A 72,089-nucleotide genomic window follows, 5' to 3' on the forward strand; every position below is an offset into this window, starting at 1 on the left:
ATCTTAAACGTGACACAAACCAAGACTATTTTAAGACGCCAAAAATTCCGAGAGCAGATTTTGAAAATTTGGTTTTCGAATTTGTTGTGAAAATTAATTTTTAGACGATTTTACGACTTTCTAACCGCAATATTTTTGAGTAAGATGTTTTTAAATTGAATTTAAAATTATTATCTGACAATTTTAAGACTTTTTTAAGACGTTCCGTTTTAATGTTCCGGGGCTCTGTCGCTGTTAGCCCATCTTAAAATAGTCTAAATTTTTTTTTAAGATTTTTTTAAGACTAATTTAAGATAATTTTAAGACAATTTAAAGACGTTCCATAATAATTTTCTGGAGCTGTCACTGTGATATCATCTTAAAATAGCCTAAAAATTTTTTAATAATTTTTTTAAGACTATTTTAAGATTTTTTCAAGACGATTTTAAGACTATTTTAAGATTTAAGTCTTAAAATAATTTTTAAATTAGTCTTAAAAAAATCTTAAAAAAAGATTTAGAGACTATTTTGAAATGAGCAAACAGCGACAGAGCCCTGGAACATTAAAACAGAACGTCTTAAAAAAGTCTTAAAATTGTCAGATAATAATTTTTAACAATTTTAAATTCAATTTAAAAACATCTTACTCAAAAATATTGCGGTTAGAAAGTGGTAAAATCATCTAAAAATTAATTTTCACAAAAAATTCGAAAAGCAAATTTTCAAAAATCTGCTCTCGGATTTTTTTTTTTTTTGGCGTCTTAAAAGAGTCTTAAAACAGTCTTGGTTTGTGTCACGTTTAAGGACAAAATAAACAGCATCACTACAGAAAGTATTTATTGTAGAAGTTTTAGTACTGAAATTTTATTTCTAAGATATTTCATCAAGATACACAAATTTTGAAAATACGGCATTAATACAAAATGTGCATGAAGTAACCAAATAGGTATAATACTATTATAAAAAAATTAGGAAAACGGTTGACCCTGAAGGCCATCCCTGCAACTTCCCGCTAATTCCATACCTGGGCGCGTAAAATTGCATTTACGACGTTTTTGAGCTCTTCGAGCTCAAAAAGATAACTTTTCTATGCTTTTGAGCTTTTCAAGCTCAAAAGTTTGATAGAAGGTTGATAAAACACAATTTTTTGAGTTTTCAAACCGCAATAACTTTTGAATGAATGAACCGATTTTCACGCGGTTGGCGGCATTCGACGTAGTTTTTTGAGTCTTATGAAAAATTTTTAAGTTTAAATTGATCAAACTAGAAATTTCGGAGTAATTCCGAAAAAACACTTTTTTGGGTTTTCTTTCTTGCACGATATATCTCGAACGAATTAACCGATTTTGATCGGATTAGCGGCGATCAACGTGGTTTTTCAAGGTTAAAAACTGATCAGTTTTTAGAGTTGATCTATAAAGCCGTTCGAAAGTTATTCCAAAAAAACCACTTTTGAAAAAATTTTTTTTTTCAGTTATTTTTAGATTTTTCGAAATCTATCGGTCCGAATCGATCCAAATTGTATCTAAAATCTAAGTTTGGACAAGCCCTTTCGAATGGTACCAACCGCGATCGAATCGGTGGAGCCATTCAATAGTTATGAGAGGTTTACATATATATACACACACACACATATACATACATCCACAGATTCGGTAGAATCTGGCACCAAGTTCCGTTCAAATCTGCTGTAAACGGAGCGCCAGACTACCGACTGTGTTTACTGTAACCAGAACGGTATTTTGAGGTTGCAAAATTTTATTTAATTCTACGGTACTTTTTTTTCCTAAATTGTATATTATAACAGTAATTCATACTTTATTTGACTGTTATAAATTAATTATATTCACTTATAACAATTAATCTACTTGAAATTATTAAATTTAATCAGCACAAACTATAGCAACGCAAAAATTTCGATCCTGACTTTTTTTCGATGGGCATAGTGATCTGCCACAGACTAAATAATTCGAGAATGCATAGTAATCCTTCATTAGATGGGAAACTACAGTTAAAAATAGATATTTCACAGCTTGCATCTACACCCGCCAGGGTGCGCTGGAATTATTTTTACATAAACTGTAGTTTCAAGGGGATAGTTTGCTATAAAAAATGCAACCAACGCGAGATTTAATTAAGTTGGTACCAATTGTTAATTTTATTATAATTACAAAAATACTAAAATCCCAACAAAAACAGTTCAACTGTAAAAACATCGCGCCAAGTCCACGTTCATAAGACTATTAAGAAAAAATTTGTTTTTCTTTACAAAATATATAAAATAAAAAATTAAAAATCCAAGTAACCGATATGATTGTTTATGATTTTCGGAAATTAAAAAATTTTGTTATAAATTTGAAAATTAAGAAAAAATTTTGGAACGTACTTGGTGTGCGTCATCGTGTATTTCAATTTTTTTTAATTTTGCAACCGCGCACACTAAATACGTTCCAAACTTTTTTTCTAATTTTTAAATTTGTAACAAAATTTTTTTTAATTTCCGAAAATCATAAACAATCATATCGGTTACTTGGATTTTTTAATTTTTTTATTTTATATATTTTTGTAAAGAAAAAAACAAATTTTTTTTTCTTAATAGTCTTATGAACGTGGACTTGGCGCGATTTTTTTACAGTGAAACTGTTTTTGTTCGGATAAATACATACAGACATAGTGACACCCTCACGGGGATAGCCAGGGAAGCTTCCTATGACCCTCAAACGTCGAGATCTGATGAAAACTCGATTTTTGTAAAACGGGGTTAAACCAATAACTTCCCGATTTTTGAAAATCTGAGATTTTCTTAGCGGGAAGTTAAAAATATAAGATTATAAAGAGCACCGAAGAAAGTATATTTAATGTCTCCTCTAAAATTTAAGATTACTCTTATCTCATTCATAAATTATATTGATCAGTAGGAGTTCTTCAATTTTAAAGAACAACATGATGAATTTTCCTGTGCAGCAGTTAATGAAGCAAGTCATAAAACAAATTATCAGGGATCTTTAAATAACAGGTAAAAATTTTTTTGTAAAAATAATTATCCAATGTTACGGATACTTTTTTACCATGTAGACATCAAAATGAGATTTGCGATCAAAAAACTTAATTCGTTGAAAACAAAATAATTCTCGTCAGATGTATTTGTAGAGATACAATGCTACGGTAAAAAAATTATATAGCTCTAAACGAAAATGAAAAAAGAAAGGTAGGGTTTAATTATTATTAGTAAACAAGTTTTTCGTTCTTAAATTTAAGTAGATTCGTAATTTGCTCATTTTAATTTACGTAAGACTTAAATAGTAAATTTGTTATATTTCTAAGAAGTAAGCTGCATATTATTCAAAATTAAATATCAAAATTTTCATGAGTATTTTTGAATTTGAAAGGTACTTAATAACTTGATCAGCCGCTCTGCACACGAAAAATTCGAACTACTTTTCACCACCTAACAGTAGTCGTTGGAACTACTATTTTAAAATTTCCCAAAATATTGAAGAAAAGCGTATTAAATTTTTATTTTCGTTTAAAGGTGAATTTTTTCACTAAAAAATTATGTATACTGGAAATTTATCTTAAGATTTATTCTGGATGTTTGAAGTTGCCCAAAAATATATAGGAAATGAAAGCATTGTATATAGTCAATAAAATTTAAAATATGTAAAACATTATCGTCATTTGATTGGGAATATAAGACATCAAAAATTACTTCGAATTCAGGTACAAATTTTATGTTCATGAAATTACTCTAAAATATCTTGATAAGTGTATATGTCTAAGTACATATTTTTAGAAAAATGTGACTTCATTTTATGATATTTAACTTAAATTCTACGTATTGAACTATTTATCAATTATTCCAAATATTCATTCGAATAAATGTCGATCGATTATCAAAAAAAAAGTAATATAATTTTAAGATTGTTGAGTAGGCAAATTTTCCGAAACCGATGCGTAAGAAAAGAATATCTTGAAGGTTTGTCGTGATAAATAAAATTGCTAATGCTTCAAACTTCAGGTTTTACTACACGGACGATACAAAAGCTTGATCTTAAAAAAAAATTACAAAAGTAGTTTTTTTTTCCCTTCTAGATTTTCCCGAAAACAGTAAGTCGATTTTTATATTTTAGAAATTTTTTTTTTTAATAGTTTGTAAAGTTACATTTATTAAATTTATCAAAGACAATTGTTTCATGACAAATTGTGGTTGTAACCATTTTAAAATGCTTAAATAACATAGTGATTAGAAAAATTATTGGTAGTGCCAAAACAAATAAAAAGCTACATACATGGAAATATAAATTTTTGCCAATCAATTTTATTTCTTCCTTCGGAACAAGTTTTGATAAAAAAAATTTGTGATAAAAATTAACAATTTGAAAATTATATTGAACCATAAAAATTTTTTTTTATAGAATTAGTTCTGCAAGAATATTTGTTATTGACTTAAATAAAATTTTCTATGTCAATCATACATTTTTACGTGATATTGTGTGTAACATGAAAAAAGGGCAATTAACAATCATCAAGGACGACAATGTTTTCTCCTCAAGTGAACATACCAAAATGAATAATTTCTTAAATATTGAATATCATCTTTAAAAAACCGGAAAAATTTTGGAACTCTTAATTTTCATAATTGATAAAATAATAAATTATTAATAATTTCGTAATTTATTCTGTAAGTAATATTTGATAAAGAAATGTAAGATGCTTAATATTTATCGAATTTATCTTTTTCCACAATATTAACAGGTACTTAAATACTTGATTTACTGCTCTGCTCGCGGAAATTTAAAACTACCTTTCGCCATCAAGCTAAATCCAAAATCAGTAATCGTAAAAGTTTTTAAGAGATTTACGATTAATATTTCGCCTCTTTAGAAATTGAGTCTAAAAATGAATTGAATCATATCTAAAAAAACTTGCACTAATATTTGAAAAAACTTATTAATTTATGATTCTAAGTTTAGTGTTTGGCACAGATTCCCCTGGAAAACAGAATTGTAAATTGGATAACGACAGATACATTAAAATGTGGTTGGAATTAAAGAAAACTTCTTCTAATGTCTTATGCATCAAAAAAATGGATGTCTTGGAATTTTTATTATCGTCCTAATAAACTTTTATTACTTAAGTTATTTTACTTCTTTAGAAAATATAAAATATGAAAGCTTATAAAGGCTTAACATTTCAGAATATATCTACAATGAAAACAATTAGATACACGAGCTTAATTATTTTATTCGCCAATCTGCAAACGAGAAATTAAAGCTATCATTCGCCACCAAGCGGCAGTCACAATAATTATTAACTAAAAATTGCTATAAGATTTCTACATCAAATTTCTTTTTTTCTTTGTTATTATTCGATAAATATTTTGCTATTAAAATTTCTACAAATTTTTCTATTCAAATTTAAATTATTTTCTAATTAATCATTTTTTATCTTTTTTTGTAAATTGATCGGATCACTTTGATAAATATAATTGTTTTTTAATAGATCAAACTTTTTCTAGCTTAAAGTTACTTTTAGAAATTTAGATGCCACTCGCCACAAATTACCTGAGGTGTCCTCTAACTTACCTCTAACTTACAAGACTCAGAGGTGAGAGCTGTAAATCACCAAGCAAAGCTTTCTGGTCCTTAGCCACGTGAATTAGTGTCTTGCACCCAGTAAATAACTGTCCACCCAAATTTTCGAAATGATTTTTCTAATACTTCACTTTTTGCACTTTTTTTTTTAAATATCAAATAATTTCATTAATTAAAATATTCTAGAGTGAATCAAAGAATTTTTTTTCTCTTTAAATAATTTATTAATGCATTAAAGATACCAACAATTTCAATTCATTTATTTTAAATAAAATAAGTAAATAATTCAAGTAATTTAATTATTAATAGTTAAAAATCTAATAATTCAAAACATTAACAAAAATTGTCAAAAAATATTTTTTCAAAATTAGTAACTCAATTTTTTCAAAGTTCAAAATTCGAATTAGTTCAAATGAATTAATTTTAATATTTATTAATATTACAAAAATTTATATTCTAAACTCAGATCATTTATTTTTTGAAAATTTAACATTAAAGTCATTCAGATTGTCGTTTCTGATTTTTTTAGAATACACATAATTTAAATCAACATAATTGATTAATTTATGTAATATAAGTTCCATAAAATCAATATTTTTGTGAAAATTGAATGATAAAAAAATAAACCCTCACTTTTCTAAACTCTCGGAAATTTTAAATAAATAGTTCCACGATTGCCGCTAGGTGGCGAATGATGTTCTTAATTGTCCGCTTGCAGAATAATAGAATAAATAAATAAGTACCGACAAGAACTATCTATCAATGTGTCTTTTTCTGAAACTTTTAGACAATATTATTTATATAGTAGTAAAATTTGATTATTAAAATTAATTAAAATTACTTAAAAAATAATATTTTAAGTTTACTTTTAATTATTTCTAATTTCTTACTTCGTCAAAATTTCATAAGAAATTTTTTCTTTTAACTCTTTTTGATTATTTGATTTAATTTAAACTAAAATTACAATGGTCAGATATGTTCAACATCGAATTTTAACTTTAGCATCTTTAGTCAAGAAAATAAATTTTTTTTTAACTGTATTTATTTTATTTGTCATAAAATCTTTGTCGTTACATTATTTTCATTATTGGCAATAAAATTATGCCTTGTTGATATTTTTGAACAATATTTAGAAAATTTACCTTTAGATGATCTCAAAATTTCCAAATTATTTCCCAAGTTTCTTTTGGTATTAATGATTGACTTTTGTAGATACTCTTTTCACTAACTCTCTTGATACTCTTTTCTCTAAGGTGACATTAGACAAGATTACTTGCATTTGCCAAGAGCAAATAGTAATATGTATGAACAATCTTTTATAATCAATGGTATACGTATCTGGAACTCGTTGCCACCTGGGCTGACAACTGTAGATAATCTTCCTGAATTTGAAAATGCATCTTTTTCATTTTTTCTGGCTAATGACAATTAAAATCATTATTATATTTGTTTAATTAATTATAATTTCTGTTTCAAGGTGTCTCAAAGTGTTTATAAATTTACTAACTAACTACTGTAAATTTATTAAGTAACTTTATTGTATTTAGGTAACTTTAAAACCTTGCTGTTGTTATATTATCAAACTTACAGTACTATTGTAATTGTATTTTTATACTGTATACTTATATATATATATATATATATATATATATATACTAGCTGTTACCCGCCCGCTTCGCTGGGCGCTTTATAGAATTGCATTTTTAGATCTAGACTTGAAATTTAATTAGAGTATTGTTTTGACTTGCACCGATTCCAAATGAGTATTGAAAGTTTTAGTTAATGTCATTGCAAGTCTCATAAGTAAAGTTGAAGTCTGTCTAGCTTCAAGTGCGAAGAATTTTTTGTCATTTAAAATTTTCTCAGCGACATCAATTTTTCATAGAAAATAAACTTAACATGTTTTTACATACCCAGTGTTTGGAAAATGCATTCATTTTAATCAGTAACATTCCCTCGATCCCGTAATAAGAACAATTTATAAGTTATGTAATCAAAGCAAAATAACATGTATGTAAAATTCTAAGTTCGTTGACCGAATTACTACATATAATGTTAAGTTTTAGAAACCTTACAATGACTTTTTCCCGCTGGTAAAGAGACGTTTGTTGCAAGGAAATTTTTAGCAAATGTTATTGAAACTCAATAGACAGGGTCTAAATTTTATGTTTCAAAAGTCCTAGTTGATAAACAACAACATTTTCAGTAGATTTCATAGATATCTAACTATTTTAATTTTTGAATCCAATTTTACCATAACCAAACATACGATCAGCATATAAATATAAATTTTCAACACTTAGTTCACCAGACATAATTAGCTTCTTTCTTTAACTTTTTAAATGACGTGAAATCAATCAAATATTAAGGTTATGTAATAAAAACAAAAGAAAATCGTATTAAAAACAAATGAATGAAAAATGAGTCTTTTGTTTTTATCAGCGGGAAAAAATGTATATAAAAATTAATCGTAAAAAAAATGAGAAAGGGTTGATAAAATCCAAAAATATGTAGCCTATAACCATATATGAAAAATTCTGCGTCGAAAGGTAGCAGTCCCATCCCGATAGCTTCAGTAGTTTTGACGTCAACTTTTATCAAAGGAACCCTATTTCGTTATATATGTATATTTTCCACCCACGCATTCGCCCACGCGTAGGTATATATGGAACTAAATTCTCAAAAAAGTAACGTAATAAAAATTATTTCCTTTTATGCCGATAAAAAAAAACAAATAAATTGAAGAAAAATGCTCGTCTTTTGTTTTTATGGGCGGGAAAAATGTTTATCTAAGTTAAATAGAAATAAAATGGTGAAGGATTGATGGAATTCGAAAAATAAGTAGCCTATAACCATCTACAATTCATTCCGCGTCGAATGGTCCTAGTCCCATGTCAATATGTTCAGTAGTTTTTGCGTGATTGACGGTCTACGAAACCCACTTTCCCTATATATATATATATATAAAATGTATTGCTTATTGATGGCCTTGAGGGAGCTTCGGCTCTAAGGACAAATAAATATATATCTATCTATCTATGTAACTCGAAGTAAGAATTTTTTAGATTTTACAGATATTTGATAACAAATTATTTTGTTAAGAAGTGTCCGGTAATTAATTAAGGTATTTCTACTCGCCTTAATAAAAGAATAAAATAGATTTGATTGAATGATAGATTTGATTAGTCTAAATAGATTTGATTAATCTAACAGAAAAAAAATTGCTTAGAATAGTCTCAATAATTTCAAAAATTTTTCGTTACAAACCAATAAATTATTCACTATTATATTTAATTATTTCTTTTACAGAAAACCTAACAGAACTAAGTCAATTATAAGGTTACAATAAGTTTTAATTTGTAAATTTTAATTGTACATCTTGCTAATGATTTTTAATAACAGTATCATAATATTATTAAAATCTATGAAACATTATATGATAGTACTAAATCATACAGTTATAATAAATAATAATGTGATGTTATAGAACAAAACATTTTAAGCAACTTTGAATTTTTAATTTAAAAAAAAATTTAATTCTATACTTAACAACATAAAAATATTTATTTCCTTTAATTTTAAATGAAAGAAAAAAAATTCCATCAATTTCTTTATTTTTGCTGACTTTTGGAAAATAGTTCCGGATTCGCCGCTAGATGGCTAGTCGTAGTCTAAACTTTCCACTTGCAGAACTATGGATCAAGCGATTAAGTTCTTTTCAAAGTCTATTTTTTCCGTTAAAAATTTTTAATAATATAATTGAAACAGTCAAAAATTTAACTCTTTGAAATAATGAAACTTTAATTGAAAATTTCATATAAAAAATATCGTACAATTCAATAATTTATTTCTATCTCGATCCTATTGAATTTTAAACTAAAAAAATTTGTAAAGAATGATGCTGCTACATCAAATATTAATTATTAAATTTATTGTGTATTGATTTAGTTACATGGTTCATTACTTAAATCATGCACTTTTTGGTTAGAAAAAAAAATTTTTTTTATTTTTCTAAAATTATTCTACAATTGAAAAGTTTGAGACTGAATTTTCCTGTAATCCAATTTTAATTAATTTCATATGAATTGATATAATTACTCACGCATTATATACGCGTGAAGATATTGGAAAGATTATAGAATAATTACCCAAAATATTCTCAAACAAGTTAATGAAATCAGTGATTCATTTATAGAATCACTTTATAAAATCAGTGATTAATTCATACTTTGTGTTTATAATCTTTCGAATAATTACTTTTCTATTAAATGGAAGTATTATTATTTCGATAGGAGATCTGTAATTTTACTAAAATTCGTAAGTCCCTGAAAATAGAAAAAAAATGATTGGTTAAAATTGAAATTAAATAAACTCAATTTAAAATTGAGGTTTTGGTATTTCATTGAACTGACTAAAATTGTCAAGAAAGAAATATTATAAAATTTATATATTTATTTTAAATACTTAAGAAATTAGACGAAAAATTATCAATTTCCTCCAAAAAAATAAGACGTAAAGATCTTAAAAAAACTTAGTTCCGCTTCAACCGCTCGGTGGCAAGAAGTAGTCTTAAGTTTTCACTTGCTAATAGGTAAATAAAGTAATTAAGTACCTTCTAAAATTAAACCTTTCAATTTATCTTTTTGCATTTTAAAATATTATATTATTAAGATTCTTGTTAGGCTTTAAATGTTTGATTTTCAGACATTTTAAGATATTAGCTAAACAGCAAAAAAATTTTAATATTTTTTAATAAAAAAATTATATTAACCTCGATAGAAAATTTCATTTTAAGTTGTCATGCGGTATTAACGGTTTCGATAAATACGCATGTATTGCTCTTAATTTTTTTTTCAAATAAAAATTTGAAAAATCGAGCACTCTTCATAAAAATATTGATAATAAATCTCGAATATTTTTATTTAATAAATGCTTCGAATTAATTAGATCCAGCTTTTTTGATTATTGTTTCCAAAATTTTGTTCTTTGTTATCTGTTTCAGTGAGATAAGTCAATATTTTAAAATACTAATTATTATGGTGAAAATTAGTAGTGTCTCAAATTGAGATTGAAATTGAGGTCCAAAGAATTCATTTTCATGATTAATATAGGAGTTTTAAAAGTAAATATTACAAAATTTGCTTCTTCCAGATAAAAAATTCTGTACTTGGAATCGTAAGTTTTAAATCACTTTATAAAAATTCCAATAATGCAGAAGAAAAATACAATTTTTATATTAAGTCAAATTTCAGCTTTTTTATGTGTTCTGGATTTTTAGCTTACAAAATTCTAATTCCCGCCATGCATCTCCAAAATTTGATAAGTTATTGACCTCAAATTTTTTGAGATGAGTTGATTTGCAAGGATTGTATCGATTGTAGTGAGAAATAGTGTCCCAAATAAATTAAGAAATTTTGATGATTAATATTGAAGTTTTCTGAATAAATATTACAAAATTTTTTTTTGAAAGTCTAGTAAGAGTTCGGTAGATTCCATTCAATTAAGTATCTCCTTGAAATGATTTTAAGAAAATTCTATTAAAATAAAAAATTTATAAGATGATTTGATTTGGCCTTATTAATTATTTATCATATCTATACAATGTGAAAAAATTTTGGGGAAGAATTCTGTCTGCCGCATTTGTCGACTTGAAAGATTGTCGGCATCAATCTTCTAAATTCACCAAATGTTTTATTATGTGAAACAAATAATGTTTTTCAGTGAAATTTAAGTAAAAATGATTTTGAATTGATATTTATTGAAAAGAAATTTCATCCAAAATTTAGTTCTGTTGCGGTATTTATTTTGTGAAATTATAAAATTTCATTATATTCTTATTTATTTGACGACTATTTTTAAAATATCAGAAAAGAAAAAATTTTATATTCCGCATCATGATTGTCGAATCACTTTATAAAAATTTCAATAAACCAGAAGAAAAGTAAAGTCTAGATTAAATCGAATTTATCGAAAAATTAATGTTATTAATTTTGAATTTATAAAAATAAAGAAATTCTATTTATGAATTAAAAAAAAATTCTTTACCACTTGAAAGATTTATTCAGTATTAAAAAAAAAAAATCATGATCGGAATTTGATAGATAAGTAAGAATATTTTTTGAACTGCAATTTTTAAAAATTAGTAGTTCTAGAATGACCGATAGGTGGCGAGAGGTGATTTATAATTCTCGCTTGCAAAGTAGTGAATTAAGTAATTAAGTTGCTATACCGAATTTAATTTTTCGGTTTATTTTTTCAGATTAGCAAGCTAAATATTCTAAATCAATCTAAGCTATCAAAATCGTATCGATTTATTATTTGGCACTTGAATGACTACAACATGCAATTTATGAAGTGTACGTTCACATCTTGATTGATTTTAATATCAGTCATTTGCTGACGAGTTTATTGTCATTCGTTTTTATTTCTTTGACAATCAATTTGATAATCGTGGCTAGACTTTGATCTTCATTTATTTGTTTTTGAAAATGGTTTCAACACTATTTTGATTGTGAATACCTTGATTGATCTATTATTGGTTCTCTATGACAATGTTTCTATTTATGAAAAACGATTAATTACAATAGATTTTCTCAAAGTGTAAAAATTTTAAGAAATGTCGTCATTTGATGTCTAATTTTTTAATTTTCATCTTAATAATTTACCAGAGGTAAATTTTCTTCATTTAATTAAAAGAGATTCTTTAACTTTTCACCAGAATTTTTTGCCGCACAAAAAAAAAATTTTGCATTATTCTATACCCAAATAATTATAATTAAATTCGTCAATTACGAGGTTCCCATAATTTCTTAAGCATAATTTATTAATTTTGAAAAATAATTATTAATGTTTCAAGATCTTACGATAAAATTATTAATAGAATTTTTATTATAATTTCGGAAAAACAAGTAAAAAAAAAATTTCTATTTTATTGGTTCCTTTCTTCAGTAAATTTCAATAAATTCAATGTTAAAAAAAATAATGACAAAATATTGGTGATTTGTGGCCGACTGTCTTAACGAATGAATATAATAAGATGATCATAACCGAGTTGATGCAACACATTAAGATAACTTAAAAGGCATGAGCTTCAAGTCTGTGTATCGAATAAAATTTTTATGCTGATTCTGTTCAAGAAAACAATCATTTTTCGATTCCATGATTCAAATATGAAGGCTTTGCTTGACAATTTTGCATTAAAACCTTTTTAATTCTTCTTCAATTTCTATCTCGAAATTTTAATTAACTTTCAAGTTTTAGGTTTATTGATTACTTGCACTTTGACAAGATTTTTACGAATAATTATAGCAGTTTTTTTTTCAAGGATTTGACTTTTTGGACCGCGAAACTTCCTTGAGAGAATACTAGTAAGCTAAATTGATATTTATTTTACTGTATTTTAAAAAAGAATTATTTAGTTGATGCCCTCATGGTTTCGGAAATGCCGCAAAGATTCGGTATTTATACGATATAAATGCTGTATTTTATCCGTAATACTTCAGTAATTTTAGCCAGTTTTTTTACCAAATTATTACGAAAAAATTACGAAATAAATTCAGAATATTTACGGCAATACAATAGAAAAATTACGGTATATTAACATCATTTAAACCGTAAATGTACCGCATATTTACTGTATATCTGCGGCACTATTTCAGCAAAGAACCGGAAAAAAAGATCCCTACTTTCTATTACCGGTAAAATACCAAAAATATGCTGCATTACTAATATTTTTCAATAACTTAAAATTTTTATTTATATTATAAATTATCGTGAATAATTTTTAAGAGGTTAATAAATTAATTTCCCTATTATTATAATTATTATATTTTTTTTTAGTCCAGACCGGGATTCGAACCCGGATCATTTAGTTACGCGCCAAAGGCTCTTCCAGTTTAGCTATCAGAGATACTATCCGAAGCTATTTACTCAGTCACCTAATAAGACCCACCGAGTAATAAACACCACCGTCCATCTTACGGTAGAAAGCATTATATCTTTAATTATATCAGTATAAATGCGGCGAAATTGCAGTATATCTTTGGTATTTTTACCGTAGAAATACAATTTTATTATTGTAAAATTATAGTAATATTATAGTTAATACATAGATTTTTACGGTAAAAGTTCTAGAGTTTTACGGTAATTTTATCGTATTATTTCTGAACTTTGCAGCAAAAGTACGGTAAAAATGCTGTATAACTAGAGTAAAAAAACTGGCCAAAATAACCACAGAAATACCGTATTTGGTAATGGGTAAATACCGCATTGGGTAAAAATTAAGTTGGATTGTTTCGATAATTTTTTTCGCACTGTGGACATTTCACATGTTGTTAGAATTTTAAATAATCTCACTTTTTTATTGTAATAAAAATTTCATTTCTACTTACGATAATCCTAATTTGACTGGTTGCAATTCTAATCTAATAAATTAAAGTCAATGATCAAGAGTATCAAATAGATTCAAACATCCTTAATAAAAAATAAGTCATTTTTTCAATCTTAAAATTTTTAATATGAATTATTGAAAAGTAATATTAGTTTAATAGTATATTACAACCCAAGGCCAGAAAGTATTATTTTTCTTGCTCTCCAGCCGAAAGTACGCAACCCCGTGGAAGGGGTTTTGCAGAACCGAGGCGAAGCCGAGGTTTTGCCGGGCGCGAGGAGGGCGCCGCCCGACTTTTGCAAAGCCGAGGCTTTGCTGGACGTGGCGGGTATAAAAAAAAAAATAAAAGTTAATAAATTGAAAAAAAATGTTATTTTAAACTTTACTAACAAATGCTCTGATTAAGAGTGATATCATGCACAGAATTTGTCACAAATATTTAAACTCATTCTAATTACAGAATTTATTTTTTTAAGTTGATTAAAAATTAGTTTTTAATTAGAATTCGACGGCTAAGAAAGATTGAAATTAAATTATTACAAGTTTGTAGAGTACATGGATCGTTTTATAAACATTGCTTTACTAACTATCAAAATATAAAAAAAAGCAAATAAAATTCACAAAACTATTATGTTTTATCTTTTCAACTTTTTATATAAATTATTTGGGCAGTATTATTATTAAATAGTTCATTAACAATGATCTAGTTAAAAATTATTTTTATTTTTTTGACATTTTTTGGTTAGTTTATGCGCTGACATGTTACATAGACGATGTTGTGACTGTTATATATACAGTTGAAACTCGCTGTATAGGCCGGTCACGCCACGAAAATGCGAAAGAAAGCGAAATTCTGTGCTGCCGAGCCAGAAAATATGCGTAGCGCGCATGCGTTAGAGCAGGCCATAAAAGTTGCTCTTCCTGGAGTAAATTGCTGCCAGGAAGAGCGTACTTTCGGCTAGGAGAGCAAGAAAAATTAATTTTCTGCCCTCTAGCCGGAAAGTGGAAACTTTCTGGCCGCTGCGCTAAACAAAGTTGCCACATTCCGGCTACGTCGAGCAGAAAAATAGTATACACACCTTGGCCAGTAAATAAGAAAGCCTCAGATCACATGTTTGTCAACCTCGGCTTCGCCTCGGCCAACAATTACATGTGATCTGAAACTTTTCTTATTTTACTGGCCTAGGTATGTAATATACTATTTTTTTTAAATACAGAATCTTTTAAGTCAGAAAGTCAATATTGTATTTTTGTTTATACAATTATAAATTTTTTTCAAAAAAAAATTTCCAGATATTTTTTGACTATTCAGTTGCGGTATGTCCGATAGATGGCGAGATGTAGTTCCAAATTCTCATTAGTAGAGAAGCAGTTTGAGTCATTAAGTACCATTAAAAATTTGAATCTTAAATACATTTTTTCTTAATAGTATTAACTACAAAATGATTTTTAATTTGAGTTGGTTGATTAGATGCTTTCTAATTTTTCTATACAAGATGAATTATTACGATGTTGATCTGCCTATTTTTGCTTTTATCTTAATTTTTTGATTAAAAATAAAAATATTCTTTTTAGGATTATAAAAATACATAAATGATTTATTTATTTTAACTTCGAAAGTTGGAATGTTCCAAATTAAAAATTATGTTTTAATTTAATTCACTGAGATTCAGTTTTCTTTATTAGAGCTTCTGTTCTTCTCTTTTCTTCTTTATTCATTTGTAATTGAGTGTCATTTTTTGTGGATATTTTCATAACTTTTGTAACCTTACATTTCTGCTTATAAATTTCGACATATATTCTAATAAGAATGAAACTTTAAAGCATAAGGCGTCGATAGCTTGAAATTTTGAATTGAGGAGTGTCGGATGTTCGCATAATAATCATAATTTATTAGTGCAAAAATACAAATTATACCCTCGGCCAAAATCTTTAATGATTTAGGAGCACAGTATTCAATATAAAGCGTCAGATGAACTTTTTGTTAACGAATCAGGTTTTGGTTATGTGTTAAGTTTTTGGTCTTAATTTTATGCATTATTAAAGTTTATGTATTTCGCGTTTCATTGCTCGTTTCTTGACGATAGGCACATGAATTATTGTCTTGCACCCAGAAAATAATTTTCCAACTAAATTTTCGAGGTGATATTTCCAATACTTCGATTTTTGAACTTTTTTTTTTAAATATCAAATAATTTTACCAATTGCAAAATTTTAGACTGAATCATAGAATTTTTTTTTTTTTTTCTTAGATAATTTATTAATGTACCTAAGATGTAAACAATTTTAATTCATTTTTTTTAAATAAGTAAATAATTCACTTAATTCAATTATTAATAGGTGAAAATCTAATAATTCAAAACAATAACAAAAATTTTCAAAAAAAATTTTTTTTTAAATTAGTAACTCAATTTTCTTGAAGTTCAAAATTCAAATGAGTGTAAATAAATTAATTTTACCATTTTTTAATGGTACAAAAATTTGTATTCTAAATTTAGATCGTATATTATCTGAAAATTTATCATTAAAATCATTCAGATTCTCGCTCCTGATTTTTTGAGCAAATATAATTTAAATGGACATAGTTGATTAATTTATGTAATTTAAGTTTCATAAAAATCAATATTTTTGTGAATATAGAATAATAAAAAAAAAGAACCTCACTTCTCTTAAAACTCGAAAATTTTAAATAAATAGTTCCACGATTGCCGCTAGGTGGCAAAAGGTGTTCTGAATTGTCCGCTTGCAGAATAATAAATTAAATAATTAAGTACCATCAAGAACCATCTATCGATGTGTCTTTTTTTGAAATCTTCAGACAATATTATTTAGATAGCAATAAAATTTGAATATTAAAATTAATTATTATTACTTAAAAAATAATATTTTAAGTTTATTTTTAAATTAATTGTTTCTAATTTCATTCTTCATCAAAATTTAATAAGAAATTTTTTCATTTAACTCTTTCAGATTATCTTATTTATCGAGCAGTAATTATTTCTGCTATTCAAGTTGAATAATACTTATCATTCAATAAATTTAAAAAATAACGTTGTGTAAACTAATACTAAAATTACATTCGTAGGAGGTGTCCACAGTAAAATTTTAACTTTAGCATCTTCAATTAAGAAATAAATTTTTTTTAATTGATTTTATTCTTTGACATAAAATCCTTATTTCTTCATTGTTTTAAATGATTTCAATAAAATTATTCATTCCGCACAGTAATATGTTCGATCAATATTTTGAATTTTCACTTTATGTGGTTCCAAAATTTCAAGAGTTATTGCCAATGATTGTTTTAGTCTTAATTTTTAAATCAACAGATGGTGTCTCTTCACTAATTCGAAGTAAGAATTTGATAAATTATGCAGATACTTAAAAACAAACTATTTAATTATAAAGTTTTCGGTAATTGATTGAGGTATTCATACTTTTTTCAATAGAAGAAAAAATTAGATTGGATTAAAAGTTTCAATAAATACTAAGTCTAGTTCATTTAGCTATAAAATTAATCAATTACTTCTAAACTAGCGAAAAAAAAATTGCTAAAAACAGAATAAGTGACTTCAATAATTTTTTTAATTTCATCGATGACCTACTTACTATTATATTTGCTTCTATCATTAGATTTATTTCTTCAGATTTATTTCTTTCATTGGAAACCTATCAGAACTAAGTAAATTGCAAGGTTACAATAAGTTACAACTTGTAAGTTAAAATTGCAAATGTTACTAATGATTAGAAATAACAGTATCATAATGCTATTAAAATCTGTGAAACATTTTATTATAGTATTAAATCACATAGTTATAATACATGAAAATGGAACGCTATAGAACATAACATTTTAAGAAGTTTTGAATTTATAACTTTAAAAAAAATTTAATTTTAAACTTAATAACATAAAAATATATATTTCCTTCAATTCTGAATGAAAGAAAAAAAATTTCGTTACTTTTTCTTAATCTTGTAGACTTTTGGCAGATAGTTCCAGATTCACCGCCAGATGGCGAGTCGAAGTCTAAACTTTCCACTTACAGAACTATGAATCAAGTGATTAAGTCCCTTTCAAAGTCTATTTTTTTTGTTAAAAATTTTTTGACAATTTTATATAATTTAAATAAAACAGCCAAAAATTTTAATCTTTGAAATAACAAACTTTAATTAAAATTTCGTAGAAAGAATATTATACAGTTGAATAATTTAATATCATATCGATCTAGTTGAATTGTGAAAGAAAAAAACTTGCATAGAATTATATGGCTGCATCAAATAGTAATGATTGATTAGGTAAATTGGCCATGGAGCTAGTTACATGATTCATTATTGAAATCATTCACTTATTAGTCAGACAATGAATTTTTTATTATTATTCTAAATTCTAAAATTATTCTACAATTCAAAAGTTTTGGACTGAATTTTTCTGTCATCTGGATTTAAATTATTCCATATGTATTGATATAATTACTCACGCATTATATACTCGTGAAGATATTGGAAAAAATATACAATAAACACCCAAAAAATCTTCGGACAAGTTTGTGTAATCAGTGTAATCATTAATTTATCTTTTGTTTGGAATTTTTCGAATGATTCTTTTCGTATCAAATGGAAGTATTATCATTTTGATTAGATTCGCTAATTTGGTAAAATGTGTGATTTCTTTAAAATAGGAAAAAAAGATTCATTAAAATTGCAATTAAATAAACTTAGTTCAAAATTGAGTTTCTGGTTTTGTATTGGACTGATTAAAAGTATCAAGAAAGAAATTTATAGAATTTATATATTTTTGTTGAGTACTAAAGAAATTAAAGACGAAAAATTATCAATTTTCTCCAAAAAAGTAAGACAAAGATCTTAAAAAAATAGACTAAAAATAATTTGTTCCGCTTCAACCGCTAGGTGGCGAGAAGTAGTTTTAAGTTTCCACTTGCTCATCGGTAAATAAAGTAATTACCTTCTAAAATCAATCTCTTCGATTTATCTTTTTGCATTTTAAAATATTATATTCTTAAGATTCTTGTTAGGCTTTTAAATGTTTGATCTTAAGACATTTTAAGATATTAGCTAAACAGTAAAAAAATTTGAATAACTTTTTCAAATAAGAAAATTATATCATGCTTGATAAAAAATTTCATTTTTGTTGTTTCGAAATTTTGTAAATTGTTCTGAAATCAGATGATATATGTCAATATTTTGAAATGACACTAATTATAGCAGGAATTAATGTCTCAAAAAATTCAGATAAATTGAATAAATTTTGATGATTATTATAGAAGTTTTAAAGTAAATATTACAAAATTGGTTCCTTCAAGATAAAAAATCCAGTCATTTTACATGTTCGCTCATTTGAGGTGCCCTGGATTTTTACTATTCCAAGTTCCTGCTTCATTCTATACATCTCCAAAATTTGATAAGTCAATCTCATATTGGTTGAGATGAGTTAGTTAGCCTCGATTGCATCGATTGTAGTAAGAAATAGTGTCTCAAATAAATTGAGAAATTGAATAAATTTTTACGATTAATATTGAAGTTTTCAAAGTAAATATTATAAATTTTTTTCTGAGTCTTGTAATAGTTCGATAGATTCCATTCAATTAAGTATCTCCTTGGAATGATTTTTTTCAATTGCCGAATTATTTGCCGAAACATTATTCTATATCAATGAATGTTAAAACTATCTACTCCCGTGTAAAAAAAAATCGTCTTAAAATTGTCTTAAAATTGTCGTTCGTTTAAGATCTTAAACGTGACACAAACCAAGACTATTTTAAGACGCCAAAAAAAAAAAATCCGAGAGCAGATTTTTGAAAATTTGGTTTTCGAATTTGTTGTGAAAATTAATTTTTAGACGATTTTACGACTTTCTAACCGCAATATTTTTGAGTAAGATGTTTTAAAATTGTTAAAAAATTATTATCTGACCATTTTAAGACTTTTTTAAGACGTTCCGTTTTAATGTTCCGGGGCTCTGTCGCTGTTAGCCCATCTTAAAATAGTCTAAATTTTTTTTTAAGATTTTTTTAAGACTAATTTAAGATAATTTTAAGACAATTTAAAGACGTTCCATAATAATTTTCTGGAGCTGTCACTGTGATATCATCTTAAAATAGCCTAAAAATTTTTTAATAATTTTTTTAAGACTATTTTAAGATTTTTTCAAGACGATTTTAAGACTATTTTAAGATTTAAGTCTTAAAATAATTTTTAAATTAGTCTTAAAAAAATCTTAAAAAAAGATTTAGAGACTATTTTGAAATGAGCAAACAGCGACAGAGCCCTGGAACATTAAAACAGAACGTATTAAAAAAGTCTTAAAATTGTCAGATAATAATTTTTTAACAATTTTAAATTCAATTTAAAAACATCTTACTCAAAAATATTGCGGATAGAAAGTCGTAAAATCGTCTAAAAATTAATTTTCACAAAAAATTCGAAAAGCAAATTTTCAAAAATCTGCTCTCGGATTTTTTTTTTTTGGCGTCTTAAAAGAGTCTTAAAATAGTCTTGGTTTGTGTCACGTTTAAGATCTTAAACGAACGACAATTTTAAGACGAATTTTTTTTACACGGGCTGTTAGTTGATGTTTTTTGTTTAATTGATTTAGGAAGAAAATTCTATTAAAATGAAAAATTTGTTGCTTTGGATTGACCTTATCAACTATTTATTGTCTATTTTGTTGAAAAATTTTTTCTGCCAAATTTGTCGGCTTAAAAGATTGTCAGTATCAATCATCTAAATTCACCAAATGTTTTATTATGTTAAACAAAGAATATTTTTCAGCGAAATTTAAGAAAAGATGATTTTAAAGAGAGCATATTTATTGGAAGGGCAAATGGATCTTCCTTTAAAATATAGTTCTGTTGCGGTATTTATTCTGTGAAAATATAAAATTTCGTTCTATTCTTATTTAATTGACAATAATTTTTTAAATATCAGTTTTCGAGAGAAAAAAATTTTAGATTCCAAATTGTGATTTTTAAATCAATTTATAAAAATTCCAATAAACCAGAAGAAAAAAAGTGTCTAGATTAAATCAAACTTTACTTATAGAAAAAATAATATTAATTTTAAATTTATAAAAATAAAAATTTGATAAATAAGTAATAATATCTTAAAAATCCAATTTTTTTTTATTTAGTAGTTCTAAAATAACCGATAGGTGGCGAGAGGTTATTTATAATTCTCGATTGCAAAGCAGCAAATTAAGTAATTAATTACCTTTACCGAATTTAATTTTTCAGTTTATTTTTTTCAGATCAGCAAGCTAAATATATTAAATCAATCTAAGCTAGCAGAAGCTTATCGACTTGTTATTTGAGACTTGTTGTAATGAACGATTACAGTATGGAATTTATAAAGTATACTTTCACATTTTGATTGATCAGTAATTTACTGATGTGTGTATTGTAGTTGGGTTTTTTTTTTATACAATCAATTTCGTTATGGTGACTCAACTTGAATCTTCATTTATTTCATTTAAAAAATAGTGTAAACACTATTTTGAATATGAATTATTTTAGCGATTTATTATCGCTTCAATGTACGTTTTCAATATGTGAAAAACGAACATTTGGATGTTGGTTGTTGTAAATCTCTTTTCGTTTAATTTAATAAAGATTCTTTAATTTTTTCGCTATAATCATTTTTTTGCATAAAAAAATATTTCACATCAGCTTATAAATAAATAATTTTATTTTAATTTCTTAATAAGCAAAGAAATTTTCATCTTATAAAAGAAGTTTTCTATTTTAAATAATGATTAATATTATCTCAAGATTTTTTTTTTTCAAACGATTGATAAAATATTTATCATAATTTCCTAAAAATCAGTGATCTATTTTTCAAAAAGAGAAAATTTATAATAATTTCACTAATTCATGTAATTTCCTAGATTTCTTCAATTAAATTCTAACACCGCCAATAGATGGCGCAACGTAGTTCAAAGTTTCCACTTGCAGAACAGTGAAAAAATTTTTTAATTACTCTGTTAAAATTATATTCTTCAATTTTTCTTATTTCTCAATTCAATTTTTTCTACAAATTAATTCGAAATATTAAATACTGAAAGATTTCAAATTTTGTAAGATTATTAAGAACAACAAAATAATGATCAAATAAACTAAACACTTGGAGAAATTTCATAATACTCATGAGAACTAAATGGTTGATTAGGTAAATCATGAATAACTATCGCTCAAATTTTGAAATCGTATTATTATTATTTGACACTTGTTGTAAACGATAACAGCTTGTGACTTATGAAGTATACGTTTACAATTTTCGTTAATGTGAATATCAGCCGTTTGCTGACATGTATATTTCAATTCGTTTGTATTTCTTTAAAAATCAATTTACTAACCGTGACTTGACTTTAATTTTCATTTCTTTGATTTTAAAAATGTTTTCGACACTATTTTGATCGTGAGTAACTTAAATGATTTATTATTAATTTGCTATGGAAATTTTGCTATTTATAAAAAACGATTATTAATACGTTATATTATAATATTTACTAATGCCTGATTAACCTTAAATTCGAATTTTTACTAACGCTAGCAGATAAAGTAGTTTCAACCTAAGAATCCATGTTTAGAACAAATCCTATTAAACTAATGAAAAAATAGCTAAAAGCAAGGTATTTTTACAGAATACTTACGATCTTAAGTATTGTAATACAATTTAGGAGCTTTCTTCACGGTCCGCGCTTTTTCGAGTGCCTAATTTTGGCTATTTCTGCAGGTACTTTTTCCAATAAGATTTTAGGGAATATTTTTACTTGATGCCCAATTTTTTAATTCTCATTAATATAATTTACCAGAAGTAAATTTTATCTGTTTAATTTAAAGAAATTCTTTAATTTTTTTCTATAATTTTGTTTTTTTTGCTCAAAAAAAAAAATATTTTTCATTGTTCCATAGTGAAGAAATTTTTATAATATTGTAAGAAAAAGGTATCTACTTTAAATAACAATAAATACTGTTTCAAGATCTTAGGATAAAATTATTGATAAAATTTTTATCATAATTTCCAAAAAATAAATTATCTATTTCTTAAAAAACAGTAAACTTCTAATAATTTTATTAATTCACTTAAACTCCCAGATTTTTAAAATCAAATTTTGGTACTGCCAATAGGTGGCGTAAGGTAGTTAAAAGTTTCCACTCGTAGAACCGTCAGACAATTTTTTAAGTACCCTGTAAAAGTTTTATTCTTTAATTTTTTTTTTATTTGTCAATTTAATTTTTCCTGTGAATTAATCTAGAATATTAAATTCCGAAAAATTCAAAGTTTTTTAAGATTTCTAAGTAGAACAAAAAAGTTTGGAAAATCTAAAAGTGCACGCCTCATAACGCTCGTTCATTTTTTAAGAAAACAATTGATTGTGTAATTGATTTAAAAAAAAAAAAAATTATAATTAAGTAATTTCTTACAGAGTATTTTTTATCTTTTTTTTAAATATCGGCGCCCTTTTTTCTTGTCATATGCGCACGCAGTCTAAAAAAATCTAGTTTGATCAAGTGGCGCCATAGTTTTCACGTGACAAATAAGAAAAGTTCGTTTGGCTTTGTACGGTTGTATCGTAGTGAATTTTAATAAAAATTCAGTTAAAAAAAAAAAAAATACGTCAACGAGGCCACTGATATGAAATACGGACCCAGTTCATCGAATTTTTAAACTAATAAAAAAGGTCCGGTCTTGAAATATCAATTTGTTCGGGAGTAATCGTTGGTACATCCAAAATCCGAACAAAAACAGTTTCACTGTAAGAAAATCGCGCCAAGTCCACGTTCATAAGACTATTAGGAAAAAAAAAATTTTTTTTTCTTTACAAAAAGATACAAAATAAAAAAATAAAAAATTCCAAGTAACCGATATGATTGTTTATGATTTTTGGAAATTAAAAAAAATCTTATTGTAAATTTAAAAATTAAAAAAAAAATTTTAGAACGTATTTAGTGTGCGTGGTTGCAAAATATTTTACTTTTAATGAAATTCGTAAAATCTATTTACTAGGACTTTAAAAAAATTGAAATACACAATGATGCACACCAAGTACGTTCTAAATTTTTTTTTTTTAATTTTTAAATTTACAATAAGATTTTTTTTAATTTTCGAAAATCATAAACAATCATATCGGTTACTTGGATTTTTTTATTTTTTTATTTTGTATCTTTTTGTAAAGAAAAAAAAATTTTTTTTTTCCTAATAGTCTTATGAACGTGGACTTGGCGCGATTTTCTTACAGTGAAACTGTTTTTGTTCGGATTTTAGTATTTTTTGTAATTATAATGAAAATTTACAATTGGTACAAACTTAAACCTCGCGTTGGCAGCATTTTTTACTGCAAACTATCCCCTTGAAGCTACACTTTGTGTAGATATAATTCCAGTGCATCCTGGCGGCCGTAAATGTAAGCTGTGAATTTCTTTTTTTAACTGTAGTTGCGTATCTATAGAAGTATTACTACACATTTTTATTTTATCTAGTCTGTGGCGCTGACCTTTCTCCATCAATAAATAATAGTTTAAAAAAACTAAAAACACGCTTTTTATAGAAAACCAAACTAAAAAATAGAAAATAAATTTAAATTAAGAATAGTGTTAAAAATTTAAATAAATATAAATTAATAATAGTGTAAATAAAAAAAATGTATTTTATTTTAAAAAAAGCGTGAGGTGCATGGTGTCAATAGTTATAAATATTTTATTGACAGATAGAGATTTTATTGAGTAGAGTGATTATCATTTTGATAATATCTTAAAAAGCACCCCACGCTTTTTTTAAAATAAAATACATTTTTTTTATTTACACTATTATTAATTTATATTTATTGAAATTTTTAACACTATTCTTAATTTAAATTTATTTTCTATTTTTTAGTTTGGTTTTCTATAAAAAGCGTGTTTTTAGTTTTTTTAAACTATTATTTATTTTTTACTTTTTAGTTTGGTTTATTTATAAAAGCGTGATTTTTTAGTTTTTTTAAACTATTATTTGTTGATTATCAAAAATATTCAGGCGCGCAAATTACCCACGGAGAGTTACATACTGACATACTGACATACTGACATACAAGTGAAGCTAATAATAAAAAATAATTATTTATAAATATTATAAATACGGGGAATCAGAGTTCGATTTCGGAGAGGGAGCCTGAGAAACGGCTACCAGAACCAAGGAAGGCCGCAGGCGCGCAGATTACCCACGGAGAGTTACTGACAAACTGACATACAAACTGACAAACAAACTGACATACAAGTGAAGCTAATATAAAGCGTGTAAAAAAAAGTCAGGATCAAAATTTGTGAGCGAGCTATAGTATGTGCTGATAAAATTTAATAATTTCAAGTAAATAAATTGTTATAAGTGAATATAATTAACTAATACGGTGAAATAAATTATGAATTACTGTTATGATAAACAAATTGGGTAAAAAAAGTACCGTAGAATTAAATAAAATTTCGCAACCTCAAAAAACCGTTCTGCTTACAGTAAACACAGTCGGTGGTCTGGCGCTCCGTTTACAACGGATTTGAACGGAACTTGGCGCCAGATTCTACCGAATCTGTGGATGGGGTGACATCCGGACGTCCACGTAAAATTTTTTTTTTCAAAATAGCAACTTAAAATGATTTTAGAAAGTAAAAGATGGTTTAATTTAAGTGTTTTTTCAGTGTACATCTACTTATATCATTGTATATGTGTAGTATGCTTGTGAAAGTGGCATTTAAAGATCACAAAATTGCTTGAACTTGACGAGTCGAGTATAAAGCACAACCTCACGCGCTTCGCGTTATGAGGCGTGCAATTATGATCAAATTAACTAACCCCTTGGAGAAATTTTATTGTACTCGTCGTAATTCAATGGATGATTACGTACCCAAGCTTGAGGCGCGACGACCCATTCAGCTCCGAAATATAGAGCTCAAAAATTTTCATGTTCTTAAATGAATTGGATCAATTTCTAAAATAAGACAAGAAATTGATAATAATTGCAAAATAAAATTTACCCAGTATTGAATACAATATAATAAAATTAATAATAAATATCTCAAGATTCACAAAAATGATTTTTTTTGGGTCATCTGCTTTTGTAGAGTAAAATCTATCTGACAGATAAATTTTTGATTGCACCTGGCTTTATGTGTATTCTATTGTTAATGAAATAAATTCAGTTTAAAAAAAACTTATTTCTAAAAAATTGATGATTAGTGTCCGACTGTCTTAATGATTAATTATAATCGGAGGATCGTAACCAAGTTAATGTAACACATTAAGATAGCTTAGAAGGCATGGGCTTCAAGTCTGTATATCGAAAAAAATTTATATAAATAAATATTTATATTTATAAATATTTTTTTATATGTATAAATATTTTTTTATTTATACTATTTAAATAAAAAAATTTATAGACTCCGTTCATGGAAACAATCATTTATTTCGTCTATGACTCGAATTTTGAAGGCTTTATTTTATTATTTTTTTTCAAGACCTTTTTGATTGTTTTTTCTAATGTGATCCTGAAAATTGAATTGATTTTTCATTTCTAGGGTTATCAATTTCTTGCTCTTTGATAATAGATTTTTATAAATGGTTGTGGCAGTGATATTTTTCAAGAGTTTGACTTTTTCGGATGCGAAAATTTTTAAAATCTCACTCTTTTAATCTAATAAAAACTTTGTTTTTTTTTTTTTTTTATATATTTACATAAATCATAGTTTGATTAGTTGCAATTCTAATCTAATTAATTAGTCAATGATCAAGGGTATTTAATAAATTCAAACATTATTGAAATATAAGTCTTTTTTTTAATCTTAAATATGAAAGAAAAAAAATTTTGTTACTTTTTCTTAATCTTGTAGACTTTTGGCAGATAGTTCCGGATTTGCCGCTAGATGGCGAGTCATAGTCTAAGCTTTCCACTTGCGGAACTATGGACCAAGTGATTAAGTTCCTTTCAAGGTCTATTTTCTTCATTAAAAATTTTTGACAATTTTAAATAAGATAAATGAAATAGCAAAAAATCTAAATCTTCGAGATAATAAAACTTGAATTGAAAATTTGGTAAAAAAGATATTGCACGGCTGAATAATTTTATATTACGGCGTTCTTGATGAGTTTTAAACGAAAATAATGTGCATAAAATGATGTGGCTACATCAAATGATAATGATTAAATTAAATGTGGATTGATATAGTTACATGTTTCATTACTAAAATCATGCACTTATTCAGATAATTAAATTTTTAATTGTTTCTTTTGAGATATTATTTGACACTTCAAAAATTTTAGACTGAATTTATTTGAACAGGATTTCAATGATGTCCGTATAAATTAATATATTCACTCTTGCATTAGATTATATTTGAGATACTAATAATTACTAAAAACATTTTCGAATAAGCCCATGGCATTAGTGATTTATTAAGACATACAATTTTTTGAATGATTATTCTTGTTTTATAATTTCGATGAGATTCGTGAATTACGTAGAATTCCTGTCCCTGGAAATAGAAGATATGTTAATTAAAATTGAAATGAAATGAACTGAATTCAAAATTTAGATTCCAAAATTATATTCAACTGATTAAAGCTGTCAAAAAAAAATTTTTTGAACTTATTTATTTTTTTTTTAATAATTAAGAAATTAAAAACGTGTTTTTTAAAGACAAGAAAACGATTTTTTTGATAAAGGTGAAAATTAAAGACCTTGAAGAAGAAACTAAAAATAATTAGTTCCACTTTATACCGCTAGGTGGCGAGAAGTAGTCTCAAGTTCTCACTTGCTAATAGGTAAAGAAAGTAATTAAGTAACTATAATCAAAATTTGATAAATAACTAAATGTATTTTCTAAATACAATTTTTTAAAATTAATAGTTCTATAATGACCGATAGGTGGCGAGAGGTGATTTAAAATTCTCGCTTGCAAAGTAGCAAATTAAGTAATTAAGTACCTTTACCGAATTTAATTTTTCATTTTATTTTTTTCAGATCAGCAAGCTAAATATTCTAAATTAATTTAAGCTATCAAAAGCTTATCGACTTATTATTTGAGACTTGTTGTAATAAACAATTACAGTATGCAACTTATAAAGTATACGTTCACATTTCGATTGATCAGTAATTTACAAATATGTGTATTGTAGTTGGGTATTATTTTTTCTACAATTAATTTTGTGATTGTGACTCGACTTGAATCATCATTTATTTCATTCCGAAAATGGTATCAACACTATTTTGATCATGAATTATTTTAGCGATTCATTATTTTTTTAATGTTCTTTTTCGATATGTGAAAAACAAACATTCAGATCTAGGTTTTCGTGAGTCTTCTCGTTAAATTTAATGAAGATTCTATTATTTTTTCATCATCATTTCTTTGCATAAAAAAATATTTTGCATCAGTTTATACATGAATAATTTAAATTCAATTCTTCAATAAGCGAAGAAATTTTCATAATATCTTAAAAAAAGAAGTTATCTATTTTAAATAATAGTGAAACAATGTTCTAAGATCTTACGATGAAATGATTGATGAATCGAAAAATAAGTAACCTATTTTGTAAAAACAGTAAACTTCTAATAATTTTATTAATTCACTTGAATTCCTAGACTTTTTAAATCTAATTCTAACACTGCCAATAGGTGGCGTAAGGTAGTCTAAAATTTCCTCTTGCAGAAACGTGAGACAATTTTTTAAGTGCTCTGTAAGAATTTTATTCGTTAATTTTTCTTATTTGTCAATTCATTTTTTCCTACAAATTAATTCGAAATATTAAATGCTGAATGATTCAACATTTTGTAAGATTTTTAAGTAGAACTAAATTATGATCAAATAAAATAAACATGTGGAGAAATTTTATAGTACTCGTATTCCAATGGTTGATTATGTAAAACATGAACAATTATAGCTCAAATTTTGAAGTTTGTTCCCAAACAGACTGAAGCTTGGAGCGACGACGCATCCTTCTCCAAAATACACATCAGAAAAATTGCCATTTTCGCGCATAAATTGCATCAAGTCCTGAAGTAACTGAAGAAATTATTCATGATTACAAAATAAAGTTAACCAAGTGTTATACGTTAAGATGAAATTGATAATATATACCTTAGTATCCAGAGTAATGTGGGCGCTCTCGTCCTCTCAATCAATCGATAAAAAATAAGTTTTTTTAGTTCATCTACTTTTGTTGTTGAGCCAATTTGAAGTAAAATCCATGTAATAGATGAATACTTTTTAGCAGCTGACAGAATGTATTCTATTATTGTTGAAATAAATAATTATTATTTTCAATACATTCAATTTAAAAAAAAAAATTGTGATTTAAGAATTGATATGTGTCCGACTGTCTTAACGACTGATTTTAATAAGTGAATCATAACCGAGTTGATGCAACACATTAAAATAACGTAGAAATCATGGGCTTCAAGCCTGTGTTTCGAAAAAAATTTTTATACTGATTCCGTTTATGGAAACAATCTTTTTTTTGTTCTATGATTCTAACACTAGTTAGCTAAATTTAACATAGCATACTTAAAATGAAGCTGATTCAATGGGAGAAAATAAAGTTGGATCGTTTCGATGATTTTTTTCGAACTGTGGACGTTTTACATGTTGTTAAAATTTTACATAATCTCACTTTTTTATCATCATAAAAACTTCGTTCTTATTACTTACAGAAATAATAGTTTTATTAGTTAATATTCTTATCTAATTAATTAAAGTCAATGATCAAGAGCATTCAATAAATTCAAAAAAATTCTCGTTAGTACCGACGAGAACTATAAGTGTGTAGAACAGCCTGTTAAAATTTGAAAGCAATCGATTCAGTAGAAAAAAAGTTAGGACCCGGGCCACCCACATGCATTTTTTTTGAGGTTCCAACTTCGAGTGACAATAATAATAGTAATAAACTATTAAATTTTTTCAAATAAATTTTTTTTTATATTTTCAATATGTAAATAAAAACACTCTAAATATTCAAGATAATTCATTTTTATTTTCCTATAAAAAACCACCCTCCAAAGAAGTCATGAAAATAGGCATAAGTTACCAGACTACTACCTTAAAATAAAGTTGGATGATTGAGTGAAAATCGAGTTGAACCTTTTCGATGATTTTTTCTGCAGTTCGGACATGTTATGTACTAGAATTTTAAATTTTCTCGCATGTTATATGGAATGAAAAACTTTATTTACATTATTTACAAAAATTATAGTTTGATTGGTCGCAATTATAATCTAATTAATTAAAGTCGATGATCAAGAGTATCAAATAAATTCAACCATCCTTATTGATAAATTAGTACCCACAAAAAACAGTTTCACTGTAAACCGCCGCGCCAAGTACACGTCCAACTATTGTTACAAACTATGATAATTCAATTTTTACAAAAAACTATTGAACCGAAAAAAAAAAAAAAACGAAGTACAAAAAATTTTTTAGATTAAAAAAACATTAAAGACAGTAAATATTAAGGAAAAAAATTTAATGTATTTGGTTAGCATCATTCGAATACTTTCATTATCCACAGTTTTTAAAATTGATACTTGTAGTGTAAATTGTATAGCACACCAAGTATACTAAATTTTTTCCTTAGTATTTACTGTCTTTAATGTTTTTTTAATCTAAAAAATTTTTTGTACTTCGTTTTTTTTTTTCGATTAAATAGTTTTTTGTAAAAATTGAATTATTATAGTTTGTAACAATAGTTAGACGTGTACTTGGCGCGGCGGTTTACAGTGAAACTGTTTTTTGTGGGATATATCTTTTTTTTTGTAAAGAGTATATTAAGTGACATAATCAAATATTTTATAAATATTTTAAAATTCCAAATATGTACTTCTCAAGTAATTCAGCTGATTCTTTATGCATGAATTTTTGTAATAATTTAATTACAAACAAAATTACTACAATACTTTAAATGACGCGCGTGACTAACCAATGTGACATTTGAAATATAGCGGTAATGATTTTGTGGCTCCACCTACTTTCATATATTGAAATGTTAAACTAAAGACCAACTACTTATATCGGCGCTAAGTTCAGTACTTAGTATATTAACTACTTAGATGGTAGAATAACAGGGTTAAGTGGTGCCAACTTGGAAATAAGAAAATTCGCCCTAAATTTGTAAAATCTCTCGTAGAATCGAAAACAGGCGCAAGCAAAAGTTTTCAAACTGGCGATATATTAAATAATTGTTAAGATCCAATAATTTTTTGTAATATATGCATAATTGGTAAAAAGAAACTTATTAACAATGATGTCAAGTGTTAGTGTCTTAGCAATAATAAAAAAATATAGAGCTAAATATGTGAGGAGGTTATGTTGACATATGATGAGAGAATAGAGACACGTTGTCTCACGCCATATATTGGACGTGTACTCGGCGCGAGACACTATCGTGTCTCCGGATTTTTCTTAATTTTGAAATTCTAAGTATGAATTATTAAAGAATAATATTACTGAATTCAAAATTAATGTTTCTTTTAATTCAGAATCTTTTGAATCACTAAGTTAATATTGTATTTTTATTTTAACAATCATAAATTTTTTTCAAACAACAATAATTTCCAAATATTTTTTGACTAATTTTCATATAAATTGAGCAAACTATCGACACATCTTATCTTATCGTTTGGCAATTTCATTGCCAAAACTAATGCGAACAATGACGATTCTTTTATAGATTTCAAACATGGTTTTAAGAAGGAGTTCGAAGAAGACCATGTTTAATGCATGCTGTATTGTCAGTAACATTTTTTCTATATCTTCTGCTTTGCTCGTAAGCTTATTTAAACTTTTATTCCTTCGAAATCTACAAGGTCGTAAAATGTCATCCGATGATTGATGTAATTACTCACAAATTACATAGTCGTGGAAATATTAATAAGAATAAAAAGTAATTGCCCAAAAAGTTTTCAGAGAAGTTTACAGCAGAGGTGATAAAATTATTCTTTGAATTTTTAATCTTTTAAATAATTATTTTATTATTATACTGAAGTATTATCATACTAAAGTATTATACTAAATAATACTAAAGTATTATTATACTAAAGTATAATACTAAATAATACTAAAGTATTATTATACTAAAGTATAATACTAAATATTACTAAAGTATTATTATACTAAAGTATTATCATTTTGATCAGGTTCATCATTTTGCTCAAATTTGTAAATTCCTAAAAAAAATGAGAAGTTCATTATAACAAAAATTAAATAAACTAAATTCAAAATTGATGATCTGAAAGTTTATTTCAATTTTTAAAATTGTTAGGGAATAATTTCTTGAATTTATGTATTTATCTTTTAAACAATTAAGAAACTAAAAACATCTTTTATAAAAAAAGTTATCGATTTCCTCCAAAATGGAAGGATTAGTCTTCAAAAAAAAATTTTTAAAAATGAGTTCCTATTTATACCGCTAGGTGGCGAAAAGTAGTCTTAAGTTTTCGCTTGCTAACAAGTAAATAAAGTAATTAAATACCTTCTAAAATTAATCTGTTTAATTCATCTTTTTCCATATCAAAATACTTTTTTTTTTAAATTATCGTTGAACTTTTGAATGTTTGATCATTAAATATTTTTACATATTTATTTAACAGCAAAAAAATTTAATTAACGCTCTATTGAAATTTTGAGATTTTTTTTTCGTTGACTTACAGTGGCTTTCTTTTTATTGCGGAGATACTGTGAGACAGCTTTGTGATAGATCAATTACATTATCGTCGATGAAAAATTTATTTGTCACATATTTCCATCATGCGGTATCGACAGTTTTTTGATTTACGGATAATATTTTAGAGCGGAACTTTTGCAAAATTAAGCAATCTATAAAAGCAAAGAATTTCGTCTAATATTTTTGTTCATAATATTTTTGAGACTCAGTTTCTTTGGGGTTTGGGTGCTTTTTCAAAAATTGCATTAAATATTATCAATTGGGTTGAGATAAGTCGAAATTTAAAAATAGCAGTAATTTTAGTGATTAATATTATCTCAATTACATTGAATTAAATAGGAAAAATTCGAATGATTAATATTGAACTTTTTCATAGTAAATATGACAAAATTTCATTACTCTAGTCATTTCACAGTTTGACAGATTGAATATAATGAAGTATTTCATTAAAATCATTTTCTGTGTTCGTGTTTAAATTTTTCGAAACATTCTTCTACATAAATTAATGTTCAGACGATTTAATGTTGCATAATTTGTAGTTTTTTAGTAATTTAGTTAGGAAGAAAATTCTATTAAAATGAAAAATTTGCTTGATTTGAGACAATTTTGCCGAAAATTTTAATAATTCAATTAACCTTTAAAATTTTTTTTTATGAAATTACAAAATTTTGTTTTCAAGCCATTTTTATAGAAAATAATTTTTTTTATATCAGATTCAGGGTAACAAAAAATTGTTACTTAATTTTCGTGATTTTTAAATCACTTTACAAGAATTCCTACAAGTTAGATTAAAAATAAATTGTCTAGATTAAATCAAACTTTATCTATCGAAAAAATAATATTATTAATTTTAAATATATGAATATACATAAGTTCTATTTATGAATTAAAATAAAATTCTTTACCACTTCAAGGATTTTTTCAGCATCAAAAAAAGAAAATTTGACAAATAAGTAAAAATATTCTTTAAACACAATTTTTTAAAATTAATAATTCTAGAATGACCGATAGGTGGCGAGAGATGATTTATAATTCTCGCTTGCAAAGTAGCAAATCGAGTAATTAAGTACCTTTACCGAATTTAATTTTTCAGTTTATTTTTTTTTTTTTAGATTAGCAAGCTAATTATTCTGAATCAATCTAAGCTATCAAAAGCTTATCGTATTATTATTTTAGATTAGTTGTAATAAATGATTACAGTATGCAACTTATAGGGTATAAGTTCACATGTTGATTCACACGATTCACACGATTTACACGATTGATCAGTCAATTTCTGACGTGCTTATTGTACTCGGTTATATATTTTCAACAATGAATTTAGTAGTCGAAATTTCATTTCTGTCTTCATTTATTTCATTCTAGGAGAAGTATCAGCACTATTTTTATTGTAAATAACTTTAAACGATTTATTATTATTGCACTCTGACGACTTTTCATTTATGAAAAACGAAGATTTAGTTCTGAGTTTTCCAATAGGGTAAAGATTTTGGAACAATTTTTCGTTAGTATTCCAATTTTTGATGATCGCATTATTGTAATTTACCAGAAGTCAATATTATCAATAAATTTAATTGCATGTCTATCCTAATATCTGCACGAAAAATATTTTGCATAATTTTGATTCAATTTCTCAATATTTAAAAAAATTTTCATATTTTATCAAAATAATCTACTTTAAATAATAATTAAAATAGCAAGACATATGATAAAACAATTGATAATATACGTCTGATAGAACAATTGAACTAAATTATGATTACCGCCTATTGGCGGTATAGATGGTGTGAGGTAGTTCAAAGTTTTCACTCGCAGAATAGTGAGACAATTTTTTAAGCACTCATTCTATATTTTACTCTTCATTTTTTTTTATTAAATAATGATATCTCTTCTACAAATTAATTTGGAATATTATATCCTGAAAAATTCAAAATTTTGGAGTAATTTTTAAATTAAATAAAATTATGATCGAATGAACTAACCATTTGAAAAAAAATACAACGTGTTTAATAATGTTGATTTTAAATGTGGAAATTCAATTGTAGATTAACACAAATTTGAGTAACTATTGTTCAATTTCTTTCTAATTTTTCTCTTTTTTTGCGAGTGTTGTTTTCTTACTAAGCCGATTCAAAATAAAAAAAGGCCATTCGGCAGCCGAAATAGAAGTAGATTTTTCAAATAAAGAAAATTGATTTTCAATAAAATAATATAATAACACTAATAATGTATAACTTAATTTATGAATTAAAAACAAAATTCAATAATAAATTTAAAACTATTTAGAACAAATTTTAGAAAAAAAATTAACTTTTGAAGAAAAAGTTTCTCAAAGAATTGCAAAGATTATAAAATTTGAATTATAAATGACCAAATTTTAAATAACTGCTTAGGAACAACAATTTGCAAATCAATCAGATGTTTGAAACCGGATAAAATTTTAATTGAAGAAAACAATATATAGAACTAATTTGTGACATATTTACTGACGAATTACCTGAAAACATTACACGAAAGACTAATCATTATCATAATTATTGAATTTACATCATGATTAAGCTATGATGCAGACAATAATTCTAAAACGGCTGCAACAGTAAAACTGTTTTATTAAACGAACTCTAAAAGGAGTAATATTGAGGCTATTACCACTTCTGAGCAGTGGAAATTGAAGCTTATTAAAAGAGCTTTACGATGCATTTTACCGAATTTTGATATCTTGTCTCGATCAGTAATTATATCAAGTTGAAGTAGTAAAAACATCAATTTTACGATTTTCAAAATTTCAAAATCCTGTCATTTCCAAATTACTCGCCCGATTAAGCTCATCTTCGAACTTAACCTTGGTCTTGATCGATAGATAAAGCATGTTGAGTTTGAGACGAAACGGTTATAAATTGAAAACGCTATCGTGCTGACAAGCCGCGTTATATCGTATAAATATATATATATATATATATATATATATATATATATATATATATATATATATATATATATATATATATATACATATATAAACTTTTGAACTATATACATTTTCTGACTCAGCTCGACAAACTGAATCAGAAAACGACTAAATTTTTTCAAAGTTGCGCCATGAGGACGGCTGCAATAGTTAGATTTTTATAAAATCTACTAAAAATCTGGAAAACCGTTGACCCTAAAGGCCATCCCTGCAACTTCCCGCCAATTCCATACCTAAACGCTTGAAATTGCACACGGAGAGAAATAGATGGTAGATACCACTATTTTACTATTATTTTCATTTAGATTTGCTGCTAAGTTTCTGATCTCTTCACTGTGTTTATTTAAATTCATTATCACAGTTTGGATATTTATAGTATTTTTGCAGGACATTTCTAACAACATATTCATTTTGTCATCTACCGAATATTTAGACCAATCAGGTTTTACTTCAAGACTGAGTTTGTATAGGCAGACTTGGCGGTGGGCGAGAGTCAGACGTAGATATGCCTGATATCATTTGAGCTCCAGTCTCTGGAGCCTTATAGTTAAAGATTTAAATAAAGTCGATGTTAAATTGATTTCACACTTTCAACATGAAATTTTTATTTATGTCAGAGAAAAAAAATTAAAGTTTCATATCTCATGTTTTTTTTTAACTGAATAATTCTAAAATTGCCGATAGGCGGCGAGAGGTAATCCCTAGTGTTCACTAGCAGAGTGGAAAATTAATTAATTAAGTATCTTAAAAAAAAATATAATTTTGTTTTACTAAAACACAAGATTTTTTTTTTATAAATTTAGAGTATACAATAATTGATAATTAAGAATTATGAAAAATATGTCTTGTTGGGAAATATGAGTTTCTACAATTTTCTAAATAGAATTTGCAATGGCGGCAATAGTGACGTTCGAACAAAATCTCTATTTTTAGTGAAGATATTTTTTTGTAAGTGTAGAAAAATTGGTACTAATTCTGTCGGTCGAATATTAATTTAGTCTATTCCAAAAATTTAAATTGCAATTTTTAATTGAATAGAAACCCTTCGGTTAAAATTGTTTCATCATGAAATTTTCACCTTTAATACAAAATTAATTCTATGATCAGTATATTTAAAATAATTTTAATCGCTGTCACTATCATTCGGTTCTTACTTTTTGAATTAACTAATTATAAGTGAATTTTATCAATGCATTTTTAAGAAAAATTTTTTTGTCATTCACTCGAGTGTAAAATAATTAAGTAGAATACTTTAAATTCGTTTTTCTAAATCCCAAGATTAGTTTTTTATCAATTTAAAGTGTTTAACGATTGATAATTATAAATTATGAGGAATATACCTTATCAAAAACTTGTTTTATGGTTTGCGACTAAAATTTGCAGAGAAGATATCTTGTCCGCTTATTAGAATATCGTGTCTTTGTGAATAGGTTTTTCTTGAGGTTTAGAAAAATTTTATATTTTTTTGTTGGTAGATTATTAATTAAGTCATCGCGAATTTGAAATTGCAATTTTTCTTAAAAAGAAATATTTACTGAAATGATTTCATAATGGAGTTTCTGCCTTTAATATTCGATAAATTGTGTGATCAAGTTTTAAAATAACTTTATTGGTCACTGTCGCTTAATCCTAACTTTTTAAATTAACTAATTATAAGTGAATTTTATCAATGTATTTTTGAAATTTTTTTAATTATTTATTCGACTAAATTACTAATTTAAGTTGTACTTCCTTTAGAAAAACCAAAAAAAAAAAAAAAAACTAAAATTATACTATAAATAAGGAAAATCTTTAATATTGATATTTAATTTATTTTTATACTTTTAATTTTTTATAAATCTTTGCTTGTTTAAATACTAAACAGATCCAACTTTTCATACATTTATTTGTCAAATTTTAGGCAATTTTAATAATATTTTCGTTTCAACCGATAGATGGCGAAAAGTAGTCAAAAGTTTTCGTTTGCACAACAGTAGATCAAGTGATTAAGTACTTTCCAAAATTTTATTTCTATGATTTACTTTTTGACAACAATCCACTTTTTTTTCTGAATTATATTTTATTATTTTATAGTTTATGATCTAGAGAATTCTGAAATGGAATAAAATTAGTAGTAGTAAAATATTTCTCTATTAAAATTTTACTATTTTTGTATACTGCTGAGCCTCTATTGAATATGTATTGACAAAACTTTTACATTAATTCCGGAATTAACAAATGCGATGCCAGTTAATTTTTTAAGAAAAGAAGCATTTATGGTTCCGATAATTTAGATTGTCAAGTGTTTAATAATCATTCTTTTCACCGGATTTTTTGCTAACAACGGAATGACCTCTTGTCTTTTCCTTTCAGAAATTAAAAACGAACAAAATATTTATTAAAATTAATAATTTTTAGATTAATAAATCCATTTTTCTTCCCTTTAATTTTTCATCATATTTTAGTACAAAATATGTTCAGAATTATCTATTTTGCAACTTTATGTCTAATAGAGAGGTTATTGGAGTTTTCTTTACGAAAGTAAGAACGGTACAATTTAGTATTAATTTCTTTACATAACATAATAAATTTTGGAAGATGAATATTTTTGGCTTTTCCCCTGTATTTGTGAAATATCTGGACTATTTTTAACCTCAAAAATTTCATTAACTATCTTATTTAATCCATAATTTATTATTAGCGTTGTTAGATTGAAAAAAAAAAGTTCAAAAATTAACACTGTCGTGATAGATCGATGATTACATTTACTTTTATTATATAAATCAGATAGTTTGTCAAATAATAATAATGCATCGATCAAATTGAATTTCGAACGAAAAAAATTTTTATGTTTTAAAATGGTTAATTCAAATATTCATAATTCATTACACCTAATATTATTATCTCATTAGGTATCTTATCTCTTAAGTCATGCACTTAGTTTAAAGATGATTTCTGTATTCTTTTTAAAAAATTATTCTACAATTCAAAAGTTTTTAACCGAATTTTTCTTACTCCACAATAATTCTTTCGTTATGAATTGATGCAATGGATGCAAACATTCACGCATTATATACTCGTGAAAATATTAACGAAAATAAAAAATAATTTTTTAACAGATTATTGACAAATTTATGTTTTGAATTTTGAATCAAGTGAATAATTATTCTAGAATTATTCCAGTATCATATAAAAGTATCATTTTAATGAGATTCATTTTTTGGGAAAAATTTGTGACTTGCTAAAAACATAAGACAGGTTAATTAAAGTCGACATGATGTAAACTAAATTCAAAATTAAGGATCTAAAATTGTATTGAACTGTTTAAACTTATCAGGAAAAAAATTCTTCAATTTATGTACTATTTTTTTTTAATAATTAAGAAATTAAAAACGTCTTTTTTAAAGGAAAATTATCGGTTTTCTTCAAAAAGGCAAGACTTATTCTTAAAAATAAACTAAAAATAATTAGTTCCACTTCAACCGCTAGGTGGCGAGAAGTAGTCTTAACTTTCCACTTGCTAACGGGTAAATAAAGTAATTGAGTACCTTCTAGAGTTAATCTCTTTAATTTATCTTTTTCCATATTTAAAGATTTTATTCTTAAGATTATTTTTGAAATTTTGAAAGTTTGATTTGTAGCTCCAAGTCTTATTATAAATTTAAAATTTTGACAAAATTGAGCAGTCAATTAATTTATTAATTATAATTTTAAGATTCAGTACTTTCAGAATTTGCGTATTTTGCTAAAATATCATGAAATGTTCTCAATTGGATTGAGATATGAGTAAATATTTGAAAATCACAGCAATTTTACTAAGAAATTTTGCAATTCTTAAATAAATTGAGTTGAATAGAAAAAATTAAAATGATTGATATTGAATTTTTTTATAGTAAATATCACAAAATTTTCTTTTTTAAGTCACGTCAAAATTCAGTAAATTTAATTCAATTAAGTACCTCCTCAAAATTATTCTCATTTGCTGATTGGTCAAAACGTTATTCTATATTGATGAATGTTAAAACTTTTCACTGTTAGATGATTTCTAATTTTTTAAAATACATTTAGGAAAAAAATTCTGTTAAAATGAAAAATTTACAAGATGATAGAAATAAAGATTCAAATTTGCCTGCTCAACTATTTATACTATATGACAAAACTTTGTTGAAAAATTTTCTTTACATAATTTCTCGACTTGAAAAATTTTCGGTACGAATAATCTGAATTAACCAAATTATTTTTATTATGAACGAAATAACTTTTTCACCGAAACTTAATTGAAAATGACCTTTTATGGCGCATAGTTATTAAAGTCGATTTTTATATGTGAAATATATTTCGATAGCGGCATTTCTTCTGTGAAACTACAAAATTTTATTTCAAGCTATTTTAAAATAAATTAATTGATAATAATTTTTTAATTATCAGTTCGAGAGAGAAAAAAACTTGGTACAATCGTAAATTTCAAATTACTTTATAAAAATTCCATTAAACCAGAAGAAAAATAAAGTATTTAGATAAAATCAAACTTCACTTATCGAAAAAATAATATTATCATTTTTAAAGTTATATAAATACATAAGAAAATTTAGTTTATGAATTAAAAAAAATTCTTCGCTGCTTCAAAGATTTATTCGGTATTAGAAAATAAAAAATCATGAACAAAATTCGATAAATAACTAAGAATATTTTTTAAATACAATTTTTTAATTAATAGTTCTAAAATGACCGATAGGTGGCGAGAGGTGATTTATAATTCTCGCTTGAAAAGTAGCAAAATAAGTAATTAAGTACTTTACCGAATTTAATTCTTGTTTTTTTTTTTCAGATCATCAAGCTGAATATTCTAAGTCAATCTAATCTATCAAATGCTTATTGACTGATTATTTCGAACAAGTGTTATAAACTATTACAGTATGAAGCTTATTTAGTTTATGTTCACATTTCGATATTTCAGTCATTTGCTGATGTATGTAGTATAGTTTGGTTATATTTCATTCCGAGAGAGGTATCAACACTATTTTTATTGTGAAAATAATTTTGATCGATTTCTTATTGATCTGCACGGAGAAAAATTAATTATACTAGCTACTATACAAAAATAGTAACTCCTACTATGTATAATGGTAATAAAATTAATTAGTAACAAAATAATAGGTGGAATCATTGACAATTGTAATAGTTACTATTAATAATGGTAACGATTACTATAGAAAATAATAATTGTAATTATTATAAATTATAACTGTTACAATAAAAGATGGTAACTGTAACCATCTCAGATTGTAAAAATTTTGAAAGAAAAAATAATATAAATTTACTTAATTAAATCCTTTTTTTACATTCATATTTTAGCTAATGTACATTTTTTTTTGAAATATTAAAATATTATAAATTCCCTTCAAATTTTTTTTTGTAAATTTGATTTTTTTGATTTAAAAATTTTTTTTCGAAATTTTAATTTTTTTTTTTTTAATTTGAATTTTATTGAAAATTTTGATTTTTTTGGAAATTTTAAATTCTTTTTGAAAAATTTGGCGTTGAAACTTGTTTTAGACAAATAAAAATTTATAAATATAATTTCAATCCGAATTTAATCCCGATTTTTTGTGCACTACACTGCACTACAGCTGCTTTTAGTTTATTCAAAAATGCATCCACGGTAACACAGATTCTTAATTTTTTTAATATTTTTAACTAGCTTAAATAGCAGTTATTATTATTACTGATGGTAACTGCAACCATCAGCCCGTGTAAAAAAAATTCGTCTTAAAATTGTCGTTCGTTTAAGATCTTAAACGTGACACAAACCAAGACTATTTTAAGACTCTTTTAAGACGCCAAAAAAAAAAATCCGAGAGCAGATTTTTGAAAATTTGCTTTTCGAATTTTTTGTGAAAATTAATTTTTAGACGATTTTACGACTTTCTAACCGCAATATTTTTGAGTAAGATGTTTTTAAATTGAATTTAAAATTGTTAAAAAATTATTATCTGACAATTTTAAGACTTTTTTAAGACGTTCTGTTTTAATGTTCCAGGGCTCTGTTGCTGTTTGCTCATTTCAAAATAGTCTCTAAATCTTTTTTTAAGATTTTTTTAAGACTAATTTAAAAATTATTTTAAGACTTAAATCTTAAAATAGTCTTAAAATCGTCTTGAAAAAATCTTAAAATAGTCTTAAAAAAATTATTAAAAAATTTTTAGGCTATTTTGAGATGATATCACAGTGACAGCTCCAGAAAATTGTTATGGAACGTCTTTAAATTGTCTTAAAATTATCTTAAATTAGTCTTAAAAAAATCTTAAAAAAAAATTTAGACTATTTTAAGATGGGCTAACAGCGACAGAGCCCTGGAACATTAAAACAGAACGTCTTAAAAAAGTCTTAAAATTGTCAGATAATAATTTTAAATTCAATTTAAAAACATCTTACTCAAAAATATTGCGGTTAGAAAGTCGTAAAATCGTCTAAAAATTAATTTTCACAACAAATTCGAAAACCAAATTTTCAAAAATCTGCTCTCGGAATTTTTTTTTTTTTGGCGTCTTAAAATAGTCTTGGTTTGTGTCACGTTTAAGATCTTAAACGAACGACAATTTTAAGACAATTTTAAGACGATTTTTTTTTACACGGGAGGTTATATTAGGAATTACGATTTTGATAATAGTAGTAACTAATTAAAATAATAACAGTTATTATTACTGATTACCATCATAATAGTAGTAGTTACCATCAGGATGGTAAATACTACGATTCAGATGGTTTATTTAACTATTTAAATAATATTTACTACTATTGAATTCAGTTAATAAATTTTAACATAACTAGATAATAAACTCTTTTTAATAAACATTTGGACCAGAATTTTCAACTCGATCATCTAGTTGTTCAAGTTGCAATTTTTAATCATTTGAATAATTATTATTTACCAGAAGTCAATTTTTTCATTGAAGTTAGAACAGAAAAAAATATTTTGCATCATTTTGTACACCAATAATTTTAATCAAGTTCTCAGTAAATGAAAAAAATTTCAGAATTAGTTAGTTATGAAGATTTATTTTAAATCATGATTATTTCTCAAGATTTTTTAATAATATAATAATTTTTCATAATTTCCGAAAAATAAGTTATCTGTTTATCAACGGGTATTTTTGCTGTTATTTTAAATATAATTTAAAAATATTTTAATACCAACATTGGCTAATTCACGCGCCTGCTGCCTTTCTTGAATGGGGTTTCTTGAAAATTGAAATTTAGTTGAAAATTGTTTCTTAAGAAGAGAAAAATTTTAACTTTTTTATTAATTCACTTTTTTAACGATTCTGATTGAAAGATAAGTAACTTTTTCAATTCTAAAATTCTAAATATAAATTATTAGAGACAATATTTTTTTTTTAAATCACTAAGTCAATATAATATTTTGAAATTTAAATTATAAAATTTCTTCAAATAAAAAAAATTTCAGAATCTTCTACAATGTCAATTTTTGACTAATTAGTTGCAGTATGTCCGATAGGTGGCGAAATGTAGTCCAAAATTTTCATTTGTAGAGAGAAAGTTTGAGTAATTAAGTACCTTTAAAAATTTGAATCTTAAATAAATTTTTTTCTAATCGTGTTAAGTATTCAATGATTCTTTATTTGAGTCGAATAATTAGATTCTTCCTAACTTTTCTATGCTAAATAAGTGGCTGAAATTGTAATAAATTGTTCAGATAATTATTATAATTCATTTTTTTTTTTATGTTAATTATACCTTTCACAAATGAATAAATTTTTTTTCAAAAGCAATCATTTTTACTCGCATAAAATTTTTTTCTCTACATTGTCTTTATTACTTGCTAAGAAATTATTTTTCTTTACTTTCATATGGTTGTGCAATATTATGACTTCGATCTCTAGTGGTCTTAAAATTTCTAAATTATTTCTTATATTTCTTTTGGTATCAGTTCTTGATTAATCAAAAAGTGTCCCTTGACTAATTTGAAGAATTAATTTTATCAATTATTCAGATACTTTAAAACAAACCATTTATTTAAGAAGTTTTTGATAATTAATTAACGTATTTCTAATCGATTTAAAATAAGAATAGTTTAGATTGGATCGAATGTTTCAATCAATACCAAGTTTTACTTCTTTCAGGCATATAATTAATCAATTACTTCTAACCTGAAAGAAATAAAAATAACTAAAAACAGTGTAAATAATTTCAAAAATTTTTTGTTTCAAACCGATGAAGTATTTACAATTTTAAGCAATCTTAAACTTATAACAATTTGAAAAAAATTAACGTTAAGAGCCAAAAAAAATTAGTATTCGTATGATAACAATAATGTTTTTAACTTCCCGCTAAGAAAATCGAAGATTTTCAAAAATCGGGAAGTTATTGTTTTCACCCCGTTTTGCAAAAATCGAGTTTTCATCAGATCTCGACGTTTGAAGGTCACAGGAAGCTTCCTTGACTATCTCTGCGAGGTTGTCACGGTGTCTGTATGTGTGTGTGTGTGTGTGTGTGTGTGTGTGTGTGTGTGTGTGTGTGTGTGTGTGTGTGTGTGTGTGTGTGTGTGTGTGTGTGTGTGAAAGTATGTGAACGGCTTATAACTTTTTGAACGGCTTGACCGATTTCATCGCGGTTGGTGCCATTCGAAAGGGCTTGACCAAACTTAGATTTTGAAAACTATTTGGACCGATTCAGATCAATAGATTTTGAGAAATCTTAAAAAAACTGAAAAAAAAAATTTTTTTCAAATGTGGTTTTTTTGGAATAACTTTTAAATGGCTTAATGGTTCAATTCCAAAAACTAATCAGCTCTTAACCTCAAAAAACCACGTTGATCGCCATCAGTCCGGTCAAAATCGGTTGATTCGTTCGAGAGATATCGTGAACGAAAGAAAACCGAAAAAAGTGTTTTTTCGGAATAACTCCAAAATTCCTAGCGCGATCAATTCAAAATTTAAGATTCTTTGTGAGGCTTGAAAAACTGCGTCGAATGCTTCTAACTGCGTAAAAATCGGTTTATTCATTCAAAAGTTATTGCGGTTTAAAAATTCAAAAAATAGTGTCGTATCAAATCTCTATCAGACTTTTGAGCTCGAAGAGCTCAAAAGCATAGGAAAGCAATCTCTTTGAACTCGGAGAGCTCAAAATAACCCATAAATTGTATTTTTGAGCTCGAAGAGCTCAAAAACGTCATTGGTGCAATTTTAAGCACCTAAGTATGGAATTAGCGGGAAGTTGCAGGGATGGCCTTCAGGGTCAACTGTTTTCCTAATTTTTTTTTCTATTAAAATATATTTTTAAGATTCTTGTTAGGCTTTTAAATGTTTGATTAGACATTTTAACATATTAGCTAAACAGCAAATACTTTAAGAAATACAAAAATTTTCTCTTAAACGTAAGAGATTTTTTTTGTCTATCAACTGTTACATTCAGATTGTTACTGAAAGTACAGTGAGACAGCTTTATATAATAAAATGTGAAGCGGCTAGATTGCCATCGATGCAAAATATTACTCTTAATTTGTTAGTCATGCACCATCGACGGTTTTGATAACTACGCTTTGATTAATATTAAGATTAATTTGATTTGGCTTTTTTGTTTGTGGGTTGCAAAATTTTATAAGTATTTCTCAATTTGGGTGAGGTAAGTCAATATCTTATCATCACAGAAATTGTAGCAGGAAATAAATTGAGTTAAATTGAATAAATTTTTATGATTAATATCGAAGTTTTCAGAGTAAATATTACAAAATTTTCATCTTTTAAGTCATTTAAAAGTTTCATAGATGTAATTCAATTAAATACCTTCTTAAAATTTATTCTCATCGTTGATATGTTAATCTGTAAATACATTATTTTATAATAAATTGATGAATGCTCAACTATTCACGATGTTAGTAAATTTTTTTAGATTTATTTAGCAAGAGAATTTTACTGAAATTAAAAATTAAATTGTGATGTGGTAACTTGAATTTTCCTGGTCAACTATTTATACTGTATATACTATGCAAGAAAATTTTCGCTGATGAATTTGTCGGCTTGAATAATTTTCGGCATCTCTAAATTTATCAAATAAATTATTATGAATCAAATAAGATTTTTCAGCAGTACCTTACTCAATATTGACCTTGCATAGCGCACAGTTAGAGGTGAGACTTCCATATTAAATATATTTCTATAGCGGCATTTATTTTTTGATAATATAAAATTCGATTTGAAGAAATTTTCAATGACAATAATATTGTTAACATCAGTTTGAGAAAAAAAGTGTCTAAACTAAATAAACCGGCTTTTTAACGCGTTTCGGTTTTTTGACGTACAAAGTTCTAGCTTCATATCGCGAATCTCTAAAATTTGATAAATCGTTGTCAATTATCGTTGTCAATCGTTGTCAGTTAAATTGAATAAATCATGATGATTAATATTGAAGTTTTCAAAATAAATATTACAAAAATTTTGTGTTTAGATCTTGTAAGTGTTTAATCTTTAATATGTTTAATTCAATTAAATACCTCCTTAAGATTTTATTTTCATTTTTGATATGCTCATTTGTGAATCCATTATTTTATATTAAATTATTGAATGTTAAATCTATTCACTTTTGGATCGTTTAAAACTTTTTTAAATTCATTTAGAAAGAAAATTCTATTCAAATGAAAAATTTAATTACTTATTAACTATTTATTATGTTTACACAATCTGAAAAAATTTTGTTGAAAAATTTTCTTTTCAAAATTTGTCGGCTTGAAAAATTTATATTATTAACTTTGAATTTATAAAAATACATAAATTCTATTTATGAATTAAAAAAAACTCTTTACCACCAAATATTTATTCAACAAGAAAAAAAAGAAAATCATGATTAAAATTTGATAGATAAGTAAGAATATTTTTTAAATACAATTTTTAAACTGATAGTTCTAAAATGACCGATAGGTGGCGAGAGGTGTTTCAGAATTCTCGCTTGCAAAGTAGCAAATTAAGTAATTAAGTATTTTACCGAATTTAATTTTTCAGTTTATTTTTTCAGATTACCAAGCTAAATATTCTAAATCAATCTAAGCTAGCAAAAGCTTATCGACTTATTATTTGACACTTGTTGTAAGCGATTATAGCTTGCAACTTATGACGTATACGTTTACGTTTCCATTGACTTCAATATCAGTCATTTGCTGACGTGTGTATTGTAATTCGTTTATATTTCTTTAACAATCAATTTAGTAATCGTGGACTTGACTTTAATCTTTAAATCTTCGGTTTTGAAAATGTTTTCAACACTATTTTGATTATGAATAACTAATGATTCATTATTAGTATTTTACAAGGATTGTAGGCTCTTACAGTATGGAACTTATAAACTATACGTTCACATTTCAATATATATCAGTCATTTGCTTAAATATTCGCTATAGTCAGGATACATTTCTTCAAAAATCAATTTTCCAAATGGGACTTGACTATAATCTTCATGTGTTCCATTCTGAGAGGTATCAATACTATTTTTATTAAGAACAGCTTGAAGGATTCATGATTATTTTGTGATGAAGATTTTTTTATGTATGAAATACTTTCATTTGAATTAGGATTTTCAAAAAAGGATAAAGATTGTGAAGCACTTTTTTTTGAGTTTTTTTGATTGTGAGTTGAAATTTATAAATATTTAAATTATTTCTATTTACCAGAAGTCAATTGTAATCTCCATTCATTCCAACGCAAGAGAGGCAACAACACTATTTTTATTGTGAATATCTTTAAAGATTCATTATTGTTTCACTATGAGGAGATTTTCAAAAAAGATGAAGATTTTAGACAATTATGTTGTTTGTGCTCCAACTTTCTAATATATTTATCAGTATAAATTGATAGAAATAATTTTTTTTCGTTAAACTTAAAGAGATTCTTTAATCTTTAATTAATAATGATTTCTTTGTAAAAAAAAACATTGCATCATTTTATACACAAATTATTTTGTTTATATTCCTCAATAAGTGAAGAAATTTTCATAATTTCCTAAAACATAAGTGATCTACTTTATATAATAATTATTAATAATGTCTCAAGATATTTTGATCAAACGATTGATAGAATATTTATCATAATTCCCGAAAAATAAGTTATCTGTTTTTTAACAACAGAAAATTTATAATAATTTTATTAATTCACTTAAATTCCTAGATTTTTTAAATTGAATTCTTACACTGCCAATAGGTGGCGTAAGGTAGTTTAAAGTTTCCACTTACAGAACTGCGAGACAATTTTTTAAGTACTCTCCTTCAATTTTTCTTAATTGTCAATTTAATTTTTCCTACAAATTAATCTAGAATATTAAATACAGAAAGCTTCAAAATTTTGTAAGATTTTTAAGTACAACAAAATGATGATCAAATGAACTAACCACTTGGAGAAATTTTATTGTATTCGTGGTAATTCATTGGTTGATAAGGTAAAACATCAATAATTATAGCTCAAATTTTAGAGTTCTTTTTTAAATGGCCCCAAGCTTAATGCTAGGATTTTATTTTTTTCAGAGCAGCAAGCTAAATATTCTAAATCAAACTAAGCTCCCGAGTCAGAATAATGAACCTACATAAGCCTACATGAACCTACATGAGCCTACAGGACAATTTTTAATTATTTTAATCGATATTTTTATCTTTAATTGTTTTGATTGATCAATATAACCTCACAGAATATACTCATACCAATATTAAATAGTACAATACAAATGAATTTAAATAGTAACTAAAAAATTATTGACAAAAAAACTTAAAAATTCAATTTATAAATTGGATAATATCGATCAAAACAATCGAAAATTATCCTGTAGGCTCATGTAGATTCATGTAGGCTCATATAGGTTCATTATTCTGACTCGGGCTATTAAAAGCTTATCGACTTATTATTCAACACGAGTTGTAAACGATTACGTTATGCAAGGTATAGAGCCCACGTTTACATTTCGATTGATCAGTCATTTGCTGATGTGTGTATTCCCATTTGGTAATACTTTTTTAATTATCCATTTTGTAATCGTGATTTGTCTTTAATCTTTATTTACTTCATTCCAAAAATGGTATCAACTCTACTTTAATTGTGAATAACTTCAACGATTCATTATTGCTTCAGTCTGAGAATTTTGCTCTTTACAAAAAACGATAATTTACATCTGGATTTTCTAAAACGGTAAATATTTAAAGATATGTTGCTGTTCGATAGTTAGTTTTTTAATTTTCATCATCACCATTTACCGAAAGTCAATTTTTTCGTTAAATTTAAAAAGATACTTTAATTTTTTGTCCTTGATACTTTTTTCCTTGTTAAAAAAAAAACATTTTTCAACATTCTATATACAAATAATTTTAATCTCATTCCTCAATACGCAAGGTTCCCATGATTTCTTAAAATATGTTATCTACTTTGAATAATGACTAATAATGTCTCAAGATATTTTGATCAAAAGATTGATAGAATTTTTATCATAATTCCCGAAAAATAAGTTATCTGTTTTTTAAAAAGAGAAAATTCATAACAATTTCATTAATTCACTCGAATCCCTAGATTTTTTAAATTAAATTCTAACACCGCCAATAGGTGGCGTCAGGTAGTTTGAAGTTTCCACTCGCAGAACCATGAGACAATTTTTTAAGTACTCTCCTTCAATTTTTCTTATTTGTCAATTTATTTTTTCCTACAAATTAATCTAGAATATTAAATACAGAAAGCTTCAAAATTTTGTAAGATTTTTAAGTACAACAAAATGATATTCAAATGAACTAACCATTTGGGGAAATTTCATAGTATTCGTGGTAATTCGATGGTTGATTAAGTAAAACATGAATAAATATAGCTCTAATTTTGAATTCTTTTTCCAAGCAGACCCAAGCTTGGGGCAATAAGCCCCATTCGTCGCCAAAATATAGAGCGCAAAATGATTATTATTTATATTTATTATTCATGATTGCTAGTATTTTCAAATAAAATATCTTTTAATTAATAATAAATGTATAAAAAATAAATTTCTTACTCATCTTGATTTGTTATTGAGCCAGTTCAAAATAAAATCTATGTGACAGAGGAATACTTTTTAGCACTTGACTTTTAATGTATTCTATTATTATTGAAATAATTTTCAGTAAATTCAATTGTAATAAAATTATGCCTGGGAAATTGAAGATAGCGTGTCCGACCGTCTTAACGACTAATTATAATAAGAGAATCGTAACCGAATTGATACAACACATTAAGATATCGTAGAAAACGTGGGTTTTAAGTCTGTGTAACGAAAAAAATTTTTATCCGATTCAGTTCATAAAAACAATCATTCTTTTATTCCAAGAGTCGAATATGAACGATTTCTAAAATAGTGTTGCTATCAAGATCTTTTTAATCTATTATCTATTATGATCCTAAAATTTGAATTGATTTTCCAGTTTAAGGTTTATCGATTACTTGCACTTTGACGAGAGATTTTTATAAATGATTATGACAGTGGTTTTCTTGACGATTTGAACCGCGGAACTCCCTCTAGAGAAAACTAAGTAGCTAAATTTAACATATCATAATTAAAATGAAGTTGGATCGTTTCAATCAATTCTGCTGCAGTGTGGACGTATTCAATAAGTTGTCAAAATTGTTATTCTTTTCACTTTTTTATTGTAATAACAACTTCGTCTTTGTTATTTACAAAAATCATAGTTTGATTGGTTACAATTCTAATCTTATTAATTTGTCAATGATCAAGAGTATTAAATAAATTCAACCATCTTTATTGAAAAATAAGTAATTTTTTATCTTGAAATTCTAAATCCACAGATTCGGTAGAATCTGGCGCCAAGTTCCGTTCAAATCCGTTGTAAACAAAGTGCCAGACTACCGACTATGTTTACTGTAAGCAGAACGGTATTTTGAGATTGCAAAATTTTATTTAATTCTACGGTACTTCTTGTTCCTAAATTTTATATTATACCAGTAATTCATGCTTTATTTTACTGATATTAATTAATTATATTCAATTATAATAATTAATCTACTTAAAATTATTAAATTTTATCAGCACAAACTATAGCAAGCTCAAAAATTTCGATCCTGACTTTTTTTCTATGTAAAAAGTGACATGCCACAGACTAAATAATTCGAGAATGCATGGTAATCTTTTAATAGATGGGAAACTACAGTTAAAAAAATACATTTCACAGCTTGCATCTACATCCGCCAGGGTGCGCTAGAATTGTTTTTACATAAACTGTAGCTTCAAGAGGATAGTTTGCTATAAAAAATGCAGCCAACGCGAGATTTAAGTTGGTATCAATTGTAAATTTTTATTATGATTACAAAAAATACTAAAATCCAAACAAAAACAGTTTCACTGTAAAAAAAATCGCGCCAAGTCCACGTTCATAAGACTATTAAGAAAAAATTTTCTTTATTTCTTTACAAAAAGATATAAAATAAAAATTTCAAGTAACCAATATGATTGTATTTGATTTTCGAAATTAAAAAATTTATTGTAAATTTGAAAATTAAAAAATTTTGGAATGTACTTGGTGTATGTCATTGTGTATTTCAATTTTTAAAGTCCTTAGTAAATAGATTTTACGAATTTCATTAAAAAGTAAAATATTTTGCAACCACGCACACTAAATACGTTCCAAAATTTTTTTAATTTTCAAATTTACAATAAAATTTTTAATTTCCGAAAATCAAATACAATCATATCGGTTACTTGAAATTTTTTATTTTATATCTTTTTGTAAAGAAATAAGAAATTTTTTTTTCTTAATAGTCTTATGAACGTGAACTTGGCGCGATTTTTTTTACAGTGCAACTGTTTTTGTTCGGATATGAATTATTGACTAGTAATATTAATCTAAAATTAATTTTTTTTGAATACAGAATCTTTTAAATTACAAAGTTAATATTGCATTTTTTTTTTTTTTACAATTATAAATTTTTTTCAAAAAATAATTTCCGGATATTTTTTTATTTAGTTTCGGTATGTCCGATAGATGGCGAGATATAGTCCAAAATTCTCATTCGTAGAGAAGCAGCTTGAGTAATTAAGTACCATTAAAAATTTGAATCTTAAATACATTTTTTTTCAATCGTGTTATCTATACAATGATTTTTAATTTGATTTCGTTGATTTGATATTTCCTAATTTTTCTATACTAGATAAATCATAATGTTGATCGGCCAATTTTTGCCTCAATCTTAAATTGATTTTTTTGATTAAAAATAAAAACATTTTTTTTTGGGATTATAAAATATATAAATGATTTATTCATTTTCACCTCTAAAATTGAAATGCTCCAAATTAAAGTTTATGTTTTAATTTTATTCTCTGAGTTTTAGTTTTCATTTTTTTTTTTTTTTTTTGAGAGCTTTCAATTTTTTTTTTCAGCCATTTTTTATTAAGTGTCATTATCTTGCAAAATAATTTTTGTAACGGTAAATTATTACTCACACATCTTAAAATATTTATCAATACTCCAACCATCATAAAACTGTACTCTGTGCACCTCAGACACTCTGACCTCGACATCATTAGGCAAAGAAACTCGTGCCAAGTAGCAATCCCCAGATTTCTGAGCTCCGAAACGGCGAACTATCTGACAGGTAACCTGCTACCCGTTGCAAGGGTTCTGGCCCAAACAAGATTAGCTAATTATCATTATGTCAGGTTCATCTTTGGGATATATAATCTTAACATCAATCCACAAAACCTTTGCACCATCTGCAATCTGAACGAAAATGAGACACTTGGGCACATATTTTTCAAGTGCTCTATTTACAAACCTTACAGAGAGCATTTTATCTCACCTCTTCTGGTTCAAAATGTACCTAACACCAATCCTGCTGACCAGTTGTCTATCTTACTCTGCGTCCAAGATGCTTCGACTGCAAAAAGCATATACCTCTACCTAGCCCGATCGATGAAACTCAGAGCATTCTGTCTCAATCAATGATCACAAAGTACTGCCCTCTCTCTTCGCATCAATATTATGTTATGTATTGTATGGTATAGATTATATTACCTTAGATTATATTATTTTATTTGCAATTACCTTATGATATCAATTGTTAAGTAATTGTATTATATTTACACTTATTCTCAAGCGAACTTGGTATCTTTAAATCCGAACAAAAACAGTTTCACTGTAAAAAAATCGCGCCAAGTCCACGTTCATAAGACTATTAAGAAAAAAAAAATTTTTTTTTTTTTTTACAAAAAGATATAAAATAGAAAAATTAAAAAATCCAAGTAACCGATATGATTGTATATAATTTTCGGAAATTAAAAAAAATTTTGTTGTAAATTTAAAAATTAAAAAAAAAATTTAGGAACGTATTTAGTGTGCGTGGTTGCAAAATATTTTACTTTTAATGAAATTCGTAAAATCTATTTACTAGGACTTTAAAAAAATTGAAATACACAATGACGCACACCACGTACGTTCCAAAAGTTTTTTCTTAATTTTTAAATTTACAACAACATTTTTTTTAATTTCCGAAAATTATATACAATCATATCGGTTACTTGGATTTTTTAATTTTTCTATTTTATATCTTTTTGTAAAGAAAAAAAAAAATTTTTTTTTTCTTCATAGTCTTATGAACGAGGACTTGGCGCGATTTTTTTACAGTGAAACTGTTTTTGTTCGGATTTCAGTATTTTTTGTAATTATAATAAAAATTTGCAATTGGTACTAACTTAAATCTCAAGTTGGCTGCATTTTTTATAGCAAATTATCCCCTTGAAGCTACAGTTTATGTAAAAATAATTGCAGCGCACCCTGGCGGGTGTAGATGCAAGCTGTGAAATTTATTTTTTTAACTGTAGTTTTCCATCTATTGGAGGATTACCATGCATTCTCGAATTACTTAGTCTGTGGCATGTCACTTTTTACATCGAAAAAAAGTCAGGATCGAAATTTTTGAGCTTGCTATAGTTTGTGCTGATAAAATTTAATAATTTCAAGTAAATTAATGGTTATAATTGAATATAATTAATTGATATCAGTAAAATAAAGTATGAATTACTGTTATAATATAAAATTTAGGAACAAGAAGTACCGTCGAATTAAATAAAATTTTGCAACCTCGAAATACCGTTCTGCTTACAGTAAACACACTCGGTAGTCTGGCGCTCCATTTACAACGGATTTGAACGGAACTTGGCGCCAGATTCTACCGAATCTGTGGATGATTGTATGTATTGACTGATCTAGCTAAGTTTAAAACTAGACTTATTTTGCTATTTTGAATATTACTATGTGCAATTAACTTGTTATTTTATGTAACATTGCTGTAAGCTACGCTTGAAGAGCAATTATCTATTAAATACATAGCAATTATCTAATGAATAAATAGAGCAATTATCTAATAAATAAATAAATAAATAAAAATAATATAAAAATATATATTTTCCTTCAATTTTAAATGAAAGAAAAAAAAATTCCAGTAATTTTTCTTAATCTTGTAGACTTTTGGCAGATAGTTCTGGATTATCCGCCAGATGGCGAGTCATAGCCTAAAATTTCCACTTGCAGAACCATAAATCAAGTGATTAAGTTCCTTTCAAAATCTATTTCTTTTATTCAATATTATTTGACTATTTTAAATGATATTAATTATGCAGCCAAAAATTTCAATCTTTGAAATAACAAAACTTCTTTGAAAATTTGAGTATCTAATATCTTCGGAAATATTCTTAATGATGAATGGGGCTCCATCAAATTTTCCTAATTAAATAGATAGTGCAATAATCTAATTTTGTATTTCATGCCTTAAGCCTTTTGCACTTGTTTTCTGAAATAGAAATCAATTATTCTTAAATTATTCTGACATTCTGTGACTTGAAGACTTACCACTATCCTTTCTGCGACAATTCGTTGCTGCATTTATGTTAATCTCTCAATTACTCGCAGCTTATTTTAAAGTTATGATTAATCGCCTTACTCTGGCTATTTTGATGACGTGTGGTGACAATCATGTAAGGAATGCTTTTCACTCTGGCCTTATTTTTTGGAGAACTTTTTATGCAAATTAATTAAGTCATTGACACTTATTTTGTTCTTTCGCAAAGAAGCTTTTTATGATTTCGTATCCTACGCGATCGTGAATTATTATCCGATAATTAATATAATTTTTTACAAATTACATAGTCGTAAAAATATCAATAAGAATAATAAGTAACTACCCAAAAAGTCCTCGGAGAAGTTCATAGTATTAGTACTAGATTTATGTTTTTAATTTTGAATCTTTTGAATAATTATTTCATAATTATACTATAGTATTATCACTTGGAACAGGTTCATCGTTCTGCTCGTATTTTTAAGTTCTTGAAAAGAGATAAGAAAGTAATTAAAACTAAAATTAAATAAACAAAATTCAAAATTATGGATCTACAATTGTATTGCATTTTTTAAAGTTGTCAAGAAAAAACTTCTCGAATTTATGATTTTTTTTTTTAAGTAATTAAGACACTATAGTCGTCTTTTTTAAAAAAAAGTTATCGATTTCCTCCAAAAAGGTAAAACAGTCTTCAAAAAGAAACTAAAAATAATTAGTTCCTCTTCATACCGCTAGGTGGCGAGAAGTAGTCTTAAGTTTTCGCTTGCTAACGAGTAAATAAAGTAATTAAGTACCTTCTAAAATTAATCTCTTTAATTTATCTTTTTCCATATTAAAATATTTTCTTAAGATTCTTGTTAGGTTTTTAAATGGTTGATGATTGGACATTTTAAAATATTAGCTTAACAGCAAAAAGATTTGTAAAAGAGTGAAATTTTTATTTGTCAGTTTTTTACTTTCTGATTGTTGCTGATAATACTGTGAGAAAGCTTTGTTAGACATCATTAATATGAATGTCGATGAACAATTTAATCGTCCCCGTTTGGCATGGTGCGGTATTGACAGTTTTTTTACTTAGGCATTGTTTTTTCCAAGACTAATATTTTAGAGCGGAAATTTTTTTCAAAATTAACCAGTCTGTTCACAAAAATATAAAGACTTTAATTTAATGTGTTTATTTATTATCATTTCACGAATCATTCGTTTTTGGCTTTTTTGGCGTTGTTGTGATTTTTCATAAATTGTATTAAATATTCTCAATTGAGTTGAGATACGTCAAAATTTAAAGATAGTAATTTTTCATGATTAAGAGTGTCTTAATTAAATTAGGTTGATACGAGAAGAAATTCAAATGATTAATATTGAACAAATTATGACTTCTGTTATCATCCATGATTTATAAATAATAATGAAAATTATCAGGAACTTGGACCATAAAAATAACTCAGTGTTAAATTTTTTTAAATGTTGCAACGTTTCGTTGTATTTCACAACTTTATCAGGCAAACTGTACAAAAGAAAACACATTGTACTAATAATATGACAAAGATAATAAAAAGATAAATTAAAACATTAAAAATCTTACATTCAAGGTTAACACTGTTGTATCTCAAAATAAACTCCGAAAAATTTTTTCATCGTTTGACAATATATACATAAAGTCAAACAAATGGTAACCATAATATTAAAAAACTTAGTCAATCTCCATTCCATTTAAGCAAATTAGTCAACAATAATCAGTTACCCGTGTAAAAAAAATTTGTTCCTAAGGGATGCCTCAGGAATCCCGCATCAGGAACGTCCCGCTCGTGAGACGGACAGGAACTATGAACGGAAGATTGACGGAACATATTAAAATATTGAAAGTAGCCGAACGAGTCTTGAAAACCTGAAAATGATCTACGAGAAAATTCAGAGTAGTTTCAGGTGTTTTTTCGGAATATAAAAGATTATAAAAGTGCCGCGGAAATTCCTGTAAATAACCTGAGGCTAAGTTTAGGATAGTTTTAAGTACTTTTGCGGAATACAAAAGTAATAATAGCACCACTGAAATCCCTATAAATGGCCTAAGGGCTAATTCAAGTCCTGCAAATGGTGTTTCAGGTTCTTTTTCAGAATATAAAAAATTATAGAAGTGCCGCTGAAATTCCTACAAATAACTCTAAGTAAAATTGAGGATAGTCACCGGTTCATCTCTGGTATAAATAAAAATAACTTAAGTTATAATTTTAGCGACACTTTTATAATTTTTTATAGTCCGAAGAAAAACCCGAAACTCCTTTAAATTATCCCACAGGTCATTTCCAGGTTTTTCAACGGTACTTTTATCATTTTTGTATCCCGCAAAAGAACCTGAAACTCCCCTAAATTATCCCCGAGATCATCTGCAAGAATGGTAGCGGTACTTTACTTATTTTTTTTATACTACAGATGAACCGGCAACTATCCTGAATTTTTCTTCAGGTCATTTACAGGACTTTCAGCGGTACTTCTATAATTTCTTATATTCCGAAGAAGAACCTGAAACTTCCTTTAATTATTCCACAGGTCATTTGCAGGACTTTCAGCGGTACTTTTATCGTTTTTGTATCTCGCAAAAGAACCTGAAACTACCTCGAATTAGTCCTTTGGTCATTTACAGGGATTTCAGCGGTGCTATTATTAATTTTGTATTCTGCAAAATTATTTGAAACTATCCTAAACTCAACCTCAGGTTATTTGCAGGAATTTCCGCGGCACTTTTATAATTTTTTATATTCTGAAGAAAAACCTGAAACTACCCTGAATTATCTCGTAGATCATTTTCAGGTTTTCAAGGCTTTTTCGGCTACTTCCGATATTTTAATATGTCCCGTCAATCGTCCGCTCATAGTTCCTGTCCGTCTCACGAGCGGGACGTTCCTGATGCGGGATTCCTGAGGCATTTCTTAGGAACAAATTTTTTTTACACGGGTATAAAATTACAATAATTATATACAAGACAGACAGCAACAGACTGAGCGTAAACAACTGTAATGGTAAAAACAGTTATACTTCTCAAATCTACTATGCCGACTCCCAATTTTGAACTGATTATGATTTAAAAAAATATTAATAAATACAAAACTATTTGTCATATAAATAAATACAAATTGTCTTAAAGTAATCCCTATAAAAAATTCTTGCTATTTAATATTTTCAAAATCACATTTCAAAGAAAAAAATATTTTCCAAAGAAAAAAATTTCTTAAAGAAACCCTTTCATTATTATTAATATTGAACTTTTTCATAGTAAATATTACAAAATTTTATTTCATCTGTGATGTTATAGTTTGACAGATTTGATTTAATAGAGTATCTGCTTCATTCATATTCTGATTTTTCGAAACATTCTTCTTCATTAATAAATGTTGAAACTATTTAATACACAATAATTTTTAATTCTTGAAATTTATTTTGAAAGAAAATTCTATTAAAATTAAAAATGTACTTGATGATTCAAATTTGTCTGATCAATTGTTTACTAGCTGGGAAAATTTTGCCGAAAATTTTTCTTAATCAATCCACTTACTTTAAAAAAAATCATGTAATTTCATGATCAGCTCTTTATTAATTAAACAAAATTTTCAGCGGAACTTAATTGAAAATGTTTCGATTATTTGTGTTGAGGTGTCAACATTTTATATGTTGTTACAATTTTAAATACTTTCACTTTTTTAGTGTACTAAAAAACTTTGCTGTTACGTTAACATTTGATAAATGATAACATTTAGTACAATCATAGTTTAATTGGTTACGATTCTAATCTAAATAATTAAAGTCAATGATCAAAAGTATCAAATACATTCAAAAATCCTTATTAAAACGTAAGTAATTTAAAAATTATAATTATAAATTATTAAAAAGATAATGTGAATTAAATTATATAAATATCTATCTTCAATATTAATTTTTTACTAATTAGTTGCTTCAATCACTGCAAATAGATGGCGTAAAGTAGTTTAAAGTTTCCACTCGCAGAACCGTGAGACAATTTTTTAAGTACTCCGTAAAAATTTTATCCATTAATTTTTCTTATTTGTCAATTTTATTTTTCTTACTAATTAATCTAGAATATTAAATAAAGAAAGATTCAAAATTTTGTAAGGTTTTGCAATAGGTCAAAATGATGATTAAATATGAACTAATCACTTGAATAAATTTTATAGTACTCGTGGTAATTCAATGGTTGATTAGAGATATCATGAATTGTTATTGCTCAAATTTAGAAGTTTTTTTTCAAGCGGGCCCAACCTAGGTACTACACGTCATCTTGCCAGAAATTTATTGCGCAAAAATCACCATTTTGTCGCATGAATTGCATTGAGTCCTAAAATAATAGAAGAAATTATTCACGACTATTAAATAAAATAAGCCAAGTGTTATTATAGTACTTTCAAATAAAATATTATTAAATTGATAAATGCCACTGCAGTATTTGCAGCGCTGGCATTCTCGTCCTCTCCGTAAATGGTTAAAAAATAAGTTTTTTGTTTCATCTGGTTTTGTTGTTGAGCCTGACTTTTACCATCACTTCTCTTAAATCTCGGAAATTTTAAATAAATAGCTCCACGATCGCCGCTAGGTGGCGAATGGTCTTCGAAATTATCCGCTTGAGGAATTATAGATTAAATAATTAAGTACCGACAAAAGCTAGTTATAAATGAATCTTTTGTTGAAAATTTCAGACAATATTAATTAGATAGCAGTAAAATTAATTACTACTTAAAAAATAATATTTTAAATATCTAACTTTTAATTATTTCTTATTTCAAACTGCGATAAATCATATAAGAAATTTTTGTTTATGTCCAATTTTTGGTGAACATTCTTCATGGTATAAAACTTGAATAATGCTTCACTTTCAATACATTATAAAAATTAAGTCAAGAACTGTAATGATAACAACTTAACTTTCAATTGTGGATGTATTCAAAGTAGAATTTTTACCTTCTGATTTAGTGATCCTCATGAGACAAATAAATTTAATTTTCTTGGTACGATTGGTGATAAAATCCTTTCGGTTAAATTGTTTGCGTAGTTTGCTACGAAACGATTTTTTTTAAGACTTTGAATTGGTCGAGAAATGTTGTGAATCCTTCCTTCAAGTCGTCTCAAAATTAAAAGTTTTTCCTTTTTTTATTTTTGGTATTTATTTTTGATTAGTAAGAGAGTGTCTCTTTGCCATTTCGAAGTTTAAATTTGATAAACTATAAAGACACTTGTAAACATATCATTTGATTCAGAAATTGTTACTAATTAATCGAATTTTCAAATTTTTCTCGTTTTAATAACAAAACTAATCAATTACTTCTAACCTAAGAGAAATAAAAATTTTTAAAAACAGAATAAATAAGTTTAAAAATTGTTTATAATAAATTAAATCGGTGAATTTTTTACTATTTTAAACAATTTTGAATTTATAACTTTAAAGAATTGCGGCAAGATATTTTTCGCGGGTTTGACTTTTTTGAGCGCGAAACTCTCTCTAGAGAACACTAGTTAGAAAAATTGAACGTATTATCTTAAAATGAAGTTGGATCATTGAGCGAAAATCAAGTTGGATCATTTCGATGATTTGCGTTGCAGTGTGAACATATCCAAGATGTTTTTAAAATTCTAAGACTCTTATTTATTTCGTGTGATAAAAAACTTCATTTTTATAATCTATAGTTATCATAGTTTGATTGGTTGCAATTCTAATCTCACTAGTTAAAGTCAATGTTTAAGAATATTAAATAAATTCAACCATCTCTATTGAAAAATAAGCAAGCTAAATATTCTAAATCAATCTAAGCTATCAAATGCTTATTGATTGATATCATTATTTTTAACGAGTTTAGTAAGCTCTTACAATATTCAACTGATAAAGTATACGTTCACATTATCGAAATTTAATTTGGATTTTCATTTATTTCATTCCGAGAGAGGTATCAAAACTATTTTTATTGTGAATAACTTTGAATGATTCATTATTGTTTCATGATGAAAATTTTTTTATGTATGAAAAACGTTAATTTGGAACTGGATTTTCAAAAAGAATGGAAATTTCGATGTATCCAGTTCTTCTAAGCTCCAATTTTTCAATATTTGAATTATTTGAATTCATCAGACGTCAATTTTTTTCTTTAATTTAAGAAGATTCTTTAATTTTTCTTTCATTTTATTTTTGTTTTCACAAAAAAACATTTTTCATTCATTTATACACAAATCGGTTTAATTCAATTTCTCAATAAGTGAAGAAATTTTCATATTTTCTTAAAAGATTAGTTATTTACTTTGAATAATTATTTATATGTCCCAAGATTTTTTGATCAAACGATTGATAAAATATTTACCATAATTTCCGAATGATAAGTTATCTGTTTTTTAAAAAGAGGAAAGTTCTAATAATTTTATTAATTCACTTAATTTCCCAGATTTTTTTGATTAAATTCTAACACCGTCAATAGATGGCGTAAGGTTGTTCAAAGTTTCTACTTGCAGAACAGTGAGACAATTTTTAAGTACTCTGTAAAGATTTTACTCTTCAATTTTTCTTACTTGTCAATCTGATTTTCCTACAAATTTATTTGGAATATTAAATGCTGAATGATTCAAAATTTTAAAACAATTTTCAAATAGAACAAAAAATTATGATCCAATGGTCTAACCATTGGAAGAAACTTTATTGTACTCGTGGTAATTCAATGGTAGATTATGAAAAATATTAATAATTATCATTCAAATTTCGAAACTGTTCCAGTTTTTTCTTTATTTTGTTTTGTCATTAAGCCAATTTAAAATGAAGTCTATATGACAAATATTTATTAGCAGCTGACTTTTAATGCATTTAAATATTAATAAAATAATTTTAAAAATTATGAAGACCTAATCTTGACTTTGATCCGTTCACATCCAAACACATCCAAAGACGTCGACGAAGTAATAGTTGGTGGTAAAGAGTTCCAAAAAGTAGTCCCAACGACTAGAAATTAATGTTGTAAGACTGATGTGCGAGAAATTGGCGCGAGAAGCGTGTCAGTTCGGTTGTTGTCTCTGTGCCGAGCGACGTTGTGATTTAGTCTGATGCGCTCATACAACAAAGCATTTTTATTTAATAACAACATTCCATAAAATATACAACCTAGAAGCTATAGTCATCGATTATGCGGTGAAAGCCACCCAAGATCTAGCCGAGGACTGCTTATATGCTCACCAAGTCTCTTGCGCAACACAAGCCTAACGCAATTGTTTAAGGCAACTGTTAATTTTCTTTCAAAGTTCATGTTCAAATTTGTAAGCACTACCGCACAATAATCGAAGACTGGAAGAACTAAACTAGTTACAAGTTGTCACTGTAAGTTGATGTTTCGATCATTGACAGAATGACGAAGACGATATAGTACCCTTGATGAAGAGTTGCACGTTCTCGCGACATGATCCGTCCAAGATAACCTTGGATCAAGCATGACACCAAGATACTTGAAACTTACCACATATTGAATCTCTTCATCATCAAAGATTAAAGTTGGTATTCGATCAAGCTGAATATAATTCACGTTAAATGCACTACCTAAAATCATGGATTTAGTCTTTGAAGCATTAATTTTCAGCTTGTTCTGTCGAAACCAGTTCACCACGGCTGCTAAATTCTCATTCATTTTTTCAATACCCCTATTCAGGTCGGAAATTTTGCAAGTAAGATAAATAGCACCATCATCAGCGAAAAAGAGGTGACTGCAGTGTCGCAAGCACTTTGGAAGGTCGTTGATGAAGAGCGAAAATAGCAAGGGACCAAGGACACTACCTTGGGGCACACCCGTTACGCACTCCCGCCAATTAGACATTTTACCACCATATCTTACTGCCTGCTTCCTTTCCGACAAGAAATAATAATAGCTGTACATCCATCGAGTAACATCAAGCGAGAAACCAAGCTCATAAAGTTTATTTAGCAAAAGTGATAACGGAATCAAATGCCGTGGTTAGATCAAGAAATATCGCCAAAGTAACCAACTGTTCATCAATCCCAAAGCGCACATTATCCACAAACTTTACTACAGCAGTCTGCGTTCCCATATCTTGCCGGAAGCCAGTTTGACAAGAGTCTAGAATATTATAGTCATTCAAAAATCAAACAATTTGATCCAGTACAACACGCTCGTACACCTTAGACATAGCACAGAGTATTGAGATCGGACGCATTTCCGCGACTAAGTTCAGATAGGTATACGAGTTTTAGGTATTGGTGTGATGAGCGATGAGCGCCACGGTGTCGGGTAGCACCTACTACTTAACGATAGATTCACTAGATCAGCAATTAAAGGCCCAAACAGGTCTTTAATAATAATAATAATATATTTATTTATTTATTTATTTATTATTATTTTATTCATGTCCTCGAAGATCCTCTACAGGGCACAGCTTTTCATTCTCTGAAATTGAAATAGTGCACTATTCACTATTTCGTAGTGCAATGTATACCAAGCGGTATTCTTCGCACTACCAAATAGTGAATACCGCTCATTAAATGATGCGTGAAAGCGTGAAAGTATAAAACTTAACATTAATCTTGTTATCTTATCAACATTTTAATCTTGTCGATGTATTCACATTGTGTTTAATAACGATAATTAGAAAACTCTAGATTTAGATCCATAATCAAACGATGAGAACTATTTTACTTACGAATGTTAATACAAATTTATTAGTTATCACTGCAACTAATATTCGCAGTTACAAAACTTTTATAATCCATGAAATGTTAAGCTATGACAAATAAATATGACAGATGTAAGGTTATAATCGACGTTCAGTTCATAAAACAAAAGAGTGCATGAATATATTATAAATTAATTCATTTTTCCAAATAAATGCAACTTATAATTTTTAATGAGATATTTTTGAGTCCAAAAAATTATAAGTCACCATCTTATTCGACTTCTGACCTTCGAACATTTAGAGTAAAAATTGTAGAATAAAAACAGTATAAGATTTCATATTGAATTTGAAAACAATACACGAAGTCCATCTACAAATTAACTAGACTAAAAACCGATCAAATTTTTAAAACTTTTTAGTCTCATTAGATTAGAAACAGCATAAAATATTCATAGCTGCTCAATTATTTTACTAAAAAGTTATTTAGACTTAAAACAGATCAAAAATAATTTGAATAGTAGATCAAATACAGATGAAAATGTTTTTAAAAGTTCAAATACAGATCAATAAATTCAAATACATATACATTTCCATTGATCAGTTCAACATTTGCCGAAATGGGTACTGAACTTTGGTTTCATTCCTTCAACAATCAATTTAGTATTCTACATATCGATTTCATCTTCATTTATTTCATTCCGAGAGAGAGATATAACACGAATTTAGTGAAAAATTTTTGTGTTATTTGTATTATTGTGAATTCAACATCATTTGCTTTATAGAACGATTCATTATTATTGCGCTATGACAATTTTCCTAAGTATGAAAAACGAAGAATTAGATCCGTATTTTCAAAAAGGACGAAGATTTTCGAGAATTTCGTTGTCCATGTTCCAATTTTTGATCATTTGCATTACTGCAATTTACCAGAAGTAAACATTATCGATGACTTTAATTTGCTGTTGATCCTAATAAGCTTGAACAAAAAACATTTTGCATCATTTTAAACACATGATTTTAATTCAATTTCTTAATAAGCAAAGAAATTTTCGTATTGTACTGAAAAAAAAAAAAAAAAATTGATAGAACATTTATCATATAATTTTTGAAAAATAAGTTATCTATTTTTGAAAAAGAAAAAAAATTTTGATATTATTATTTCTCTTAATTTCCTAGATTTTTACAATTAAATTTTAATTAGTGCCAATAGATGGCGTGAGGTAGCTTAAAGTTCTCACGTTTAGAACAGTAAGATAATTTTTTAAGTACTTTTCAATTTTTCTTATTTGTTAATTTAATATTTCCTACAAATAAATTTAGAATATTAAATACTGATTTATTCATTTTGAATGAATTTTCAAGTAAAAAAAAAATTATAATCAAAAGAACTAATAACTTGGAGAAACTTTCTTTACTAGTGGTGATTCAATAGTAGATTATGGAAAATGTGTATCATTCTCGTTCAAATTTTATGATATTTCTCAAAGTTATTTAAGTTTTTAACTCGTATTGTTCAAATGTTAAGCCGATTCAAAATAAAAAAATTTTGATAATTGTTGAATGCTTGTTAGCAGCTGACTTTTAATGTACAAACACAAATTGTTGAAACAATTTAAAATAAAATAAGTTTTAAAAATATTTGAGACCCAAAAATTACTTCGGGGGGCTCCATGATGTGAACAGCTAATCATTTAAGTAGAATCGTGACCGATTCTGTGCAACACATTTAAATTTAGTGGCATAGATTATTTTGAAGCCATTGTATCAAAAAAATTTTTTTCTTGATTTGTTTGCATGGAAACAATCATTTTCGATTCCACGATTCGAAGATAAATGCTTTATTTTTTGACAATTCTGCTGCGATACATTTTTGACTGCTTTTATTTGATGATCCTAAAATTTAAATCGATTTTTCATTCGTAAACTTGTCAATTACTTACACTATAACATGATTTACACCTTCATGAATAGTTTCGATAGTTCTTTTGTAATTTTCCTTCGATTGTTTGATTTTCGACTTTTTTGGCTTTCTGGTATATGTGCCACTGCTCATATTATCATTTATTGCCTGTAATTAGCTAAATATAACTTAGCATACTTTAAATAAAGCTGGATCATTGAATGAAAATTAAGTGAGTTCGTTCCGATGATTTCTGTGACATCTTACATGTTATTAAAATTTCAAATTTTCCGGTGTTATATTTTTTGTTGGTAATAAAAAACTTTAATCTCTGTCGTTTACCTGGATCATACTTAGCTTGGTTACAATCATAAATCTAATTAGTTAAAGTCAATGATCAAGAGTGTCAAATAAATTCAATCATCCTCATTAAAAAATAAGTAATTGTTTTAATTTTAAAATTCTAAATACAAATTATTAAAGAAACAATATTGATAATATTATACAAAATTTAATTTTTTTAAAATCACTAAGTCAATATTATATTTTCGTTTTTACAATTATAAATTTTCTTCAAATAAAAATAATTTCCGAATTCTCTTCAATGTTATTTTTTGACTAATTAGTTACGGTATGTCCGATAGATGGCGAAATGTAGTCCAAAATTTTCAATTGTAGAGAGGAAGTTTGAGTAATTAAGTACCTTTAAAAATTTGAATCTTAGATTAATTTTTTTCTAATTTCTTTAAGTATTTAATGATTCTTTATTTAAGTCGGTTGATTAGGTACTTCTTAATTTTTGTATACCAGATGAATTATTGTGATACTAATTAGCCAATTTTCGTCTTAGTCTTGAATCGCTTTCTTTAATTACAAAAGAAAAAAAAATATTTTTTTAGGATTATAAAAGCATAAAGTATGAGTCTTTCGTTTTTTCTTTGAAAATAACGATACATCAAATTACAAATTATGTTTAAATTTTACCAGCTGAGTTTTATTTTTCTTTTGAGATCTTTCAATCTCTTTTGAATTTCTTCTGACTCAGTTTCATTATTTTATGGTAGCATTATTGTAACTTCGCATTACGACTTATACATCTCGACATATTTCCTAATAAGATCTAAATTTTTGATTTTTATTTATTGGATAGTTTGAAATTTCTAATAAAGAGTTCTTTTAGTTGCAAGATAATTATGGTAAGATAAAATGTAATCAAATAATTAAATTTATTAAGAATGTTATCAATCAATGCTTACAATACGATTTGCAGAGAATATATTCATGATTTTTAGTATCTTAAGCATCTTCGAAAAACAAATTATAACAATGAATTTATTCAACGACGATTTAATAATTATTTTTAAATTCATTTTCACGATTTTCATTACTGGTTTGCAATTAAATTTTTGATCAATTATTGAGCTTATCGATTATGTCATCGATGACATTGATATCATCATCTGCTCGTAGATATTAAAAAAAAAATGTCACGAAATGACTTCGGTATTGTATTATGTTTCTCTAAGAATTGCGCTATAAAAATTAAATTTTAACACAAATTATCATGAAAGTGAATTGAACGACTGCTAATTGAATTAAGACATCTTAAAATGTACTTCGAACGGCATTTAATTTTTTGCCAAGTTTAAACTGATAGCAAATCAGTCAAATTTCTTATTGCTTGGTTTGTTAGCTTCTCTTTAATATTTTGTAGTCTATGTTAGCCTTTAAAAATAAATAAAAAATTTTTTTCTACTATTTTTAATAAGAAATCAAAATTTTAGCAATTTCTTCAATTGATTTCAGAAATCAAGAAAGCACATTCTTTAGATTAAAAAATTAAAATTTTGTAGGTGAATTATAAATTATTTATATAATTAATTCAATTCTTACATTGAAAAAAAATTTTTTCAAAATTTTAAGAATGAAAAATTTGAATTACTAAATTAATTTAAAATTTTAATCTTGTAAATTTATATATTTTCCTCAAAAAATAAAAAAATTCTGCATCCTATTCTGTAATATTATTTTTAAAGTAAATAATTCCCGAATGACCGATAGGTGGTGAAAGGTAGTCTAAAGTTTTTACTTACAGAGTGGTAGATAAATTAATTAAGTACCTTCGAAAAATTAAATTCTTCAGTTTTTTTTTTCGATATAAAAACTTCCCTGAAAACGGCTGCTCGAAAATTTACCTTTAATGTTTCTGCGACAATTCGTAGCTGCATTTACGTTACTCCTAAGTTACTTCCGACTTATTTTAAGTTATGATTAGTGACTTCTTTTTTGTCATTTCTCTAAGAAATGCTCCTTATCTGTGATGCAATTCTCGCAGAACTGTCCATTGTGGCAGTCAAATTTCTCATGGGTTCGACTTTTCGAAGCGCAAAACTCCCTCTAGAAAACACTAGTTAGATAAGTTTAATAAATCACATTTGAAATAAAGTTAGATTATTTAGTAAAAATTGAGTTGAATTTTTTCGATCATTTTTATCGCACTGTGGACATTTTGTTGAAATTTTAAATTCTCTCACTTTTTTTTGGGGAGTAAAAAACTTTGTTTTTATTATTTACAGAAATTATAGTTCAATCGGTTGCAATTCTAATCTAATTAATTAAAGTCGATGATCAAGAGCATAAAATAAATTCAACAATCCTGATTAAAACATAAATAATTTTTTATATATTAAAATTATAATTATAAATTATTAAAAAGATAATTAATTAAATTATATGAATATCTATCTTCAATATTAATTTTTTATTAATTAGTTGTTTCAATCATTGCCAATAGATGGCGTAAAGTAGTTTAAAGTTTCTACTCGCAGAACCGTGAGACAATTTTTTAAGTACTCTGTAAAAATTTTATCCCTAATTTTTCTTATTTATCAATTTTATTTTTCTTACAAATTAATCTAGAATATTAAATAAAGATCCAAAATTTTGTAAGGTTTTGCAGTAGGTCAAAATGATGATTAAAATCAAAATATGAACTAATCACTTGAATAAATTTTATAATACTCGCGGTAATTCAATGGTTAATTAAGGAAACATCAATTATTATGGCTCAAATTTGAAAGTTTCTTTCTAAGCAGGCCCAACCTTGGAACGACATGCCATTTTTGCCCGAAAATCATTGCGCAAATCAATCGCCTTCTTCTTTCATGAGTTGCATTGAGTCCTAGATAACAGAAAAAATTATTCATGACTATAAAATAAAATAAGCAAAGTATTATTAGAAATTCCAAATAAACAGAATCTTCTGAGTCACTAATTTAATATTATATTTTTGTTTTAACTATTATAAATTTCCTTCAGACAAAAATAATTTCCGAATATTTTTTATATAAATTGAACTAGCCATCAACACTTATGTGATCATTTGGCAATTTTATCTCAAAAACTAATGCGAACAACTAAGATTCTTGTATAGGCTTTAGATCCAGTTTGGAGAAGAAGTATAAAGAAGATTTCTTGTTTAGTTTATACTGAATTGTCATTAATTTTCGTCCTACATCTTTTGCTTCGCTCGTAAGCTAAATAAAATTTTTACATTTTTTGAAACCTACGTGGTCGTCAATTGTCATCCGATGATTGATGTAATTACTCACAAATTACATAGTGAAAATGTTAATAAAAATAAAAAGTAATTACCCAAAAAGTCCTCGGAGAAGTTTACAGCTACGGTGACTAAATTATATTTTAAATTTTGAATCCTTTGAATAATTACTTTATCATTTATGCTGAAGTATTATTTCGATCAGGTTCATCATTTTGCTTTAATTTGTAAGTTCCTGAAATAAAAGAGAAGTTCATTAAAACTAAATTCAAAATTGAAGATCTGAAAGTTTATTTCAATTTTTAAAGTTGTCAGGAAAAAATTTCTTGAAGTTATGTATTTATCTTTTAAATAATTAAGACATATTTTTCGAAAAAAATGTATCGATTTCCTTTAAAAAGGTAAGACTTAATTTTCAAAAAGAAACTAAAAATAATTAGTTCCGCTTCATACCGCTAGGTGGAGAAAAGTAGTCTTAAGTTTTTGCTTGCTAACAAGTAAATAAAGTAATTAAGTATCTTCTAAAACTAATTTCTTCAATTTATCTTTTTCCATATTAAAATATTCTGTTTTTAAAATTATCTTCGAACTTTTTAATGTTTGATCATGAAACATTTTCATGCATTAGCTTAACAGCAAAAAGATTTATATATCTAGAAACATAAAATTTTAAGACTTTTTTTTTGTCAGTAAAATGTTACTGTCTGATTGCTGCTAAAGATACTGTGAGATAGTTTAGTAAAAAATTAATAACAATATCGCCGAAGAAAACTTAAGTTCTCTTCTACGTGCATCTGCGATATTGACGGTTTTTTTACTTACGCGGATTGATCACCATCTAAAATTTCGAAGCAGCTCTATTGAAAAATTAGGCAGTCTATTCATAAAAACATAAAGACTTTAATTTGACATCTTTATTCACTATAATTTTGCGAGTTATTTATTTTCCGATTGTTTTCTATTTTTTTGTTTTAAAAATGATATTTAATATTCTCAATTGGATTAAGATAAGTCAAAATTTAATATAATAGTTTCTTTATTTAGCTTTAAGCTACAAATATAAATTTAAGAATAGTAGTAATTTTGGTGAGTAATAGCGTCTTAATTAAATTGAGTTGGATATAAAAAATTCAAATCATTAGTGTTAAACTTTTTTATCGTAAATATTACAAAATTTTACTTCCTAAATCATGTCAAAGTTCGATAGATACCATTCGATGATAGATTGTATTTTTTCTTTAAAATCATTGTCTCTATTCACACTAATTCGTTGAAACATTCTTTCAATGACATGTCGACTATCCTACCAACAATTTCTTATTATTTTTCTATTATTATATATTACATTTTTATGTACAGATTTCATTTAAGCAGTCTGATGATGTCTTTTATTGATGTGATTTAAAAATCATTTCCACGATAGGTTTTCTCGGATAAATTTAAGATGTAGTGTTATTTTTTTACTAAAATGAGTAAACGAATTCAATTTCTAAACTTTTTAAAAAATAACCCATTTTTAAACATATTGAAAACTTTAATTCATTTTTTAAATCATGTTCGTTATTGATGATTATATTAAACATACCTGATACATTCTGTAAAGAATACTGGAATAGTTTTAAAAAAATGAACACGTCGTTTTTGTACGGCTTTTTTGTATTCGTCATTTTTCATATGAATCAATTCGATTAACTAAAAATAAACATTAAATAGCTTTAAATTTTTTATCCAGTATCAAAAAATTTTTTTTACAATTGTATATCAAAAATTCAAAAATATTTTTTAATAAAAATCTAACTCTAAATTAGAAGCGAAAAGTTCAGAAAAAAAAAATTGTGTGTTAAATATTAGTTTTCAGAAATTAGTTCTGATAACTCCGATAGGTGGCGAAATGTAGTCTAAAGTTTCTACTTGCAAATTGTTAGATTAAGTAATTAAGTACCGTTTAAAAATTCCATTTTATATTTTATTTTCCAATTAAAAATATTTTTTCTAATTTATAAGAATATAAACCTTTTAAAATTTTTAAGGTTGTGATAGCAAGAAAATAATTAAAATTGAAAAAAAATTACTTAGTAAATTTTTTTTTTTAAACGAATACAGCGCTTAATTTAGATAAAGGTATTCCAACAAAATTGGATCAGATTAGATTTTTTCATAAATGCCAAATTTTACACGTTTAAGTTATCAAATTAATCAATTACTTTCAACTTAAAAGAAATAATAGTTACTGAAAACAGAAAGGTAGTCTAAAGCTACCATTTGACAATTGTTAAATCAATTAATTAAGTACCGTTTAAAAATTCAATTTTATATTTTAGTTTCGAGTCAAAATATTTTTCTAATTTGTAAAAATATAAGCCCTAAAATTTTTGAAATAAGTTCGATTGTAAAAAAATATTTAAAGTTAAAGAAAAATTGTTCTGTGAGCTTTGAATTTTTTATTTTTAAAACAGATACAACGTTTAATTTGAATGGAAATAAAAAAATTTTTACTCTCATTAGACTTACATCTTAAGCCATTGGTTTTGGGTGATTATGACCTTCATCGAAGAGCAATTGTTGTTAAATCAGCTTGATTTGTGTAAAATATCATTATTCTCCATCAGAATTATTTTTCTAAAATTAGGAAGTTTATTTTGGAAAGCCTACATATTAAAATAAATTGAGTAATTTTTCTGCATAATTATTTAGCGTAACTTGAATAAGAAATATTTTTCAAATTTTTTCTAAAAATAATTTTCAAAAAAAAAGAAGGTTAATTTTATTTTAATAAATATCAAATGCAAATAATTTGAATTATCAGTTACGTGAGTTTGACAAAAAAGGAAGTTACAAAGCAAAAGCGAGTAAATTAAAAATCAAGTGTCTGAAATGAGTTGAACCGTAGTAGGTTTGGGATGGGAGCCAGTGGCTAGGGGCGGGCTGTGTCTCCTTCCTTGATGTTCAAACAAATGAGAGGAGAAGTTTGTTCGGCGCACAATAGATACCAAAACCGAATGATATGTCTAACTAAATACGTTAACAGTGTGTGTACCGACATATCAAAGGGAGCCATGAATCTCTATGATGGTTTCTATTTGGTCCTAACTCGCGTGTTTGCTACTGCGGTCTCTCTCAGTGTCTCTGTGGCTTTGCTTCTCCCTCCGCTTTCTCCAATCATATTTATCTCTATGTGTTTTAACTTTGTCGATTGGTATGTTCGTTATATCAATTAGTTAATTACTTTAGTTCAATTACCAACTCGTTTACTTTGTCAATTTTTTACAAACAAATTTGGAAATGTTTCGAGGTCTTACGTCACTTATAAGGCCCAAATTTAGATAACATATATTCTTAAAATCAATTTTACAAAAAAAAAGCATACTAAAATACGTAAAATTATGATTAAAGACTGAAAATTTGATACTACTGACTCGTAAGGCCCTTAGGGCCTATAAGTCCCAAATGACTTACTGACTTAAGCTATTATTGGTCCAAAAATCTTTTGAATCAAATACTTCAATTACATAT

The sequence above is a fragment of the Cotesia glomerata genome, linkage group LG9 (genome assembly GCF_020080835.1).
Source record: "Cotesia glomerata isolate CgM1 linkage group LG9, MPM_Cglom_v2.3, whole genome shotgun sequence".
NCBI classification, from domain to species: domain Eukaryota; kingdom Metazoa; phylum Arthropoda; class Insecta; order Hymenoptera; family Braconidae; genus Cotesia; species Cotesia glomerata.